This window comes from Papio anubis, unplaced genomic scaffold, assembly GCF_008728515.1.
Source record: "Papio anubis isolate 15944 unplaced genomic scaffold, Panubis1.0 scaffold166, whole genome shotgun sequence".
In the NCBI taxonomy this organism is placed as follows: Eukaryota; Metazoa; Chordata; class Mammalia; order Primates; family Cercopithecidae; genus Papio; species Papio anubis.
The window spans coordinates 10,124-82,212 of NW_022161646.1; the positions used below are offsets into that span (position 1 = coordinate 10,124).

General features: G+C 36.3%; 1 long non-coding RNA gene across 1 annotated transcript; it reads left to right on the top strand.

Annotated features, from left to right (window-relative positions):
* The first annotated feature begins 11,968 nt into the window (after positions 1 to 11,968).
* LOC110742461 lies at positions 11,969 to 33,894 on the top strand. The gene is made up of 4 exons (XR_002520196.2): positions 11,969 to 12,117; positions 20,258 to 20,333; positions 30,907 to 30,959; positions 33,865 to 33,894. It is a non-coding gene; the product is annotated as an uncharacterized LOC110742461 (long non-coding RNA).
* The last annotated feature ends 38,195 nt before the right edge of the window (positions 33,895 to 72,089 follow it).

The window sequence follows — 72,089 nt, forward strand, 5'->3', positions numbered from 1 at the left end:
ACTAGTAAATAAAATGTCTCAGGAGTAGATTTACTAGTTTCATCAGTATACTAATGTACCACTAATTTTGGCATTCAGGCAAAAGACAGCACTTGATGAAACAATTCTATTCAAATCAGCACCCTGTTTCTCAAGATCACCGCCAGGGTGCCTTAGTGTTGCTCCACACACATGCACAGAGAGATTCCCATTTTAATAAAACTGTTACAATTCACTGCAATGGGCAAATGCCGGCTAATCTCTACCCTTCCTGAATGTTTTTATCTCTTTATTTGTTTTCAAATTTAATGTAACTAAGCCTTGTAGATCATATTCTATTGTTTCTACCCAAGAATATCAGCTTGCACAAATAATGGGCAAAATCATTTTGCGAGATGATCACACTAAGAAGACCTATATTTTGGAGTTAGGGACACTGGAGATTGACAATAGAGGTCAGGAACATCAGCTTTGCTGTCAGGCAGGCCAGAGCTTGTACTTTATTGCTTTCTAGTCACAGGAATTTGTATAAGTTTCATACTTCAAATTCTCAGTTATTCATCCTTAAAAGGAAATAACAATATTTCTCCAAAAGATCACTATTAGAACTAAATGAGACATATTTATGTAATGCCACCTTGCTGGGCATATGTTATGGGATTAATGAATAGGAGCTCTTATTTTGTTGATATCACCACTCTTATTTGTAACTGACAAGAAGCTATATATCTAATAAAAAATAAAACCTTTGTTCCAAGTCAATGAAAATGAACATTTTTACCTGTAATATAACCCCAGGGTAGAACTAAATTCTATTGCCAAATTCTATTATAACTGGATAACCTATTTTTCTAAATTACTGCAGAAAGCTTCACTATTGAAATAAAAATTCAAATAAATATTAAGCTGTAGAGTGATGGCTTGGGGATAGCAATCAGAGAATTTTCTAAATATAAACCATGGATGTTCCCGATATTATTTTTTTCTCTCTTAACAGAGCAATGTACAAGTATATTTTTTCATTACAAATAATTCAAGGAAAAGAAACCATTGAAGATAAATGAAACATTGTATTACATTTTATGCCAGGTGAGAAAATATAAACCCTAATGTTCTTTCTTTAAAGCCCTGAGATTTCATAATGCAATATTACAAAATTACACCTACTGGGATTGTAGCATAAGATACAGGTTTCTAGTATTTGTTGTTTCTATTTCATGTAGTTAATAAAGTTACTTTTAAAGTTATTCTACAACCAATAATACAGTTACATAAATGTCATTGCACTTAAAGTATCACAAATAGCATATGATTCCAGGCCAGAAATTTAGTATACATCAATGTGAGAATCTTGTGCTTTTCCTTGGTTAGAAATCTATTTAAATCAGCAAATAGGAATAAAGTGTAGTGCCTACAGCAGATAAGAAAAACACACTTCAAATAATAAGGCAAAATGCATTGCCAGATAAAAACAAATGGAGATGCTGAATGTAGCTAATGAAATGCAATTGCTCCTTCAAGATATTTTTTTCATCTGTCCAGCCAAAACGGTAAGAGAAAATAATTGACAAAGTTGTAAAATACCACAGTGTTTGTGAGGAATCAGTCAGAAATCTAATCTCTATCTTTCCCCTTCAGCTGAGATTGAAGGCAATCAACACATTCATTTTAAATTGGTATTTTCAGAGTGCTGGAAAGAACCATGTAAGGTACTTGCCCTAACTCCAGTCACAGGGGTTGTACTCAGATGTACTCAGCAGTTGTTCAGACACAGTGCAAGGAGCCTTGTTACCATGGTCTCCTGTCACCATGGAAGATGGGGCTAGCCCCATGGGTGGGTACATGGAAAAGGAACCTTGGGCCTGTGAGGCTGTCTGGAATACCTGAGACAAGAAGGATCTTAGAGGGCAACTTATTTAACTGCTCCCCTCACTCCAAGGCAAAATAGAGAATCTGACCCAGAAAGAGAAAATCTGTAAAAGGCAGAAGCTTTCTTTGCCTAACTCAGTTCTGGCTCACTGGCTTCCAGAAGAGTGTCTGGCAACAAAACTCAACTCAAAATGGATTAAATACTGAAACATAAGACTCAAAACTATAAAACTGCTACAAGAAAACATAGGGGAAATGTTTCAGAACACTGAGGTAGGCAAATATTTGATTGCTAAGACTTCAAAAGCACAGGCTACAAAAAACAAAAACAAAAACAAACAAACAAAAAAACACAAATGGACTATTTTAAACCAGAAAACTTCTGTACGGCCAAGAATACAATCAAGAAGTGATGAAAAAAATCTGTAGGATGGGAGAAAATATTTGCACACTATACATCCATCACGAGACTAATATCCAGAATATACAAGAAACTCAACAACTAAACAGCAATACACACACACACACACACACCCTGCTTAACACAAACACTCAAAGAACAAATAATCTGGTTAAAAAGCGGCAGAGGATCTAAATAAACATTTCTCAAACGAAGACATACAAATAAATGGCCAACAAATATATGAAAAAAAAATGCTCAATACCACTAATCGTCAGGGAAATACAAATCAAAACTATAATGAAATATCATCTCACCCCAGTTAGAATGGCTATTACCAAGAAGACAAAAATAGTAAATGCTGGTGAGGATGCCGTAAAAATGGATCCCTTGTACACTGTTGGTGGAAATGTAATTAGGACGGCCATTAGGGAAAACAGTGTGGAGTTTTCTCAAAACACTGAAAATAAAACTACCATATGATCCAGCAATCCCAGCACTGCTTATTTATTCAAAGGAAAGGAAATCAGTATATAAAAAGGACACCTACACTCCTTTGTTTATTGCAACACTATTCACAATCACTAAGATATGGAATTACCTAAATATTAATCGAGAGGTAAATGGATAAAGAAAATATGATATATACACACAATGGAATACTATCCAGCCATAAAAAGAATGAAATCCTATCATTCACAGCAGCCTGAAGGATATCATATTAAGTGAAATAAGTCAGGCACAGAAATAAATACTGTGTGTTCTTACTCACATGTGGGAGCTAAAAAATATTGAGCTCTTGGAAGCAGAGAGTAGAATCGTGAGTATTAGAGGATACGGAGAAGAGGAGAATAGGAAGAGGTTGTTTAAAATATACAAAATTACAGCTAGATGGGAGGAACAAGTTCTGGTAATCTGTGGTGCCATAGGTTGAATATGGTTAACTATAATTTATTGTATGTTTTGAAACAGCTACAAGAGAAGATTTTTGATGTTCATAACACAAAGAAATAATAAATAAGGACACACATGTGCTAATTATCCTGATTTTAGTATTATACACTGTGCACATGTATCAAAATATCACTCTGTATCCCATAAGTATGTGCAATTATAATATGTCAACTAAAAAAATAAAAGAAAGTATTTTTTAAATGAATGCCTGGAATATAAAAAAGGTCTTGGTATTTGGATATTAAATAAATGAATGAATGAAAGAACAGAAATTTACAGGAATTTTCTTTCCTGTCATCAATTTCTAAAATGTTTAATGTAGAGCTACATGCATTATTTCATCAATTGTTACATTTCAATTGTTGAAAAACTGATTACCAAGTATTTTGTAAGTGAATGGATTGTATCCATAGGATTCTAACATGATCCACGGATTCAGGAAAGGCTTTTCTTGAGACATTAGTTCTGAAGAATACATACAAATCCATCATTTAGTGAGAGACAGCACTGGATGGGATGGGGAGCACCTCTGAAAGAAGGAACATTTGCAGAAATCGAGATAAAAATGACCATAGAACTTATGAGAAATTGAGAGAAGACTGTTATGACTAAAAGGAAAAGAATTAAGGAGAAAAATCCCCACAAAAAGAAGTGACATGGGTTTTCAGGACATCACACAGGGTCCTGTGGGCCAGGTTAAGGAAGTGAGCCTTAATCCTAAGAGCAACAGAAGAAGCAAGGGAATTACCTGGTTATATGAGTGTCTTTCAAAGGTCCATCTCATTAAATTGTGGAAAACATATTACGGGCAATAAGAGGAAGACAACATAAAGCCAGACAGAAAATGTTTAGGAGAGTATTGCTGGGAAGAGATGATTATGTATTTGGCTAGAATCCTGGTGCTGGACGTAAAGAGAAGTAGAGAAATGGGGATTTCGGAGGTAAGATCAATAGGTGAGGGGGAAATGGTAGGTGTGGAAAAAGATGGGTAGAAGGTAAATTCTAGGTTATCAACAGAAACAGCAGGGGATGGTGGAACCACCCCCTGCGAAGACATCCCTGCAGAGAGCGTACTTATGGAGAGAAGTTCACTGAAGTTTAATTTTGGAAATGTTAACCTTGAGGTGCCTGCAAGGCATCATAGCAGAGGTGCCAAGCAGGCAGCTTAGAAATAGCACATCATGTTCACAAAAAAGGTTTGGTCTGGATTTTAGAAGCTTTGTAGAGAGAATTAGGTTCCTTACTTCTTTTTTAAGAATGTAAAATATGGAAGTACTGATTTCTTTCAGATGGAATGCAGCAGTTCAGCTCCCAGAAAGGAAATGTGTTCAATATTTATGCTGGCTTCTTGCCAGTGCTATTAACTGGGGAGGTGTCCGACTCTCTGTGGAAAGGTATTTTTTGGAACCGGATGATTTCCTTTTTCTGTCTTATCATTTTCTTGCCTAACATACATTCTCATATTTTCTGTGGTTTTAAAGTTGTTTCCTCATGAGGGAACATTAATATATACTGGGGAAATGTTTCATTAAACAAAGTTAAAATTGATTTTCATGTTGCAAGACATCTTGGAGTCACCATTACTCTAATATGTGAGGGCGACCATGTAATAACACATTTTCCAAATATTTAAACACCAGCCACCTTCTCCAAGATGATCTTTGACAACTAGTGTTTTATAAATTATTCTTTGGGCAAATATTTGTTAAACAGTAGTCTTGCTTGGAGCAGTATCTTTTATTCAATATTTTTATCCTGGTTCAAAAACCCAACCTGGACTTAATGGTCCTTTCCCAAGAAATTTAATACAATTTTCCTGTAATACTTAAAATGCTCATTTTCTTTTCTGGTTACTAAAGCTGAAGCAAACTGGATGTTCCACTTATAACTCTGTGGCAGTAGTCATGTGGGAGAAGTTTATCATCTGTGTAGGTCACTGTCATCTTTCATTCTTATGGTAGTATTGGGTCTGTGTGAGGGTGTGTTCGGAGGTATGATTAAAGCAGTGGCCAGGAGAAGGGTGAACAGTGCTTAGTCTAGTTTTTCAGCTTGTGATCAACTATACATAGAACCACAGTAGTTTGCAGAAATGCAGTTAAGGATAGGGAGGGGAAAGAGTTCCCATCTTACTTTATTTACTGCTTCTATCATTATCCAAATTAATATCCTTATTGCCTAAGATTCTGAATATAGTAATCCATATATAAAACTTTCTGATCTCAATCTATATTCTGAAAAATGATACCAATCAAAACACCGAATTCCACTTGTAAAAGCAATTTATTTTATACTTTTCTGCTGCTGGTGTTTTACAGTTTCTCCATTCATATGCCTTTAAGGTATAATACAATGAATATGCAAGAGATCTCCTTGTATTAGAGACCTCTTTATATTAGATTGGTGCAAAAGTAATTGTGATAACCTAATAATAACTTTGTTTTTCTTCTCTTTAGTGATTAAAAATGTGTGCATGCCCAGAATTCTACAGATATAAATTAAAAGCAACAAAGCGTAAATTAAAATAATGGTCCTGACAATGACACTGATCAAAATAAAAAGAAAAATTCAGAGCAGAAATACAAGAATTAACTCAGAGCAATTTTAGAATGGTTACTAATATTAATGTTATTTTATGTTAGATATTATTATAGGTACAAAATGTCATGAAGACATTAGTACAAAAGTGACTAAATATTACATTAAATATTCATTTAATTGCAGGCAAAGTATTCTGCACAACGCCTTGGAATATAATCAATGGCCTATAAATGCTAGTTATCATCATTTCCCACTTAACTCTTCTAATTCAATCTAATACAATTGGCCCACAAATCATTTTATAATCTTGAGTAAAGAATGAACAAAATTTCATTAGCCAAGATAAAAAAATATCAAGGTAAGTTTAAACTCTTTCAGACGTGACATACAAATTTCTCCTTCTGTGTCTCCTTCATTCGCTAAAAACCGAAATTGGCATCATTGTATGTGTAAAAAAATATAGATATTCTTACAAATACAAATGGAGAAAAAAAGAAAGAAGAATTCCTGGGCTCCTCCATGTACTTGCTTCAGAGAATCTTTGTAACTACTGGCCCCACAGTTGGTCCTTTTTGCAAAATAAAAAAGAAAATGAAAAAGATGTCCAATTTCTCAGTTTTTTTGTTTTGTTTTGTTTTGTTTTTTTCCTGAGACAGAGTCTCACTCTGTCCCCCAGGCTGGCATGCAGTGGCGCAATCTCGGCTCACTGCAACCTCTGCCTCCCAGGTTCAAGCAATTCTCCTGCCTCAGCCTCCTGAGTACAGGTGCCTGCCACCATGCTGAGCTAATTTTTTCGTATTTTTAGTAGAAATAGGGTTTCACCATGCTGGCCAGGCTGGTCGCCAACTCCTGACCACAGGTGATCCACCTGCCTTGGCCTCCCAAAGTGCTGGGATTATAGGCATGAGCCACTGCACCCAGCCCAGTTTCACAGATCTTGAAGTAACATAATACTTTGTTATAGGTTCAAAGGTAATTTTTATTCTTATTATAAACTATATTTGGAGACTAACGATATGAGACTGTGAAATATCCTCAGAAGCTGCTGAATGTAGGAAGATGCATATATTCATGTATTTAGCAGATAAAAATACGTTAGCCCTTAGGTTTATGTCATTCCATTCAGTTACATTTGTATCTTAATAATTGGCAGTATAATTGATTTTAAAGTTGACACTAGATTCAGAAAAGGCAATGCCTGGAAGATCGAAAAATTTCAGAGAGTGGACATAGTATGAAGAGAAGAGATCTGTGATGAAGGGACAGCTTTGGAGCTTAGGACTTACTGCAAATTAGTATCTTATGTAACTTTGGTGATTAATAGACTCTGACCCTAAGTTTCTTTATCTGAAAAATTGGCTTAAGGATAATTAGATTTGAAGTTTTAGCAAGGAATAAAAATTAAATAATATGCATCAAATGAATGCCACATATTGGTATGTTTCTATTCAAAAATCAATTAATGAGTACTTATTGTGTACCTAGGCACAGGACTAATCATGGAGAAACACAAGTAAGCAAGACAGATATATTTCCTAGACATAACATGCCAGAGCATACAGAAAGTAGCTAAGTAAAAATATACATTTTAAAAATCTAATATTAGAAAAAAAATTGAGGAACATCCTTGGGAATAACCGGCTTGTACTCTTCACAGATGTCCAAACAAGAAAGATAAAGAAAGACTGAAGAATTGTTTCACAATGAAAGACTCAAATAACATGAAAACTAAATGTAGTATATGAGTCTAGATTGGATTCTGGACATGGGAAGAATAACTAAAAAGGACATTACCAGGACAATTGACAAATTTGAATATAAACTGCAGATTTGGTAATATATGAACATTAAATTTCCTGATGTCCTGATGCTGATAACTTCTGTGGTAAGAGGGTATCCTTATTTTAAGAAACGACACACTGAAGTATTTAGGGTTAAAAGGGCAAAATATTTCTAACAACACTTAAATAGCTCAAAAATATGGAAGAAAGAAGGGAGGAAGGAATGGAAGAAGAAGAGATAATAAAGCAAATGGGAAACACACAAATTAGTGAATCCAGGTGGTGTCTAGATAAGAGTTTTTGTACTATTCTTCTAAATTTTCTGTAAGTTTGAAATTATATAAAATGAAAATGTACTTTGAGGGAAAGTTGAAAAGTTTACAAGTATTCATTTTCTTGTTTCGTATGTCTTTACTCCTTGTCTCTCTAGAGTAAATTTCACAAATCTTATTTTGAATTTCAGCAATAGATACAGAGACATTTTTGTAGGTTCTCCATATTGAGTAGTGCAGTTCTATCTCAATGGATTTGATGAAATCAATAATTTATAGTATAGGACTTCAGGTAGAATGATGTTACAGGCTTGAATGAGCTGAAAAACATCCCCTAACACCCTAAGATCTTTTAAACACAGCTTTTAAAGCTGGTGTTTTGTTTGGAAAACAAACTGAACTGGTAGTAAATTTTAAAAAGCATGTAGACATTTTAAAGCTAAGGAACTACTTTTCCTTCATTTCATATCATACCTGAGAGAAAGAGAAGCTTTAGGCTGGTAAAGATGCATCTGTGGCTTGCTTTCTATTTATTTATTTATTATTTTTATTATTGTACTTTAAGTTCTAGGATACGTGTGCACAACGTGCAGGTTTGTTACATATGTATACATGTGCCATGTTGGTGTGCTGCAGCCATTAACTCATCATTTACATTAGGTATATCTCCTAATGCTATCCCTCCCCTCGATCCCCTCCCCACAATAGGCCCCAGTGTGTGATGTTCCCCTTCCTGTGTCCAAGTGATCTCATTGTTCAGTTCCCACCTAGGAGTGAGAACATGCGGTGTTTGGTTTTCTGTTCTTGTGATAGTTTGCTGAGAATGATAGTTTCCAGCTGCATCCATGTCCCTACAAAGGAGATGAACTCATTCTTTTTTATGGCTGCATAGTATTCCATGGTGTATATGTGCCACATTTTCTTAATCCAGTCTGTCACTGACGGACATTTGGGTTGATTCCAAGTCTTGGCTATTGTGAATAGTGCTGCAATAAACATACGTGTGCAAGTGTCTTTATAGCAGCATGATTTATAATCCTTTGGGTATATCCCCAGTAATGGGATGGCTGGGTCAAATGGTATTTCTAGTTCTAGATCCTTGAGGAGTTACCACACTGTTTTCCACAATGGTTGGACTAGTTTACAGTCCCACCAACAGTGTAAAAGTGTTCCTATTTCTCCACATCCTCTCCAGCACCTGTTGTTTCCTGACTTTTTAATGACTGCCATTCTAACTGGTGTGAGATAGTATCTCATTGTGGTTTTGATTTGCATTTCTCTGCCTTGCCCTGCTTCAGCTCTCACTGGTTGAGCTGCACCCGCTGACCAGCACTGACTGTCCGACACGCCCCAGTGAGATGAACCTGGTACCTCAGTTGAAAATGCAATCACCCATCTTCTGTGTCGCTCATGCTGGGAGCTGGAGGCTGGAGCTGTTCCTATTCGGCCATCTTGGGCGCCCCCACTGTGGCTTTCATTTTAATTACCCTAACATTTCTTGAACTGGTTTGGATTCATCACATCCAGCAGAGGCTCTATAATCAGAAATGCTCACCATATTCATTTCCCGATTTATTAGTAGTGTCCATATAAACCTATTGTAAACCTATTGGTGTCAATTAGCAGGTTTACTTCTTTTTTTGTTTTGTTTTGCTTTGTTGAGACGGAGTCATACTCTGTAGTTCAGGCTGGAGTGCAGTGGTGCAATCTTAGTTCACTGCAATCTCTGCCTCCTGGGTTCAATTGATTCTCCTGCCTCCGCCTCCAGAATAGCTGGGATTACAGGCTCCCAACACCACATCCAGCTATTTTTTGTATTTTTAATAGAGATGGAGTTTTGCCATGTTGGTCAGGCTGGTTTCGAACTCCTGGCCTCAAGTGATCTGCCAACCTCAGCCTCTGAGGCCAAGGGATTATAGGGATTATAGTGCTGGGCTTGTGGGCTTGAGCCACAGTCCCTGGCCTGGCAGATTTACTTCTAATTTTTTAGAATAAGTGTGCATGCACATGCATATGGATTTATGAGTTTTGTGTGTGTTACAGCATACAAATATGAAAAAAATTCTAAAAGAACACACATAAAATCTGTAAAGACTGTTATTTCAAATAATAGTGAAAAATTCCATACATTGTTTGATCTACAAAGAAAATGTTTACCTTTAACTTGTGAAAAGTGGGTATTGTAAAATACATAATCTAGATGGATGTAATGGTCATTATTTTAAGCATTTGTTTAGCTTTAGCACTGTTTAATCTCTTTTTATTTATTTCAGTCCTGGGGAAGTAAATAATTTCTGGTCTTTTCTCCTCAAATTTCTTAAAATTTGATAATCAAGATAATTTTTCCCCCAAAATTTACTGTCTTATATGTTGGCAGCAGCTTTATCCTAATGCCACTTAAGCATTTATTTTAAAAAATTGAATAAATAAAAATTCAAGTCTGGAACTTCTACTTCCAGGTATTTTGGATTATTTTATGGCAGAACAATAATCCTGTTAAGAATTAAATATCTTGATGAAATTTTAAACAACGGATCTCAAATCACTAGAGAGCTGCTAAAGCAGCTGGTCCTAAAGGGCCAGTTCCTAGAGAGAAGGAAAGCTTATGGAGGAGAGCTACATTTTCTGTCCATTGGCTTCTTCCTTGGGTCACTTACTAATTTTTGACATATGATGAGATATGACTAAGGTAGTTAGAGGGGCTCTTAAGATTCCCAACACAGAGAAGAGCTTTCATTGATTTCACAGGGCTAGGGAAATAAACAACTGGAGTTCTGAACTGCCAAGGCATTTAGGACTTAAGCGACCAAAATTCCAATGGCAAATGAGGTTCCAAAAAGACATTGGGAGGAAGGTGGAGTACGATGGTTGAACAGAAGCCTCCCGTGATTATCCCCTATACAGGAGCACCAAATTGATCAACTATCCACATAAAAACACCATCATAAGAACCAAAAATCAGGTGAGCAATCACAGTATCTGGTCTTAACATCATGCAAGGAAAGAGACACTAAAGTGGGTAGCTTTAACATCATTTAAGGAGACACTGAAGTAGGTAGGAAAGAAAGTCTTCAATTGCTTACACCACCCCTTCATTACCCCCCAGCTGTGGGTGTATGGTGCAGAGAGAGCATCTATGTGCTTGAGGGAGGGAGAGGGAAGCGATTGTGGGACGTCGCATTGCAACTCAGTGCTGCCCAGTCAAAGCGGAAAGCAACATCGGGTAGAACACAGCCAATGCCACCACGGAGGGAGCATTTAGACCAGCCATAGCCAGAGGAAAATTAACCATCTCAGCAGTCTGAATATGAGTTTTAGCAAGACCCTCCACCATGGGCTAAAGGGCTCTGGGGTTCTAAATAAACTTAAAAGGCAGTCTAGGCCACAAGGACTCCAATTCCTGGGCAAGTCCAGGTGCTGTGCTGTGTTCAGAGTCAGTGGACTTGAGATACACATGAGCTAGTGAGACATCAGCGTAGGAAGCCAAGGGAGTACTTGAGCCATCCCTCCCCCAGCCCCAGGTAGAAGAACTCGCAGGTCCTAGAACCCCATTCCTTCTGCGTGAGGAGAGGAGAGAGTAAAGAGGACTTTGTCTTGCATCTTCAATACCCATTTCAGGCCCTAACTGTTATATTATATTTCTAGACACACCCTGGACCAGAAAGGAACCCACTGTCTTGAAGCAAAGGGCCAAGTCCTAGCAGCATTCATCACCTAATGATTAAAGAGCTCTTGGGCCCTAAATAATCAGCAGTGGTAGCCAGGCAGTACTTGCTGTGGACCTTGGGTGAAACTCAGAGCTATGCTTGCTTTAGGTGCCAGGGAAACTCATCATCCTGAAGAGAAGGAAACAAAGCTGGCTGGATTCACTATCTGCTTATTGTAGGGTCCTTGGGCTTTGAGTGAACATAGGCAGTAGCCAGGCAGTAGTCACCACAGGCCTTGGGTAGGACTCAGTGCTATGCTGGCTTTGGGTCTAACTCAGCATAGTTCCAGTGGTGGTGGTGGCTTCAGGGGTACCTGTGTCACCCTTGTCTCAGCTCCAGACAGCTCAGAAAGGAATAGAAACTCCATTTGTTTGGGTGAAAGTAAGGGAGCAGAACAAGAGTCTCTGCCTCGTATTCCAGGGAACTCTTCCAGATTTTACGCAAGACCACCAAGCCAGTACCTCCACACGTCTGCAAGAGCTACTGTGTTATTGAGCTTGGGTGTCCCCTAAATATGGCTGCGGTGATGAAAGATTTACATTACAGCACCCAAGACCATCTGAATACTTGGAAATGCTTCCCAAGAAGGACAGGTACAAATAAGCTGAACTATGAAGGTAAGAATAAATACATAATTCTTCAATGCTCTGACACCAGTAACATTGACAAGCATTAAAACCACCCAGGAAAACATGACTTCACCAAATGAACTAAATAGGCATGAGTGACCAAACCCAGAGACACAGATATATGTGACTAATAATTCAAAATAGCTGTTTTGAGGAAACTCAGAGAAATTTAAGATAATTCAGAGAAGGAATTCAGAATCCTATTAGATAAACTTAACAAATAGATTAAAGTAATTTAAAATAATCAAGCAGAAAATGCAATTGACATGCTGTAAAATGCATTAGGGTCTCTTAGCAGAATTGATCAAGCAAAATAAATAAATAGTGAACTTGAATACAGGCTTTTTGAAAATATACAGTAAAAAGACACAAAAGAAAAAAAATGAAAAACAATGAAACATGCCTGGAAAACCCAGAAAACAGCCTCAAAGGGCCAAATCTAGGAGTTATTGGCCTTAAAGAGTAGACAGAGAGAGAGAGAGAAATTGAGGTAGAAAGATTATTCAAAAACATAACGAAGAACTTTCCAAACCTAGAGAAAGACATCAATATCTAAGTACAAGAAGTTTATAGAACACCAAGAAGATTTAACCCAAAGAAGACTACCTCAAGGCATTTAATAATCAAACTCCTAAAGATAAATATAAAGAAAGGATCCTACAAGGAGCAAGAGAAAATAAACAACATGCAATGGAGCTTCAATAAGTCTGGCAGTAGAATTTCCAGTGAAAACCTTATAGGAGAGAGTGTCAGGACATATTTAAAGTGCACAACAACAACAACAACAACAAAACACCTTTCATCTTAGAATAATGTATCCAGTAAAAATGTTCTTCAAACACAAAGGAGAAAGAAATAATTTTCCACACAATCAAAAGCTGAGGGATTTCATCAACACCAGACCTGTCCTATAAGAAATACTAAAGGGAGCTCTTCAGTTTGAAAGAAAAAGACATTAGTGAATAATAGGAAATCATGTGAAGGTACAAAACTCACTTGCAATGGTAAGTACATAGAAAAAACAATATTATAACAAACATTTGTTATATAATTGTGGTGTATAAACTACTCGTACCTAGAATAGAAAGACTAAAAGATGAACCTAGCAAAAATAATAACTACAACAGCTTAAGCCATAGCATAACAAATAAATGGAAAAAACAGAAAGTTTAAAAGTAGAATGATGAAGTTTAAAGTGTGGGTTTTTTATTAGTTTTCAATTTACTTGCTTGGTTTTTGTTTGTTTATGCAATAAATGTTAAGTTGTCATCAGTTTAAAATTATGGGTTATAAGATATTACCTGAAAGTTTCATGGTAACTTCAAATCAAAAAACATAATGGATACACAAGAATAAAAATAAAAGATGAAAATGTACCACTAGAGAAAATCACCTTCACTAAAAGGAAGACAAAAAGGAAAGAGGGAAGAAAGAGAAGGCCAAAAAATAAAAATAAAAAAATGAAAAAATGGCAAGAGTAAGTCCTTACTTATCAATAATAGCATTTAATGTAAACAGACTAAACTCTCAAATCAAAAGACACAGACTAGAGGAATGGATAAAAAAATAAGACCCAATAATCTGATGCCTACAAGAAACACATTTCACCTATAAAGATACGTATAAACTGAAAATAAAGGGATGGAAAAAGATATTTCATGCCACTGGAAGCCAAAAAAAGAGCAGGAGTGACTATACTTATATTAGACAAAATAGATTTAAAAACAAAAACTATGAGACAGAGAAAGTCACTATATATAATGATAAAGGGGTCAATTCAACAAGGAGATATAACAACTGTAAATATATATGCATCCAACACTGGGACACCCAGATATATAAAGCAAATATTATCAGAGTTATCAAGAGAGGTAGATCCCAATACAATAATTGTTGGAGATTTCAACATCCATTTTCAGGAATGGAAATACCACTTAGAAAGAAAATCAGCAAAGAAAAATTGAACTTGATCTGCAGTAAGAATAAATGGACCTAATACATATTTATTATTTTCATCCAATGGTTGCAGAATATACATTCTTTCCCTCAGCATATGAATCATTCTCAAGGATAGACCATGTAATAGGACAAAAAAAAAAAATTCTTAAAAATTTCAAAAAAAGAAATTATATCAAGTATCTTATTTGACTACAACGGAATAAGGCTAGCAATCACTTGGAAAGTATACAAATACATGGAAATTAAACAATATGGTCCTGAATGACCAGTGGGTCAATGAAAAAATTAAGAAGAAAATGTAATAAGTTCTTGAAACAAATAAAAATGGAAATACAACATACAAAAACCTACAGGACACAGCAAAAGCAGTACTAAAAGGAAAGTTTATAGTCATAAGTGCCTATATAAAAAGTGTTAAAACTTCAAATAAACAACCTAATGGTATATTTTAGAGAAGTAGAAAATCAAGAACAAATCAAATCAACCACAAGTTACAAGAACAGGAATAATAAACATCAGAGCAGAAACAAATGAAATTGAAAGGCTAAAACAATACAAAAGATGAACAAAATGAAAAGTCGTTTCTTTGAAATTATAAAGAAAGTTGATAAGCTTTAACTAGACTAAGAAAAAAACAAAAAGGATCTAAATAAACAATGTTAGAGATGAAAAAGGGACATTACAACTAATACCACAAAAATTCAAAGGATGATTAGAAGCCACTCTGAGCAACCATATGCCAATAAATTGGAAAACTTAAATAGATAAATTCCTAGACACACAATCTACTAAGATTGAACTGTAAAGAAATCCAAAACCTGAATAAATGAATAACAAGTAATGTGATCAAAGTCATAATAAGAAAGTCTCCCAGCAAAGAACAGGCTAGGACCCAAGGGCTTCACTGCTGAATTTTACCAAAGATTTGAAAAAGAACCAATAACAATTTTAATCAAACTATTCCGAAAAGGGGAGAGGGAATACTTCCAAACTCATTATATGAGATCAGTATTACACTGATAATAAAACCAGAAAACACCTCAAAGGAAAAAGAAAGTAACAGGTCAATATCCCTGATGAACATTGACACAAATGTCCTCAACAAAATACCAAACAACCAAATTCAACGACACATTAAAAAAATCATTCATCATGACCAAGTTGGATTTTTTTTCCAGGGATGCAAGAATGGTTGAATATACAGAAGTCAATCAATGTGATATATCAGCAGAATGAAGAACAACAACCATATAATAATTGCACTTGATGCTAAAAAAATTTGCTAAACTTTAACATTCCTTCATAGTAAAAACTCTCAGAAACCTGGATATAAAAGGAACATACTTCAACATAATAGAAGTCATATATGACAGACTCACAGCTAGTATCATATTGAATAAGGAAAAACTGACAGCTTTTCCTCTAAGATCTGGGATGAGACAAGGATGCCCACTTTCACCACTGTTATTCAACATAGTACTGGAAGTACTAGCTAGACCAATAGGACAAAAGAAAGAAATAAAGGGCATTTAAATTGGAAAGGAAAAAGAAAGAAGTAAAATTATCCTTGTTTGCAGATGATATGATTTTATATTTGGAAAAACCTAAAGACAGAAAACTATTAGAACTGATAAGCAAATTCAGTAAAGTTGCAGGATACAATATCAACATGCAAAAATCAGTACCATTTCTATATGACAACACTAAACTATCTGAAAAATGTATCAAAAAAGTAATCTCATTTATAACAGCTACAATTAAAATTAAATATCTAGGAATAAAATAAAAAAGTGAAAGATCTCTACAATGAAAACTATAAAACATTGATGTAAGAAATTGAAGAGGTCAAAAATATGAAAAGATATTCTATGTTCATGGATTGATAGAATAAATATCGTTAAAAATGTATATATTACTCAAAGCAATCTATATATTAAATAAATGCCTATCAAAATACCAGTAACATTCTTCACAGAAATAGAAAACATAATCCTAAAATTTATATGGAACTGCAAAAGTCCCAGAATAGACAAAGCTATCCTGAGCAAAAAGAACAAAACTTGAGGAATCACATTACCTGACTCCAAATTATGCAACAGAGATAATGTAAGGAAAACAGTGTGGTACCAGCATATAAACAGACATATAGACCAGGAATAGACAACCCAATAATAGCTCCATACATCTACAGTGAACTTATTTTCAACAAAGGTGCCAAGAATATACATTGGGGAAAGGACAATATCTTCAATAAGTGGTGCTGGGAAAACTAGATATGCATATACAGAAGAATGAAACTAGACCCCCACCTCCTACCATATACAACGATCAAACCAAAATGGATTGAACACTTAAATCTAAGATCTTAAACTAAGAAACTACTAAGAAAAAATTGGAAAAACTCTCCAGGACACTGGTCTGGGCAAAGATTTCTTGAGTAATACTCTACAAGCACAGGCAACCAAAGCAAAAATGGACAAATGGGTTCACATCAAGTGAATAGCTCCTGCACAGCAAAGGATACAATCAACAAATTGAAGAAACAACCCACAGAATGGAAGTAAATATTTTCAAGCTATCCATCTGACAAGGGATTACTAACCAGAATATATAAGGAACTCAAACAACTCAATAAAAAAAAAATCTAATCCAATTAAAAATGGCAAAGATCTAAGTAGACATTTCTCAAAAGAAGGCATACGAATGGCAAACAAGGATATAAAAGTGGCACAACATCACTGATTATCAGAGAAATGCAAATCCCAGTTACAATGAGATATCATCTCATCCCAGTTAAAAGGCTTTTGTCCAAAAGACAGGCAATAACAAATTCTGGCAAGGAAGAGGAGAAACGGGAACCCTTGAACATTGTTGGTGGAAATGAAATCAGTACAACCACTATAAAGAACAGTTTGGCAGTCCCTCAAAAACACTAAAAAGAGAACTGCCATACAATTCAGCAATACCACTGCTAGGTATATACCCAAAAGAGAGAAAATCAGTATATTGAAGAGATATCTGCACTTCCATAGTTTGTTGCAGCACTGCTCTGCCAATATTTGGAAGCAACCTAAGTGTCCATCAACAGACAAATTGATAAAGAAAATGTATATATACACAATGGAGTACTATTCAGCCATAAATATAATATCCTGTCCTTTACAACAACATGGATGGAACTGGAAGATATGTTAAATGAAACAAGCTAGGCACAGCAAGATAAACTTCCTATGTTCTCACTTATTTGTGGAAGCTAAAAATTAAAACAATGGAACTCATGGAGAGAGAGAGTAAAATCATGGTTACCAGAGGTTGGAAAGGGTAGTGAGGATGGGAATAATTAATGGGTTCAAAAATATGATTAGATAGAATGAATAAGATCTAGTATTTGATAGGACAACAAGGTGACTACAGTCAATAATGATTTATTGTACACTTTAAAATAACCAAAAGCATATAATTTGGTTGTAACACAAATAAAGGATAAATGTTTGAGGTAATAGATGCCCCATTTGCCTTCATGTGATTTTTACAAAATACCTCATGTTCCCACTACGTACCCACGAACATATATACCTACTATGTACCTACTATGTACCCATGAAATATGTATATACCTACTATCTACCTACTGTGTACCTACTACATATATATATATATATATATATATATATATATATATATATATACACACACACACACACACACACACATATATATACACACACATACCTACTATGTACCCATGAAAATTTAAAACAAAATTAAAGTGAGATTGGCAATCAATACCTGTTCTTCCATTGAGTCATGTGATTAACTACACAGGACAAGATGCAAACGAGCCAAGCATCAAGTGTGTTGAAAGAAGCCAAACATACTTGAAGGGTAATATGAAGTTTTCAGCATTTCCACAGTTCTAGGGAGACCAGACTTCTACTTCAGTGCGTTCAAGGAAGAATGGCCCTAGCAAACACTAAAGCTCTGATTAGGACACCTTGAGGGATGCACCATGTATATTGGGAAAATTAGAGGTATCCTGAACCTTACTGAAGCTGCAGTAAGTCATTTCAAGATCTGATCAGATTTGAGTAATATAGCTCTTTTTGGCCTGCGAGAGGATACGTTAAATTATCACTAAAATTTCTCATTCAGAAGACTGGTAATGAAAGCAAATTTTTTTTAGAGATATTAATAGCATCAGAAGAAACAATAGGCAACAGAAACATATCCACATGTGACACAAATACTACAGTAATAAGAAAACAAATTTAAAAGTTTTGATTAGTATCTTCAAACAAATGACCAAGTGGAGAATTATAAGAGGATGATCACATGGAGAATTTTGAATTGAAACAATACAATAACTAAAATTCATAGTATGATAGAGGGATGCAGCTCAAGATAAATGACCTCGAAGACAGATCAAAAGAAAATATCTAGACTGTAAGAGGAAATACACAGAAGAGTACAGTAGACACACTATATGTAACAGATAATCACCAAAAACATGTGCTACATTGCCTATGGTTGTGTTATTTATAACAGCCCCAAACTTTCCATCAACCCCAGAATGGGTAAATATATTTTGGTACATTCATATAATGGAAAACAATTTTGCACTGAGAAATAATAAACCAGCTGGGCAGGTGGCTCACGCCTGTAATCTCAGCACTTCGGGAGGCCAAGGCGGGCGGATCATGAGGTCAGGAGTTCGAGAACAACCTGGCCAACATGATGAAACTCCATCTCTGTTAAAAAAATACAAAAATTAGCTGCTTGTGTTGCATGCCTGTAATCCCAGCTACTTGGGAGGCTGAGGCAGGAGAACTGCTTGAACCTGGGAGGCGGAGGTTGCAGTGAGCCCAGATTGTGCCACTGCACATCAGCCTAGGCCACAGAGCAAGACTCCGTCTCAGGAAAATGATAATAATAATAATAATAATAATAATAATAATAATAATAAACCACTGCTACATATAACAACATTGATGAATAATTCAAACATGATATTGTACGAAACAAACCAGGTACAAAAGAGTACATGTTGCATGATGCCATTTAAATAAAACTCAGTATTAGGTGGAACTAATCTATGATTATTATTAGAGGAAGATTGATTTCCAAGGGACAGCATTGTGGGGGCTGCTAGGGGTGTTGGTAATATTCTATTATTTGACCCAATGGTAGTCACACAGATATGTTTACTTTGTGGGAATCCATTGAACTGTACACTTATGATTTGTGTTTGTGTGCTTTTATATACACATACTACATTTCAATTAACATTTTTTTTAAAAATAAAGCTTGAGTATGACGGTGATTGTTTGGGGGGTTCCACAGATAATAAAGTTCCTTTGAATAGTGGTTATATTTGGCTTTCAAGAGATGCAAAGAATTAATCAAGGGAGAGAAGTTCAAAGATGTAAAACAGTAATAAAAGATGGGGTGGGAACTGTGTTTGCAGGTCTACCTAAAAGACTACTCAGGGCCTGCTGTGGTGGCTGATGACTGAAATCCCAGCTGTTTTTGAGGCCATAGTGGGAAGATTGCTTGAGGACAGGAGCTGGAGATGATCCTGGGTAACACATGAAAACTCCATCTCTAAATATATATATATATATATAAATAATCATAATAATAATTAACCAGGCATGGTGGGGCTGTCTATGGTCTCAGTTACTCAGGAGGCTGAAGCAAGAGAATCACTTGAGCCCAGCAATTGGAGGTTACGGTGGGCCATGATCACACCACTGCACTCTAGCTTGGGCAACAGAGCAAAACCCTGTCTCTAATAAAAGGAAAACAAACAAACAAAAAAGTTGATTCAATAGCTCTGTACATCTTTGGAGAAACGAGCAGAATGGAGGCTGTTTAAGGGCAAAGACACTGCCCCACCAATTCTGTCCTCTGCTTTTCGTTCAGCAGACCTGGAGATAGTTGGTATAGCCTAAGGCAAGAATAAGATACACTAGATATTAATAATGACACTACTATAGAATTTGTAAATAAATAATAAATCAGACCAGCCTTCTTTTCCAGATAGAGAAACACTTAAATTATTTTTACCCTGCTCTGTTTTGTGTTTTTATTAATCATCTCCAGAGGTAGGATATCTTTGAAACCTTTTATGCTGCTTTTTTAAATATTTATTGTAATCTCTTAATTCTAGATTCAGCTTCTTGAGAGCAGCATTGTTTCTTACTTTGTTGCAAATGTACATTCACCAATCAGGCTCTTGTTAAAGAGTAAGTACTAAATGAATGTTTGCTGTCTGTCTGTTACTGGTATGATCTAAATTATGGCCAATATTGTGGAATACTAGATATGCTACGTGTTTTGCCTTTGCTTTTTAATTATTTATTTTTGCTTTAAGGGGGAGAAAACCCAGGAACTATGCCATCATTGGCAAAAGTAGATTAGGATGTGTGTGTTCTGATGTGACTTAAGTTATTGCTAAATTGTCTCAGAGCTTAGAAGTTTGTCTGTGATCTGAGACATATGTTTGTAATCAGATTTGGCTTTTGTCTCCAGACCAGGCCTGATATTAGTAAAATTTTCCATATGTGTTCTTATTTAATTACTCTCTTATGAGTACAAGACATTTCTATTATGTCTGTGTCTCTAGATAGCTCACTGTAAATTTAATCAAATTTACATTTTTAAGCAAATTGGCAAATTAACACCTTGAAAAGCCTTCTTGGGGAACAAGGCTAGATGGTACGTGAAAGGCATGTTTAGGTGCTCGGTATTATGACAAATGTTTCCTGCATAGGTGATCTTGACTGTATAAAAATATTCACAAATATTCAACATTAAAAAAGTATACTTTTCCCAAGAAAAGTAAAATCCATGAAAAAACGAAACATATTTTCTTCATATTAATATCTAAAATTGGAACTTTAAGTGTGAAAGCTTATTTGCTCAGTATACAGCTTCCGGAATTCAGGCTCACCAGCTCCAAAAGCCCACTCAATGGACATGATGATACTTAGCACAATAGAAAACAGTTGTGACTGTCTCCAGTACATGCCAATATTTTTTCAATGGTCACCCGACCAAATGATACACAGTTAATAAATCATTTGCCTGTAGAATAGTCTTCGCTGGGTCCAACCATTTTTAAAAAGGAGGATATGGGGGGCCATGGGGTATTTTGTTATTGCCCTGTATAACTGCACCAAACAGAAGGGGGGAAAACCCCACAAAATTCTGTGCTATTATATTATGTACATATCATGTAGACAGGCATGCAGTCATCCAACAAGCATATTGAAAAAAAAATCTCAGTATCACTGATCATTAGAGAAATGCAACCAAAACCAATGAGTTACCACCATCTTATACCGGCCGAAATGTCGACTATTAAAAAGTCAAAAGTAACAGATGCTGGTGAGTTTGCAGAAAAATGGAAACACTTATAGCCTGTTGGTGGGAGTGTAAATTACTTCAACCATGTGGAAAGCAGTATAGTGATTCCTCTAAGAGCTAAAAGTACAACTATCATTCAACCCAGCAGTCCCATTAGTACATTATACCCAGAGAATGAAATTATTCTCTCTCATAAAAGACATCGCACATGAATGTTCAGAACAACACTATTCAGAATAGCAAAGACATGGAATCAAACTAAATGCCTATTAAAGACAGATTGGATAAAGAAAATGTGGTACATGTATACCATGGAATGCTATGCAACCATAAAAAAAAAGAATTAGATCATCTCTTTTGTAGGAACATAGATGGAACTAGAGGCTATTAGCCTTAGCAGACTAACTGAAGAACAGAAAACCAAATATTACATGTTCTCACTTGTAAGTGGGAGCCAAATTATAAGAACTTATGAACACAAAAAAGGAAACAACAGACACCAGGGTCTAGTTGGGGGGGAAGAAAGACGAGGGAGAGGAACAGAAAAGATAACTATTGGATACTGGGATTAATATCCGGATTATGAAATAGTATGTACATAATATGTACATAATATATTATTCATATAATTATGATTAATATGATTGATACAATTATATAATTATATTATATATTAATATATGATTAATAGAATTAATCATAACCATATACTATTTTTTCATTAAATAAAATCTTATAGGTAACCCACTGTAGACATAAGAAAAACTGAGGTGTGAGATTGAACTTTTTATCCAATATTTGACAGCTAGTTAGCAACTAAGCTGAAACCACAACTCAGTTACGCTGGCTCACAATAAGTAAGTTTTCCCCTAACAAATTGTTGGGCTAGTTTTTCACAAAATGTGTGGATTTAAAGTTTAATATAAATAGAGCTGGAATAAAACTCCTGCCTCACTTCATTAAACATTTACCTTTTTACAAGGTTCAAGTACGTTTGTCTCATAGGTCCTTGAAATGGCAAATAATAAAGACTACTACTTTTCAGATATTGTATCTCAGCAGAGATGCTGATAAAAGAAAGAGAGAAGAATGAAGTTTTTGCAGAAAGACTGGAAGTAAGAGGAGATAAGTAGAGAAAGAGAGCACCAGGATGCAAAAATATGTGTCTTGCCTTCGCCAAATGAACTTGTGCTTCAAAACATTGTGTGAGCACTGGTCACATATGTTTGCATAGAGAGTAACTATTGCTCTTGTGGTGGCTTTAAAATTCTTTGATTCTCCTCTCTTCAAAAGGTGTAACCTAATTCTCCCTCTTCTTGCTTAGGGGCTGGACTCAGTGACTCATTTCTAGTGTACAAACTATGGTAGAAGTGATGCTGTCTGACTTTCAAGACTAGGTCAAAAAAAGCATTGTGATATCTGAGCAAAATGGTAGACTTCCTTTTTACTTCTTTGATCCTTTTCTAGGTGAAGCTAGCTGCCATATTGTGGGGTTATTAAAGCAGCCTTATAGAGAGGCTCTTGGGGCAAGGAACTACTAAGGCCTCTTGCCAACAACGTACAGTAACTTTCTGGGCATGTGAATGAGCCACCTTGTAAGTAGATCCTCCAGCCCCAGTCAAGCTTTCAGTTAACTTCAGCTCTGTCCAATAACTTAACTGTAACTTCACAAGAAACCTTGAACTAGAACAACCCAGCTAAGTCACTTTTGAATTCCTGACTCATGGAAACTGTGACATAAATTTTTGTTGTTTTAAGCTACTAAACTTTAGGGAAATTTATTACATAAAAGTAGACAATAATGCAATGTACTAATGTAGATAATGAGCAATAGCAGAGTTGAAGTGAAAAACAGTGTCATATGAACTTATAAAACACAACTACTCTTGGAATGAACCACATGAAATTGCTGATTTTGTAGATCACATATCAGTCATATGGTTCAACCTTCCTTTTTAACTTTTATTTTAGGTTTGGAGGTCCATATGAAAATTTTGTTACATAAACACATGTCCCAGGGGTTTGTTATACATACTATTTCATCATCCAGATATTAATCCCAGTATCTAATAGTTATCTTTTCTGTTCCTCTCCCTCCTCTTTCTTCCCCCCTCAACTAGACCCTGGTGTCTGTTGTTTCCTTTTTTGTGTTCATAAGTTCTTATAATTTGGCTCCTACTTATAAGTGAGAACATGTAATATTTGGTTTTCTGTTCTTCAGTTAGTCTGCTAAGGCTAATAGCCTCCAGTTCCATCTATGTTCCTGCAAAAGAGATGATCTAATTCTTTTTTTTTCTTTATGGTTGCATAGCATTCCATGGTATACATGTACCACATTTTCTTTATCCAATCTGTCTTTAATAGGCATTTAGTTTGATTCCATGTCTTTGCTATTATTGTGAATAGTACTTGAACATTCATGTGCACGTGTCTTTATGAGAGAATAATTTCTATTCCTCTGGGTATAATGTACTAATGGGACTGCTGGGTTGAATGATAGTTGTACTTTTAGCTCTTAGAGGAATCACTATACTGTTTTCCACAATGGTTTGTTAATTTACTCTCCTCAGCCTCTTTCAACAGGCTATAAGTAGCCTGCATTTTCTGCAAACTCACCAGCATCTGTTACTTTTGACTTTTTAATAATAGCCATTCTGACTGGTATAAGATGGTAACTCATTGTGGTTTTGATTTGCATTTCTCTAATGATCAGTGATACTGAGATTTTTTTCAATATGCTTGTTGGATGGCTGCATGCGTGTCTTCTTTTAAGAAGTGTCTGTTCATGTCTGACCACTTTTAAATGAGGCTGTTTTTCTCTTGCAAATTTTTAAGTTCCTTATAGATGCTGGTTGTTAGACCTTTGTCAGATGCATAGTTTGCAAAAATGTCCTCTCATTCTGTAGGTTGTCTATCCTGTTGATAGTTTCTTTTGCTGTGCAGACGCTCTTAACAATTAGATCCCACTTTTCAACTTCTGCTTTTGCTGCAATTGCTTTTGGTGTCTTTGTCATAAAATCTTTGCCCATTCCTATGTCCAGGGTGGTATTGCCTAGGTTGTCTTCTAGGGTTTTTACATTTAAGTCTTCAATTCATCTTGACCTGATATTTTTGTATGGTGTATGGAAGGAGTTCAGCTTCAATCATCTGCTTATGGATAGCCAGTTTCCCCAGCACCATTTATTGAATAAGAAGTCTTTTCACCATTGCTCATTTTTGTCAGCTTTGTTGATGATCAGATGTTCATAGATATGTGGCCTTATTTCTGGGCTTTCTATCCTTTTCCATTGGTTTATGTGCCTGTTTTTGTACTAGTACCATGCTGTTTTGGTTACTGTAGCCTTGTAGTATAGTTTGAAGTCAGGTAACATGATGCCTACAGCTTTGTTCTTTGTGTCTAGGATTGCCTTGGTTATTTGGGCTCTTTTTTGGTTCCATTTGAATTTTAAAATAGTTTTTTTTTTTTTTTAATTCTGTGAAGAACATCACCAGTAGTTTGATAAGAATAGCGTTGAATTTGTAAATTGCTTTGGGCAGTATAGCCATTTTAATTATATTGATTCTTTCTATTCATGAGCATGGGATTTTCTTTCCATTTGTTTGTGTCTTCTCTTACTTCTTTGAGCAATATTTTGTAATTCTCATTGTAGAGATCTTTCACCTCCCTGGTTAGCTGTATTTCTAGGTATTTTATTCTTTTTCTGGCAATTGTAAGTAGAATTGCCTTTCTTTCTGATCAGGCTCTTGGTTTGCCTGTTGTTGGTGTCTAGGAATGCTAAGTGAGTTTCGTACATTGACTTTGTATCCTGCAACTTTGCTAAAGTTGTTTATCAGTGGGAGGAGCTTTTGGGCTTAGACTGTGAGGTTTTCTAGGTATGGAATCATGTTGTCTGCAAACAGAAATAGTTTAACTTCCTCTCTTCCTATTCGGAAGCCCTTTATTCCTTTCTCTTTCCTGTTTGCTCTGGTTAGGACTTCCAATACTGTGTTGAAAAAAAGTGGTGAGAGAGAGTATACTTGTCTTGAGCTGGTATTCAAGGGGAATGCTGCTAGCTTTTGCCTATTCAGTATAATGTTGACTGTGAGTTTGTCATAGATGGCCTTATTATTTTGAGGTTTCTTCTACACCTAGATTAATTAGAGTTTTTAACATGAAGAGATGTCGAATTTTATCAAAAGCCTTTTTTTGCATCTATTGAGATAATCATGTGGTTTTTTGTCTTTAGTTCCGTTTTTGTGATGGATCACATTTATTGATTTGTGTATGTCGAACCAACTTGCCTTCCGGGGATGAAGCCTACTTGATCATAGTGGATTAGCTTTTTGATGTGCTGCTGAATTTGGTTTTTTTGCTGAGGATTTTGCTGAGGATTTTTACACTGATGTTCATCAAGGATATTGGGCTGAAGTTTTCTTTTTTTTGTTGTGTCTTTGCCAGGTTTGGGTATCAAGATGATGTTGGCCTCATAGAATGAATTGGTGAGGAGTCCCTCCTCCTCAAGTTTTTAGAATTGTTTCTGTAGGAATGGTCGTGGTTCAACCTTACATAACAAAGCTCAACCAACTTGTTTCTTACAACTACAATTTTTTAAACTTGTAGTTATAATAAACTAGTTTGGACTGGACTTTGGTCTCCTAGGATACATTTCTAGAATATGCTTATTATTTTCCAAATTTGCCATTCTCCAAATTACACAGGAATACAGTTATGATTTTCTGATACAATGTTCTGATGCAACAGTTGGAAACTAATTATTTGTGGGTTGTGGCTTGGTTTAGACATGTAAAAGATAATTATTAGCAAATGATTATCATTCTCTCGAAAGGTATGTCGGTTTTGGACTTGGAACAAATATTTGAATAAATGATGAAATAGGCTTTAAATGTCTTACACAACACTAAATACAAAAAGCTATTTTATTCTTATCCTTGGAAACACTGGATGCATGTTCTTATGACATCATGTTTTCTTTCCACAATAAAAAAAGGACAGCCAAACCATCCAGTCTGTAAGTATGTAATTACTTTCAAATGTTCTCCTCATTTAAGTGAATTAAAATGCTTCAACTGACCCAGGTTACACAAAATTATCTTCCTGATAACTTACTATCTTTTTTGGCACAACCTGTGCCACTTTCACATGTCTGTTGATGATATATGCCAAGCTATTGAGTGAGAATTTATTTCTGTTTCTAGGCTCCCTGGAGCTTTCACATGTGCGCCTGATTTAACACAAAGCTTTATGTGTAACATTTCCAGCACCCAAACACAACAATTTCCACCTATCTGTTTTATTTTAGCTTTAAAGACAAATATTAAATGGGAAATAATTTTTAAAAGGAACATTTTACCCTGACTGCAAATTCAGATTCTGTTATTGTTTCACAGGGCCTTTGTCAAATTATCTTTTTAAAAAAAAATTTGTGAGGATATGTCAGGTCTGAGCAATGGTTATAGGATGCTTATTTTCTTTGAAAAGAAGAATCTCCAAGCTAAAAATCCTGATTTGCCAGTGCAATTGCACTGTCATCTTAGGGGTTTATTGGCACTGGCATAAATGTAATACTTTCTTCTTCTCATGATTACATCTAGCAAAGCCTTGGTCAACATCAGTAGTTATTTGGGAGCAAAAAGGAACTCTTCACAAATCCAAAGTTAGAAATCATGCTACATTTTCTATCTTACCAGGGTATGAACTTACCTAACTTCCTAGCAAGAGCTCGTGATATTGCCTGTGCCTTTATCAGGGTGATAAGGTCAGAGAAGATCATTGTTTCCACTCATGCTCATTTCTATTACTTAAAATTACTTTTAAGAGTTAATATGTATTTCTATTATGTTATATAAATATATAATTATCAGTAATTATATTTGTACTTAATATATAATGTATATGCTATAAATTATAACTTTCTCTAAATAATAAATCTATCTGGCACAGTGATACTAGTAGTAATATATAAAATTATCAATTGACTCTAATTTAGTTACAGAAATCTTGAGTCTTTCCCTTACCTTCTTTGTAGAGAGCTCAGCCTATTTCTACAACGTCTACAGAAAAATTTTATGAGCTGAAACACTTATTGCTAACTCAGATGGGAAAATTCTGAACTTCTTTAACTATTAAAACCTGTATAGCTTGGATTTCCTTTGAAAACAGAATGCTACATGAAAGGACAGCAAATCTTCTGGCAATAACTCACATTTAACGGGTTGATACAGCAAATCTATCTTTCTAAACAACAAATGTGTGATCTAATGGCAATACCAACAGTGCACTGTACCAACAATTAGAATGGTGTATTAAAGCTTCCAATTTGCAGTGATTTTTTATGGAAGTATAATTATCCATTTAAAATGTAAAATTCCCGGTACAAAAACATTCGAATAATTATGAAAATGTAAGTGATCCTTTGCAAAAACTAATTATGGTGAGGGAGACTTTCCTTTGCTGTCAGTGTTTTATGCATGTGTTTGGTTCCATAAGCAAACTAATTAAAATGTTGCAAGACACACTGAAATGCTGGCATTTTAGATGGAAAGCAGTTGTACTTCTGGCAAAGATCGTTTCATGTTTCTGGAATTTTAAAATTGTAGTTATAATAAACTATTCAGTCAAGCAAACAGAAAACAAGAGCCAAAATCATGCTCTCAGCTTTCAGATCTATAGCCACATGCCACCACAAAGCCGTGAATTTTCTAAGTATAAACTGGAAAAAAAACACACACATTTGTTTTGTTAGCAAACATTTGGGGTATGTATGCGTGTGTTTGATACAACTGTGGTAATTATGCAGCTAAAATAAGAAGAACCAATTTGGAAGTAATCTTACTATTTTGTGTTATTTCCATTATTGGAAATCACTGGTCAAATGGTGGGCAAAACGTTTCCACCACAAATAAGAATGCTCTAACACGACAGCTAATAAGACAAAGAACTGTATTATGGCACCTCCTCAACAGTAAATACTTGTCCTAAGAGCCTAGGAGGTAAAGGGCAGCTGTAGAATGATTATCAGGATTGCTTCATGCTCCAGATTGCATTTGGAACATGAAATGTCCATCCTCTTCACTGTTGGGTCAGTCAGTCATGCTTTGGGCAAGATTTATTGAGGTTGTCACTTTTACCCGTCACAGTGGTAAGAAGTGGAATTTCAGTGATATATGAGTGACTTATAGTGCATGCCCGCATGGATTTTACACTCCAATCTTTTTAAAAGACAGTATTTTGATGAATTATTTACTCCAGAGCAGACCACCTGGGCTTAAATCTTGGCTTATCTATTAACTACCTATGTGAATTTAGGTTAGCAAACTATTCTCTTTAGCATGCTCATCTGTGGAATGAGAATAACAGTCCTGCCTTATGTAGTTGCTGTGAGAATTAAATGAGTTAACCTATGTGTAAATGTATAATGCCCAGCAATCAGTACATTATATTGTTATTAGCTGCCATTTTTACCTCCACTCTAACCAAGCAATACCATAAATATTGCCAAACAGACAACATAATATCTAATTTCACATAAGATAGATATCCAGTAGAACTCAAAGGTCAGAAAAGCTCCTAGAAGGTATCCAGTAGCTGTGGGTATCTGAAAGCCTTCACTATTTGTTCTGCAGGCAAAGCATACAAACACACTCTAGCTATTATCTATGTTAAACAAGAAAGAAAACATACAAATAATAGATAACAGCAGCTGGAGGAGGTAGGATAACCGTTTCTGTGAGTTAGAAGTAAAACAGCAGTTTCGAATTATATTATCATCATCCATCACAGCTATCATGTATTCAACTCTTCCCATGGTGCAAGTTATTAAGCTCTAAGCTCTTTAAATGTTAAACCAATCAACCTATTTTCCATAGTAAGAGGAAGAAATAGTTTAAAATCACTTTCCCAGGCTATATTAATAGTTTGTGATGAAGATGTGACAAGAAAGGTCTCTCTGAAGCTAAAGTTCGCATTATTATACTATATTGCTATCCATGTAATATGATGAGCATGTTCCCAAGTCATTACGTTTTCTTCACAAACATGCTTTTTAATAGCTTTAAAGTGTTCTAGTCTATGGCTGTTTCATAATTGATTTACTCTCTTCTGTCTTGTTAAATATTTATGTTGTTTCTAGTCCCTTAGATAGTTTGAATTATTTGCAATAAAAATCTTCATGTGTAAATCTTAGTATGCATAGCTGATGAGTTTCTTAGTATAAATTCCAAGCAGTGAAGTCACCAGGCTAACGGATTTGAACATTTCTAAACCCTTAGCACAAATTGCCAAATCACCCACAGGAATAGAATAGCAATTTTCTCTCCTTTCAGAAATTTTTGAGCTTGCTCATTTAGCTGCATCCTTGCCAATCCTGAATCTGTTCTAAAAGTTTTCTTATCAACATGCCAGATACAAAAGTCTCCTGTAGATTTAATTTGTATTTTTATTTCCACTGTGGTAGTTAGGGAAAAAATATCACCTATTGAAAACAAAGCATGTGAATAATACTTTGACATTTGTATCTGTCTCTGTCTGTCAGCCTCCTCCTTGCATGCAAATTTTGGGTTTCCCTTAACAGAATGTTACAAAACTCCAAGCCCAAGTTTAATTGTAACACTATTCAGGAAGTTTCCTTGAGTTGTTTTAAAAAAGTTTCTTACCTTCTCTGATCTCTGCACATGTCATTTTGTGATAATTTACTTCATTGCAGTAAAATTATTGATTCTCTCTCTGTTCTCTCTTTAATAAGCTACTGGAAAACAAATAATCTTATGATTTGTTGGATCCATAGGATCCAACCAAAATGGTGAAAAGTCTAATAAGCACATTAAACTATCACTTCCCACAAAAACATACTGACTGTGGATTTTAATCAACTTTTCACTGTTTGATTAAACTATGCATTAATTCATCATTAATAATGTAGTTGACTAGGTACTCTGGAACACTTTTAAAAAATGAATAAAAACATCTAGTGGAATTACTTTGTTCTAAAAGAGCTGTATCATGAGAAAATGAAAATTAAGCTTTGCTGGTAATCACAATGCAATGTTCCTTCCTACTAATACAAAAACATTCCTGCAGATCATTTGAAGCAGAGAAAAAGAAATGCTTCCCATGGGACACTGTCAAGATCATATACGGGGTCCTTACTCATACAAAATGATTCAGTGTTTCCGCCATGGTTATATCACAGCTGAGAAATGAGTAACAACACCTCCTTTTTATATAATTTCTGCCTTTTGCCAATGCCAAACCAAGCATTCATCATGTCTCCTCAGTGAAGTTAGTCGGTATTAAGGTGCCCAACTGCTAAGCTGCTCTGCCTCACCAGTCCCTAATCTGGAGTTGGCTTCTCCTTTCCAAGACCCTTCTAAGAATCATTCAGCATAAGCCCAAACCTACACAAAGTCCCTTCACAAACTTTCTTACTGAGATCCTTCTAAATTCTCTTACAGGGATATGGTTTTCCTTGCTGCAGGAAGCTAAACAAACCAAACTTTGACTACAGGTTTGTTCCTGGACATCCGGTAGGATTTGATATTAGTTGGGTCATTAAATACATATAGATTTATGTACTGTGTTTACTTAAACAGGATTCATCAGCAAATTGGACATATGATACAGGGAAAGTGGTAAATTGAGATTATGCTAAAGTGTTAATCCTGGAAACCTTATCTATTGTACTTTTAAATTTTATTCATTGAATTCTTTAGTTCCAGAATTTATGGGTTTTAAAAATCATATCTTTGTTGAATTTCTCATTCAGATCATGAATTGTTTTTCTGAATTATTTGTGTTGTTTATCTGTATCCTATTGTGTCTCACTGAGCTTCTTATGATCACCATTTTACATTATTTTTAGGCATTTCATAGGTTTCTCTTTCATTGGAATCTGTTGCTTGAGAATTACTGTGTTCTTTCAAAGATGTTATGTTAGCTTGCTTTTTCATGTTTCTTGTGTGCTTACATTGATATCTGCATATCTGACGTAAGTCACTTCTCCCAATTTTCTGGACTGGCTTTTATAGGGAAAGACTTCTTACTATAGATGTATCCATAGTGCTGATTATGTAGGGTGCTTTGGCTTTGATTTTGGATGGGCATGGTAGTGTAGTCTCAGTATGATTTCTTCAGCTGTAATATGCATCAATAGTGTCTATGATTTCCTCCATTCCTTAGGCTGTAGTTGTTCGTGGAGGCGGTGGCGAGGGTTGGCTATGTGTAAGTACTTTAGATCAGCTGGTCATTGGGCACTAGTGGCAATAGCAGTGGGTTGGGTGTGTAAACACTTGAGCCCTCAGATGGCATACATGTGCAGTGATGTTAGTGTATCCAGGTAGGCCAATCCTCTTGCTTCCAGGCAACTTTCTTGGTGCCAGCAGTGACAGCAATGGGCCAAATAAGTGGATAGGTCCTCAGAACCCTGGGCAGTGTGCATAACATCATGTATGTCAGTATCATCAATAAGCCAACCTTCAGGCCCTTAGGCAACAACACAGAGGTGCCAGCAGTGGGTTGGCCAGGACAGACCTCAGGCCTCCAGGTAGCATCTGTGGTAGGGGCCAATGGTATAGGTGTGTCAGGTTGGCCCAGAAGGCATGCATAAGTGCCAGTGGCAACAGGCCATGTGGGTCAATTCCCAGACCCCCATCAATGCACACAGGCACTGGTAAGGGAGCAACTGGTGGGGCAGGGCTGTCCTCAGGGCCCCTGAGTGTGAACATGGGCACAGGCTACAGTGAGTTAGGCTAGCTTATCCCCAGGATATCAGATGAATGCTTGGGCACTGGCAGGCTGAGCAGACTGATCTCCAGGCCCCCTGAAGGTGTGCACAGGTGTAGGTGGCAGTAAGTGAGGTGGGTCAATCCCCAGGTCCCTGGATGATGTGCATGAGTGCTGGTGGCAATGGTGGGTGGGCAAGTCTTTCTTCAGGTCCTCTAATGATACATGTGAGTGCCAGCTCTGGTTGGTGAGGCAAGTCCATTCCCATTCCCCCAGATGACACGCTCAAGCAGTGGGGGTTACAGTGGTAGGCAGGAGTGGCTTGTCCTCAATCCCCTGAATGGTGCTCAAAAGGACCATTCTCCAGATTGCCAGAAGGCACATTCAGGTGCAAAGAGCCCCTGCTGCTAGTTGGTAGGGAGAGTTTGCTCTTAGTGTCAGCAGCCCCAGGCAAGGAGAAGCTCTAGTGGGGATACACTTTGGCTCTCTTTGTCCTAGGGGCAGCTTTCCCAGTGTGCTGCATTGCCTATACCTTGGGGTATAGGATACTGTGTGGGCTAGAGTGCTGGGGACCTGGCTGCGCCACTGGGTCTAGCTGACATCGTGATGCTGCAACCCTTCTGGTGGACACAGGGGAATGTAAGCAAAGCTCAGGGAGGTGCAAGCCCAGGGGCTGTTGTACCCAAGAGTAGGATATAATCTGGTAGGCTGGGCTCTCAAAATGGAGCTGTGCTACAGCTGCTTGGGACTCAGCATGTGTGTGGGACCCAGCGCAAGCTACTTCTCTGGAATAATGCCATCATGTGGACTCCCAGTAGCTGCCTATACTAGTCTCAGGGTCCACAAGCATCAAGGGACTCTTGCCTGGCTGGGATTGCAGGAGTCGGTGGTAGGAATGTGGACTGCTGGGTATATTTCATTTACCTTTTCCCTGCAGTGGAGTTTCTCCCGGCTCCAAGTAACCCTGACCGGGATGGCCGCTTTATTTCCCTCTTTTTCCATGCCGCAGAGGCTCCCTGTCACTTCTCGGCTAAATTTCAGTGTTCTCTCCCAGATGCTCTATTCAAAGTGTGGTTGTCGACTTACTGTTTTGGTCCTTCTTTGTGGAAGAAAAAAATGCTGGGTGCCATCCAGTCACCTCTCCTGAAACTCATATTTTGATAGAATAATCTATTATATTATTAGTTCAATGAGTGAGCACTCACTGTCACACATTTATTTCTCACGGACCTTTCAGCTTATGTTAGCATAGTTGTAGTTGTTCCAACTTCAACTTACATAAAAAATTTTTTAAAATTACTTCTCATTCAAAAGTATTTTATACTGGAAAGTGTCATTTTCTTTGCCAAGAATAGAAAACCCCCTAAAACTTTACAATACAATCTTAAACTTAGTTATGAAGATGTCTATTCCATCAAAGGGTAAGGAGGATTAGCACATTCATTCATATTTCTATTGGAAAAAAAGAAGCGATTAATTCATTGCTTCTCTGTCCAAGTAATTAAGCAATACCTTATTCTGGCATCCTTGTCAACTGACAGCAATCAAGTTTGTTTCCAAACCACAAATATAAATATAAACCAAATCTATTATAGTTTTTTGAGAGATTAAACCAATGTTATTTAAACTTTATTTCTTAATGAGACCATCAAAGGAACAGTTTTTAAAAAAACTGTGATTATTTTTAATAGCAAAGACTTGGAACCAACCCAAATGTTCATCAATTATAGACTGGATTAAGAAAATGTGGCACATATACACCATAGAATACTATGCAGCCATAAAAAAGGATGAGTTCACATCCTTTGTGGGGACATGGAAGAAGCTGGAAACCATCATTCTGAGCAAACTATCGCAAGGACAGAAAACCAAACACCGCATGTTCTCACTCATAGGTGGGAATTGAACAATGAGAACACTTGTACACAGGGTGGGGAACATCACACACTGGGGCCTGTCTTGCGGCACGGGGAGTGGGGAGGGATAGCATTAGGAGATGTACCTAGTGTAAATGACAAGTTAATGGGTGCAGCACACCAACATGGCACATGTGTACATATGTAACAAACCTGCACGTTGTGCACATGTACCCTAGAACCTAAAGTATAATAATAAAAAAAACTGTGATTTTTTAAAATCTACTTTCTTTAATGTAACTATCTACAGGGGAAAAAAAAACAGTATAATATGGAGAGGAAGTAGAGAGAAATGGAGGAAAAGAGAGAATGTAAGTGTTTCATGTGTTTGCATATCATAGTTTATTTCTCTTTCACATTTCTCTCTTTCAAGTGATCAGGTTTTGTTAACTTTAGATACCAGGAGGACCATTTAACTTGTTTGACTTTTTCAAGGAAATGGCAGATAATATTATAAAGTAGGAACGTGTTAATACAGGAATTCTTAACTGAAAGTCTCTGGATGGAATCTGGTGGGGTTTTTTGTTGATGTTGCTATTTGGCATGCATGTGTGTGTGTGAGAGAGAGAAAGAGAAATTAGGGGAGAAATTGAGAGAGAAGATCAATAAGACTTGTTTTGATAACACTGCTGATCAAAACAGGATGTAGCAAAGAAACCAGCCAGCCAAAACCAGCCAGGACTATGAATTATATTAATAATACATTTGCATGCTATAAGGCACTCCCACTAGTGCCATGCCAATATACAAATGCCATGACAGTGCCTAGAAGTTACCTTATATGGTTCCAGGAACTTCCTATCCTTTCCCAGAAAGTTAGTGAATAACCTACCCCTTATTTAGCATATAATTATGGGTAGGTATAAATGTAACCAGGCAGCAATCCATGAGTGCTACTCTGCCTATGGGCTAACCCTGCCCTGTCTATGGAGCAGCCATTTTACTATGCACTGGTGCTCTAATACATTTGGTTTCTTTTACTGTTGACTTGCTCTTGAATTCTTTCCTGACCAAAGCCAAGAACCCTCCTGAGCTGAGCCCTAATTTTGGGGTACACCTGCATCAAAATCCCATCTTTACTTTTAGTGTCGCTAGGAGAAATTCAGCATATCTTTCAATTATAAATGTAGACATCAGCCACAGGGCTGTTGGCAATTCCTGTGACTTTCTCATTAATAAACATCATAGGAATTTCTTGTTGCGGATATCTTTAACTATTGTTTACACTTATCAACACCTTGAAGTATCAGTTGTTACTAGACCAGCCAAGAGATTTGTTATTAGTATGTTAATAACAAGGACATATTTTGAACCTAGGTTAATAAACAAGGACATCACATTTTAAAAATATTTTGAGAAAGGTATTTTAATGTAATCAGTTATCTTTTTAATTATTTGTATTTCAATACTTTAGTTATTTAAAATCATCATCCTTAGAAGTGCATAGGCTTAAATAGACTGCCAAGGGAGTTTGTTGTAACATACACACACACATAGACACAGACACACACACGCTCACACGCACATACTGAAGAGTTCTTGGATTAACTAGGAAAATTATATTAAAACAGAAATTTTCTTTTGTGATGCATACCCCTTAAAAAGAGTGATAAAGAGATTACCAATTACTGGCATCCAATTGAGATAGGTTACTTGGTTTTCTCGGTTTATCATTTTTAAAAGGCTTTACTAACCTCCTAAGTCCTGTCTGCTTTTACCAAACATACTCATTTTAAATTTGATTTTAGCCATGTAGACATGCAGCTATGCACATCAGTCAGGTTCACAGAACTGCAGCATTTCCCCTGAGGGTCTGTTGTTTTTATGAATAAAAAGTCAAGGGTATTACACTGCGTTATAATGTCAAATAGCAAAGATATTTCCTCAGGTTTTCACTGACAAATGTATTCTATAAAGTTAGTTTGAAGTCTTAACTGTTGCATCTATCTGAAAGGATAGTTGAGACAAAACAGCACTGTGTTTTTTGTCTGTTTTTTTGTTTTTGTTTTTGTTTTTTTGCCTATCACATCTGATGTTATGGACAAGTTTGAATGCAATCTAAATGTATGGGATGACAATATTTAATATTGCTTGTTTGATTTAAATTATTTGCGAGTAAAATTATTCAAAATTAAGAGAAAAAAATCAGCCATCCCCAACATTTTGGGTTTTATCTTTATCAATATTCTCACCAAATTATTTAACTTCATCGTATTATTCTCCTGCAACAAAGAAGGCAGAGAAGAATCTACGGTCAGACTAGTTTTCAAATATGGTTTTACTTCTCATTTTTGAACTTGTGACTTTGGCTACTATCTCTGACACTCAGTATTCTTATATATTAAATAAGAATTATACCAGTAAGAATTATAGCAGTGCAATAGATAGCTTCAAAACTAGACTAGATTAAGCAGAAGAATTTCTAAACTTGAAGGCAGGTCTTTTAAAATACCCCAGTCAGGCAAAAAAAAAAAAAAAAAAAAAAGAAAAAGTGATGAAGAAAAACAATGTAACAATGTGACATATGGGATACCATAAAATGACCAAATATTCTAATTCTGGGCACCACAGAAGAAGAGATGGGTGAAGGCAAAGAGAAACTATTTTAAAAAATAATAGCTAACAAGTTCTCAAGTTTGGAAGAGATACACACATCCAGACACAAGAAGTTCAAAAATCCCTAAATAGATTCACCCCAAAAAGTCTTATGTAGGCTGGGAGCGGTGGCTCACACCTATAATTCCAGCACTTCAGGAGGCTGAGGCAGGCAGATCACAAGGTCAGGAGATCGAGACCACCCTGGCTAACATGGTGAAACCCTGTCTCTACTAAAAATACAAGAAATTAGGCGGGTGTGGTGGTGGACGCCTGTAGTCCCAGCTACTCAGGAGGCTGAGGCAGGAGAATGACGTGAACCTGGGAGGCGGAGCTTGCAGCGAGCCGAGATTGTGCCACTGCACTCCAGCCTGGGTGACAGAGCAAGACTGTCTCAAAAAAAAAAAAAAAAAAAAAAAGGGTCTTATCTAAGGCAAAGGGACCTCTGATTGTCCTCACTGCTACACTCCCACCAGTGCCATGACAGTTTACAAATACCATGGCAATGTCACGAAGTTACCCTATACGGTCTAAAAAGGGGAGGCATGAATAATCCACCTGTTGTTTAGTGTATCATCAAGAAATAATATGTCCATAAAAATGGGCAACCAGCAGTCCTTGGGGGGGTTGCTCTGTCTATGGAGTACCCATTATTTTATTCCTTTACTTTCTTAATAAACTTGCTTTCACTTTGACAAAAAAAAAAAAAAAAAAAAAAATCAAAGACAAAGAGAGAATTCCAGAAACAGCAAGGGAAAAGCATCAAGTCACGTATAAAAGAATCTCCAACAGACTAATGGCAGATTAATAGCAGAAACCTTACAGGCCAGGAGAGAATGGGATAATAAATTCAAAGTGCTGAAAGGAGGGGGGGACCCTGCTAATTAAAAATAGTATACCTAGGAAATCTAACCTTGTAAAATTAAAAATGAGTCTTTCCCAGACAAGCAAAAACTGAGAGAATGCATTACAATTAGACCAGTCCTACAAGAAATATTTAAGGGAGTTTTTTTTTTAAACATCAGGAAGTATAAGGAAAATTATCTGCCATCATAAAAATATAAAATAAAATAAAGTTCACTTGTAGAGCAAACAAATTAGTAAGATTAAGGAATCAAAGGTTACCAAATGTGATATAAAATCAATGAACTGCACTGAGAAACAATAAGAGAGAAAAAAAGGAATAAAAGATATACAAAATAACCAGAAAGCAATTAACAAAAGGATAGGAATAAGTCCTCACCTACCAATAATAGTCTTGAATATAAACAGACTAAATTCCCTACTTAAAAGATACAGATTAGCTGAAAGGATTTTTTTTTTTAAAAGCAATAATATGCTGCCTACAAGAAACTCACTTCACTGGTAGACACATATGGACTGAAAGTGAAGAGATGGAAAAAGATATTCCATGCAATGGAAACCAAAACCAAGCAGGAGTATACTAGTATCAGATAAAACAAACTTTAAGTCAAAAACAGTAAAAAGAGACAAAGAAGGTCATTATATAATAATAAAGAGATCAATTCATCAAGAGGATATAACAATTATAAATATGTATGTACCCAATACCAGAGCAGCCAGATATATAAAACAAATATTATCGGATAAAAAGAGAGAAATAGAGTCCAGTTGCAATTTTAGTTGGGTAATTCAATACTCCACTCTCAGCACTAGACAGAAAATCAACAAAGAAACATTGGATTTAAACTGCACATTACACCAAATGGATCAAACAGATATTTACAGAACATTTCATCCAGCAGCTGCAGAATACACATTCTTCTCATTAGCACAGGAAACATTCTTTAGGATAAACCATATGTTAGGCCACAAAATAAGTTTCAATTTAAAAAAAAAATCTAAACCCTATAAAGTATTTTTTCAGACCACATTAGAAAACAAAGGACACTTGAAAACTGTATAAATAAATGAAAATTAAACGTATTCCTGAATGACCATTGTGTCAAAAAAGAAATTTTTAAAAATCAAAAAATTATTGAAACATATAAAAATGGAAACATACTAAAACCTATGCCATACAGCAAAAGGAATAAGAGGGAAGTTTATCACAATAAATGACTGTATCAAAGAAGTAGATTTCAAATAAATAATCTTGTAACAATATAACTCAAGGTACTAGAGAAACAAGAGCAAACCAAACTCAAAATTAGGAAAAGGAAATAAAAGACCTCTACAAGGAAAGCAACAAAACACTCATAAAAGAAATTAAAGAGGACATTAACAAATGGAAAGACAAATTAGAGCAAAACTAAACAAAATAAAGACTTAAAAACACACACACACAAAATTAATGAAGAGCTGATTTTCAGAAAAGATAAACAAAATTAATGCACTACTAGCTCAACTAACCAATACCAAAAAAGACCCAAATCAATAAAATCAAAATTGAAAAAAGTCATTACAACTGATATCACAGAAATACAAAGAATCATTAGAGGATATCATGAACAAGTATATGCTAACAAATGGGAAAAACCTAGAGCAAACAGATAAATTCCTAGAGTCACACAACCTACCACAACTGAAGCAGGAAGTAATAGAAAATCTGAACAAACCAATAACAAGAAGCAAGATTGAATTGGTAATAAAAAGTCTTCCAAAAAAGAAAATCCTAGGACTAAACAGCTTTACTGCTGAACTCTACCAAACTGTTAAATAAGAACTAACAAAAACTCTTCTCAATCTATTCCAAAAATTGAAGAGAAGGGAATTCTTTCTAACTCATTTTATGAGGCCAGCAGTACCCTGACACCAAAACCAGACAAGGGCACAACAACAAAAACAACAACCAAATCCTGCACATAAATAATGCTTAATGAACACAGACACAAAAATCTTCAGCAAAATACTAGCAAACTGAATTCAGCAAAACTTCAAAAAGATAATACACCACGATCAAGTGGTATTTATCCCAGCGTTGCAAGATTTGTTCAACATACACAAATCAAGAAACATGATACATTACATTAACAGAATGAAGAACAAAGCCATATGATGATCTCAATAGATGCAGAAAAATTCAACATCCCTTTATGATAAAACGTCTCAACAAATTAGGCATATAAGAAACACATCTCAACATAAAAAAGGTCATATATGACTAATTCACAGCTAATATCATTCTGAATGGGGAAAAGCTGGAAGCCTTTCCTCTAAGAACTAGATTAAGAAAAGGATGCCCACTCTTACCACTCTTACTCAGCAGAGTACTAGAAGTCCTAGCCAGAGCAATCAGTCAAGATAAAGAAATAAAAGGCATTCAGATTGGAAAAGAAGTCAAATTGTCCTTCTTTGCAGATGACGTAATATTACATATTAAAAACAAAACCTAAATATTACACCCAAATCTCTTAGAACTGACAAATGAATTCAGCTAACTTGCAGGATACAAAATCAACATACAGAAATCAATAGCTTTTCTATATATCAATAATGAACTAGCCAAAACAGATATCATGACCACAATTTCATTTACAATAGCTGCAAAAAAAAAAAAAAATTCCTATGAATAAATTTAATCAGGAGGTAAAAGACCTCTACAAGGAAAGCAACAAAACACTCATGAAAGAAATTAAAGAAGACATTAACAAATGGAAAGATATCTTATGCTCATGGATTGGTAGAATTACTATTTTTAAGAAAGACCATGGTACCAAAAGTATTCTCTAGATTCAATGCAATCCTTTTCAATATACCAATGACATTTTTCACAGAAATGAAAAAAAATACCTAAAATTTGGCCGGGTGCTGTAGCCTACCCCTGTAATATCAGCACTTTTGGAGACCAAGGTGAGTGGATTACTTGAAGCCAGGTGTTCGAGACCAGCTGGACCAACATGATGAAACCGTGTCTCTACTAAAAATACAAAAATTAGGCAGGCATGGTGGTGGGAACCTGTAATCTCAGCTACTCAGGAGGCTGAGGTGGGAGAATTGCTTGAACCTAGGAGGCAGAGGCTACAGTGAGCCGAGATTGCGCCATTGCACTCCAGAGTGGGTGACAAAGCAAGACTCCACCTCAAAAACACAAAAACAAACACACAAACAAAAAATTAAAAGAAAAAGAAAAAAAATTATAAAATTCAAATAGAACCACAAAAGACCCCAAACAGTCAAAGCAATACTGAGTAAAAAGAACAAAGCTGGAGGCATTACACTACCTGACTTCAAAATATACTATAAAGCTATAGTAACTAAAACAGTACAGTATGGTGTTGATATAAAAACAGACACACAAACCAATGGAACAGAAGAGAGAACCCAGAAATAAATCCACATATTTATAGCCAACTGATTTTCAACAAAGGCACTAAGAATACATGTTGGAGATAGGATACCCTCTTCAATAAACAGTACTGGGAAAGCTGGATATCCATAGGCAGAAGACCCCTATCTCTCAGCATATTCAAAAAGAAACTCAAATTTAAATGCTTCAATATAAGACTCAATACTATAAAATTAGAAAAAAAAAAAACATAGGGGAAATGCTGCAGGACATTGGTCTAGGCAAAGGTATTAGGGCCAAGACTTCATAAGCAACAAAAACAAAAATAGACAAATGAGATTATATTAAACTAAAAAGCTTTTGCACAGCAAAAGAAACAATCAACAGAGTAAAGAGACAACCTGTGGAATGGGAGAAAATGTTTGCAAATTATTCATCTGACAAAAGGCTGATATTCAGAATACAAGTTGGGAGCTCCTTAGGGCAAACTTGCCTCCCATTCTATTCCTAAAAATGATAGCTGCAAAGATAAAAATGTTACATACCTCACTCACAAGGAATTTCCTTGTGGATAAAGGACAGACAGAACTCAAAGTCATCCTTCTACTCACTGAGATAAATACATATCTGATTGCCTCCTTTGGAAAGGCTTATCAGAAACTCAAAAGAATGCAACCTTTTGTCCTTATCTACCTACTACCTGAAAGCCCCTTCCCTGTTTTAAGTTGTCCTGCCTTTCAGGACTGAACCAATGTACATCTCACATGTATTGACTGATGTCTCATGTCTCCCTAAAATGTATGAAACCAAGCTGTGCCCTGACCACTTTGGGCACATGTCATCAGGACTTGCTAAGACTGTGTCACAGATGGGTGTCCTTAGTTTTGGCAAAATAAACTTCCTAAATTGACTGAGACCTGCCTTAGATGTTTGGGGTTAATACAAGGAACTCAAACCACTCAGCAGAAAAAAGAAAAAGAAAAGCAGATAATCCCATTAAAAAGTGGGCAAAGAAGACATACAAATGGTCTACAGGTACATGAAAAAATGTTCAACATCACTATATACCACAGAAATACAAATTAAAACCACAATGAGCTAGCATCTTATCCTAGTTAGAATGGCTATTATTAAAAAGATAAAAAATAACAAATTCTGACAAGGATGTAGATTAAAGGGAACTCTTACACACTGTTAGTGGAAATATAAATTAACATAGCCATTATGGAAAATAGTGTGGAGGTTTCTCAAAAAACTAAAAATAGAATAAGAGAAATCTATTGCTCAATAGCATAGCAGCTTAACTATTGTTAACATTATATTATATATTTTTAAATACCTATAAGAAAATATTCGAAATATTTTCAACACAAATAAATGTCAGAGGTGATAGATTATCTTAAATACCCTGATTTGGTCATTGCACAATTATGCATGTATCAAAATAGAACACATACCCCATAAGTATGTATAATTATTATATATTAATAAGAATTAAAATAAAATACTCGCACCTCATTATATTCTCTCACCTCATTATACCCACTTAAGGAATTGTCCTCTTTAAGTTTCCCTTTGAAAATAAAACACAGTGAAAGAAGGATCCATTACACAACCTTTAGAACCCTAAGTGTGAAATACTAAGTGATATTATTTGACTGAAAATCCTCATGTCTTTGTTCTAATAGGCATTTATAGAAATGTGAATGAGCTTTAGAGTATTTAAAAGGAGCAGGAAAAATATAGGTACTAAAAGTCATTCTTTTTGAGTCTGTCTTTATCTCTAAGTACTGACTATTCACAGATATTTAAAGTTCTGAAAGCTTTCTTTTTCACTCTTTCTCTCTCTCTCACACTCTTGAATGTGTCTTGTTGAGCTTTGACTATAAATGCAAAAAGAAAGAATAGCAGCTTTTATGTATTTAAATATAGTCCAAGGTAGTCAGTCACCTCCTGGATCTAATTTCACATGATGATCTGGGCTTATATCACTCTTCAATCTTTAGATAAGTTTTTAAAAACAGAGGCAAAATGAAAACATTTTAGATAAACCTAAGCACATTTTGAGAAGAGGAGGGAAAGGAACTTAACTCCTTAGTGCATCTGTGGTAAGACAAATTGTCATCCTTGTTGATATCCATTACAAAAAAGACAATTGCAAATGGTTTTGTATTTCTTAGTCGTACAAAAATCTGGGTCTGTGTTTCTACATGTTTTTCAACTAATAAAAAGCTTGTAAAATTAGAAATGTTCATGACACTATTTCAAATTTATAACTATGGGAAAATACAGTTGTTTCCAGAGATGATTTTGAAGTAATCTTTTATGATGATATACAAATGAGTTGGAATAATTATCTCCTTTTGATCATAGGAATAAAGGAAGAATAGGAAAAGATAGGAAGGATAAAAAGTTGAATCACAGATGGAAAATGGACAATAAAGTATCAAAAAGTTAATTACAGAAAGAAGAGAGAATAAGTAGGAATAAATTGGAAAAGAAAATAGAAGAGACATTACGAAATAATGCCTTTATTTTTGGCAACACAGCATATTAGATTTGCTGAAAAGCTTTTTTGTGAAAACAATAAAAATTGGATAAAATATAATAAAAATCTCTTGAAATATATAAATGAGCTTATAAAAATAATACCAAAAACAAAAAGGGAAAAAGGGAACACAAGGACAAAGAAGAGTGATAAGTAGAAACTGATACAAAACTAACAGAGAGACATCAGAAACCAAGAGAACTGTGTTTTTATAAGTCATTCAAGGTTTGGTAAGAACTTCTGAGTCTGTGAGAAAAAAAAAAGTCATTTAATATAGACATCAAGGCCTTAGGCCTAGGGAAGGTGTGAAACTGATGATGTTGTCAATTTGATATAGCGTTAGATTCAATATTAGTTTTTCAAAACTCTCACTTATTAATATTTTTGAAAAGGCAAACTGTTCATACGTTTAAAAAAACATCTATACCAAAAAGTATTCTCAGAGAAGTTTCAATCTCATCCATACCTCTTCTACTCCATTTTCTTCCATACCTATTAATAACCATTGTCCTTAGTGTTCGGTTCATCTCTCCTATATTTTCTTTTGCAAAAATAAGCAATGCTCAACTAAATCTTAATTTTTTTTAATCAACATTATATCCTGGAAATCAATTCATAACTGTTTATAAAGATCTCATACATTCTTTTTAACAACTGAATAACAGTCTTATGTAAGTCTACCATACCATTCAAATCAGACTTACGGGTATTTATTTAGTTTGTTTTCCAAATTTGCAATTTCTAATAACTTTGGATGAATAACCTTGTGTATAAGTTATTTAGTATGTGTGGAGGTGTATCCTCAGGGCATGTGGTTATAAATGGCATTCATTGCTGGCTTCATGGGAAATGCTTATTAATTTTGAAAAATATTGCCAAAGTCCTCCTGAGAGGGGTTCTGCATACCTATAAGCAATGTATGAAAGTAGAGATTTCTTCACAGTTTTGTCAGTAGAGTGTGCTGCCTGTCTTTTCAATCCTTGCTCATCTGATGTGAGAAGTGTTAATTCAGTATTGTTTTAATTTACATTTTAAAAATTATAAGTTAATAATCATCACTTGTATGAGTCATTTTTATGTTTTATCTGAACTGCCTATTGATATATATATTATTTTCTCCTAGTTTTCAGTGTTTTAATATTGTTTATATAGTTTTCTTTTTGTTAATACAAAAGCTTTCTTTTTATAATTTGTATGTAGTAAAATTTATCAATCTTTTCTTTGTCACCTCTGAATTTTGAATTTTGTTCATGTTTTCTCATATCTATGTACAAATGAGCTGAGCCGTCTTTTATTCTAGAATTTGTATAGTTTCTTTCTTTATATTTGGATCTCTGACGCATCTGAACTTTATTATTCCAGCGTTTGATGAGAAGTAGAATCCAATTTTATTTTTTAAATGATGATTTAGTTGACCCTTTATTATTTATTTATTTTTTAAACCATCTTTATTTAGATGGGTGTTGGAACTAAATAAAGCTCCTCATAAAATTCAGAACTTCTAAGTGCTACACTTTCAAAATAAGGTAGACTAGGAAAACATACACTTGGCATCAAAGGGAGATGACAAGGAAATATGCTTTTACTGGCCAGGGTTTTGTGAAAAATACTTACTAGAACAAAAGGCAAAGTTCAATAGATTTAAAGAATCACTTTCATACAGGCCATGTTTTTATAACCACAATGCAATCAAGTTGGAAAGCAATAACAAAACACAACTGAAAACTGAAAAACTGTGTGAATATTTTTACACACACTTTGAGTAACAAGGATTAAAATAGAGAAATGTATAGACTCAAACAATTATAAAAATACTGCAAGACAAATGGTAATTAGCTAAATCAAAGCATATGAAGAATTGTAAATGTAAATGCTGCTTTCATGAAAGAAGAAAATCTGAAAATTAATGAGAGACACGTCTAACATAGGAAGGCAGATTAAAACCACAGAATAAATCAAAAGAATATGGAAGGAAGAAAATTAAAAAACAAAACAACAGGAATCAAAGAAACAGAAACATTACAAAGTCATACGAGTCTAGTGTTGGGTAAGAAAGGAGGAATTATACATTAGATAGGGGCCAGCTTGGTCAAACCACTTTAGAGAGCACATTGTAATATCCAGTTTATTTAAAAACACACATATCCTCAAACCTAGCAATATCCAGTAATCCTATTTTTAGGTATACAGCCTATTAAAATTTTGTGAAAAAAATATGATTCCAGTAATGTTTGAAACAGGGAAAAATTGTAATGAATATCCATATCCATCAATAGGATAATAAATAAATAAATTGTGGTATACCTATACTATGGAGCATTATATATTATAAACTTTTTTAAAAAATTAGATCCAATGAGAAATCAAGGTACAGAAGGATGCATCACATATGACATTTATAAAATTTAACATACACAAGTTGAATATTAAATGACGAAATTTATAAATACCAAAATCTGGATAGTAGTCACTTCTGGCTGATAGAGAGTCAGAGAATTTTCAATTGACAGTCCAGGATCATCAGCTGCATTTGTGATGTTTTATTTCTTATGAGTAGTTATGAATATATAGATTTGTGTTATGATAAGCCTATAGTTCATAAAAATACAAAATTTTTAAAATTATGTAACAAAATATAAAAGGAATGAAAAACAATGAAAAAAATGATAGGAATAGAAACAGTAGGAAGGACATAAAGAGAGCATAAAAGAAATTGAGGAAAACTGGTAAACACAGTCACTTCTGAACTGTTACCGAAACCTCACAGTTAAGCTAATCATCTACCTGACTGTATTTGACCTAAGTAGTCTATTAAAGGAAGAAAAAAAATCTGTACAAGATTCCAAGATGAGAAAATTTCATTTAACAAAAATAGGAAAAAAGCATATGTTTTAAAAAGCAGTTTGTAGGACAAAACAGGATGAGCATGAAAGGCAGAAGCGTAAAATGTGGGATGATCAGGAGCCATTTTAGTAGTTGTTGCTATAAACACCGATGTCACAAGACTTGGAATATTTAGGAAATTTACTAACGTGGGCAAATCAAAATTCACAAGTGCTCTATATACATAATTCATTAACAGGACCATTTCTGCCTTATCAAGAAAACAAATATTATCTCCAGGACGAATTATTTACTCCCAATACCAGTTCGCCTCTAAATCTTGGAGTTTATTGAGGACAAAAAGATAAACCAAGAGACACCTATTGAGTTTCCTCTATCTAGGCTCAGATTTGCATCCTTTTCAGTCTGGAGACTGCAAGTCCAATATGACACAGTTGAGATAACTACATTTAAAGCCTAGAAATCCACAGTCTAAGACTCTTTTGATTGTCTCTAAATGGACATGAGGTTCCCATGGACCTAAAACTACAAAAACAGTCTAGGGCCAAATTGGATTCCAGACTCACCTCGCTCAGAGCCAGAAGAGAACCAGGTGAACTTTTTCTTTCCAGATGTATCATTCTCTCCTCATAAGAATTTAACAATTTCTGAACTTCTGTATGAATAATTATTTTGACAGACGTAGCTCTGGGTTGTTTATATTTTGAACAGGGAAATTAATATAAGGAGAGCTATTTCAATACATTGTGTCTGCAATTTTTTTCTTTCCCTTTTTCTCCTATCCTCCCACCATTCACCCTCATTGAAAATATCATCTATTCAGAACCAAAGATACATGAATACATGAATAAAATCCTGGATAGACTATTTCAATGGATCATAATTGAAAAGGTTTTATTGCCAATATAACTCATTAAAGACATGATACATGGATTTTGACAAGATTTGTTAATGAATCCTCCCCAAATTGTTTCCAGAAGCATAATAATTTCTTAGAGCTTGATTTATTTTTGTATATAACTACAGTAATTTATGAGTAAATTCCACTGTGTTTATTGTTTCTAAAATATGTATATGTAAGCAAAAAAGTCACCAATGAGATAAATTTATGGAAATAAATACAAACTATGGATAGATGGTTATCTTAAAATATCTAAAATATTGAAGAGCAGTATTTTTATTTTAGAAAAAAAGATCATGCTTATTTTCCATCAGAGCTTTATCTTTGCTTCAAAATATATCTATCATTAAAACAGTGGGAAACTGTCCCAAGAGTGAACCCAGTACGGGGTTATTATTCGTTTCTCCACACTGATGAATTTGGCAGATTAAGCTCAAGGCAAGAAGAGAACAACTTTTCTATCATGATATTTAATGGACACATGGAAAAGAGAAACATAATAATACAGTTTGATATTCCTTAGAAATTTTTCATTTTGATGCATAAAATGAGGTTGTGGATTATCTGAAGAAAATTTTGTAATCTAAATAATAATAAATTAGGAAAGTTGTTGTATTAATAAGTATGGTTGTAAATATCTAATGATATGATAATAAAAGCTATAATTTATATAACAATCACTTAATATTTATAACAATTCTTTGAGGAAGGTAGGGAATTATTATTATCCCATTTAACTTACTGAGATACATAGTGAAATTGTATCTTACCTAAGATCACATTTTTGGTAAGCTGCAGGGCTGAAATTCCAATGGATATCTATCTAACTGTAAAGACTGTAATCATGCTACTACAACATATTCTACATACTGCATACAGTAGCACCAACAAATAAAACATTCCAATAAAAGGGCCTAACCAGGCAACAGGTTTTCTTCTTCCCTCCCTTCTTTTCTTCTTTGACTTCTTTCAAGTATTGTGTTTCTAGACCCATATAACATAATCAGTACATGTGCATGATATTATCAGGGAATTATATCAACTTTCTACAAGGGTTCCTAATTTGGGAACCATAGGTAGGCTCCAGGGAGCCCACCACCTTTCTGGAACAATTAGTAATTAGAGTTTTCATTTTTTTCTGGGGCAAAGAAGTCCATTACTTCAACCCCAGATTCTTGAGAGGATATATGACACACCTCTTCACTGACATTTTAAGAATTATTGCATAATGTCTTATATTTACAAGCTAAAATTGAAATACATAGCTCTTCTTGAACTTTCTTCAAGTATGGAGTCCACTAACAACTAATATAAAATGTTTGGTCGATCCTAAGGACATAACATGCTAACTATATACCACAAATGTGTTTTAGTGCTAAAAAATAAATTACATTATTTACATTTGTCATTGTAAAATATTGCTCATAATATTTCTCTCTCTCTCCCTTTCTCACTCCCCTCCCTCTGAGAAAATGTGTGTGCTTCAGAATATTTCCTATATTGAGGAATTTTAAAGACGAATAAATATTACCCCTAGATTGTAGTCTAATGAAGAAACCAGACTGATAATAAAACAAGCATTCAAAATAATTACCATGAGATAGGAATGTGGATCTGATACTTTCCAGAGTTGGCTTCACTTGAACTCTCAATCAACAGGGAAGTATAATGACTTATTCTAGTCTTGGGATACTTTATGGGTTCCCAATGGTGCCTACCCCACTGTGTTACAGTATAGGATTAACAACATTTTCCATAAGCTGCTTAGCACATAATTCTTAGGAACTGCTAATCCGCTCCTGTCTAAATTGAAGTACTGGCAATAGATTACATTTATTTTAAATGTTAAGGTAAAATCTAGAGTTTCTCAATTAAGTAATCATAGGCTCCTATTCAAAGACAACTGGTTCAACAACAGTGTTTAGTGTTTCCATCTTCGCAATTCCCATTAATATGATAGAAAAAATATATAAATTAAAAATAAATATTAGCTTTAGAAACTGGAAGACCATTAGCAGAACAAAAATTTAAGAAATGTATGGAAGATTTAAAGTAGATAAGCTCAAACAGAATGTAAAACCCCAAAGAGCTAAGAAACTGGCAATCTGCAGAGGTTAAGGAGAAAGTCAGTGCTTAATATGTGTAAAAATTTTTTAAAACTAAAAATATATATCTATTGGCTTCAAGATACAGAAAGTGCAAACCTCTAATGAAAACAATACTTGCTTAAATATCCTCTAAATTTAAAAAATGTAATAATTGTCTTGGTTATTATACATAGTATATATAAAAATTCTATTAAATTTGCTAATGAAGTTAGATATTTTCACTTGGCAAGAATTCCTAAACATGATGTTAATTACTGAGAAACCAAAGCCCACCATATTACGGTAGTTATAACAGGCCAAATGATTTTTTTTTTTTTTTTTGGAATGGAGTCTTGCTCTATTGGCAGACTGGAGTGCAGTGCCACGATCTTGGCTCACTGTAACCTCCGCCTCCCGGATTCAAGCAATTCTCCTGCCTCAACCTCCCTAGTAGCTGGGACTACAGGTGCATGCCACCACGCCTGGCTAATTTTTGTATTTTTATCAGAGACGGGGTTTCACCACGTTGGCCAGGATGGTCTCCATCTCTTGACCTCGTGATCCACCTGCCTCGGCCTCCCAAAGTGCTGGGATTACAAGGGTGAACCACCGTGCCGGGCCAGGCCAAATAATTTTTTTTTTATGAATGCTTTTATGTTTTGTACTAAAATATTTATATTTATTGCTGATTTAGGGACCTTTTGATGTTTGATATTTCGGTTGGTGTCTCCAAATAAAGATTTGAAAATAGTAAATTTTCTCAGTGGAATTTCAAGATAACTCCACTGGTGCAGGCAGCATGATTAGAAATCAAGTCAACCCCTAGGATTAGGTAGAAACTTAATTAAGAAGGTGATTAGCTGAGAATGTCCAGCCAGACTAAAAGTTTAAGTACAGCCTGTTAATCAAAGTGTGAGTCCCATAGGAGACTGACAAAGCAAGTGAGAGGGCTGAAGGATGAAGGTTGGTGAAGCTCATCAGGGAGCATCTGGATCCATGTTTACAGAGGAGACCCATTCTCAGAGCACAAATGTTCCACAGCACCCTCCTCCCCCTCCCAAAATAAGCCAACTGGGCTGAAGGTTCAGTGCAACCTTATCTAATTAAGTACAAGGCTCTTCAATAATGCTGAGTTAAGACCCTTCATCAACTACTTTGGTCAAAGCATATATTAACAAACTGGCCAAATGTTTGAGGAAAATCATTGGCAGGACAGATTGCAAAAACAAGAAGCAACCCCAAGAAACACAGTTACATCAGGAATGGGAAAAAATCTTTGAGGAAAATAAATGTGTAATTTATATCTTCAAAGAGTTTCAAGATGCTATCATATGACTAAATATAGAAAGTCTTAATATTTAAAACAAAAAACAGAAAGTCCCATAGCTCTTGGAAGTTAAAAGCATGGCTGCTACATTTTTTTTAAAGGGAGAAGGAAGAAAAGGAAATGCAGTAGAAGTAAGAAGTTGCCCAATGGCAAAAGATCGAATCAATGTATGAGAAGTTTAAGGCAAAGGAAGGGATTCCTCCAGATCACAGGATGCAGAGTATTAATACATCCGTGCTCCCCCACTTGCCTAGACAGTGAAATCTCCAAAGATAACAATCCTACAAGATGCCAGAGAAAAGAAAGAAGATAACTCTGAAGAGCAGAAACCAATTTCATTTGTAACATGGAATGCTAATCAAACAAAACACAAACTACCAATGCAAGAGTATGTAAAATGGGCTATGTTAAGAAAGTTTGAACCCCAAACCTACATCCAGCTACCCCCAAAATACAGATGGTTTTACATATAAAAGTACTATATTCAGAAAAACTACCACCATGAAAATTTTAAAACAAAATATGATAATATGTACAAGGAAATTGAATAATGAATTGAAAGAAAAATGAAGACCTGATATACAAGAAATAAGAAAGTGCAAACTGCTAAGAATCGTGATTAAATATATTAATAATGAAATTTCTATGTAAATATTGACAAAATATAAATGCACAATACAATAAAAATAAATACTAAAAATGGCTGACAAAAATTATTTGTAAACTAATTTTGTACAAAATGTTTAAAAATTCTAAAAGTAAAGATCATTTACAGATTAATCTGGAAACTGATTACAGTTTAAGGTAGCTCTTATGGATATTTGAGGAGTGAATTAGAGGCAGAAGAATAAAGAAATCTCATTCTTCATACATGTCTTTGTTGTTTGAATGTTCACAACAAGCATATATCACTGGTAATTTCATTTTTTTTAATTAAACACAGCTGTGGCCATAGGATGGGACTCCCACATTTATTATTTACCTAAGCAAATAATTAATAGAGTAAGATACGAAATAATTATTTCCCTGCCAATTACAGAATTCAATTTAAAGCAAACCAGCTTATTGTCAAGCATTAAACACAATGTCAGTTGATGCATTTTATAGCAGCACTTAATCAATTTATAATACCTTGAATTAGCATATAAATACTGATAATCGCTAAATAGATTGCAAACATGCACATTGCACTACGATTTTCACTTCTCTATGCACCATAATGCATCATACAAAGATATAAACCCTCTCATATCATGAATACCTAAGTCAACTTGAAAGAAAATATCTAGGCTTTTCACGCCTTTCAGCAGATTATCTCCTTCCTCGCCACCATCCTCGGGCAGCCCCACCACTGTCATTCATTCCCAGCATTCTGCTTCATCAGTTTAGTGCCTGGTGACTCTCAATCCCATTTCTGTCCATTCATCTAGTCTGGCACCCTTGTACTCACATCTCTCAGTTTGGAAATTTCAGCTCTGAACACTCACGTGCGAGTGAACACAAACATCATCATTTCTTGTTTGTTTCTAACAACAATGGCTTTATTTCGGAAGCCCTTTCCATCTGGCTCCTGGTCTTTGGTCTTTCTCTTGTTTTTACTACCACAGTATGTTCTTTCAGCGTTGCCTCTTGTAATTGCTCTCCATCTCCTGGCTTTCCTAGGAAGATTGGCTTGGATTCCCTCATATGCTTTGGATGTCTGAACCACCATGCCAAAGTTCTAGAGGAGCAGCCCAGGGCTGCATCTGCAAGTTGGCACCTTGGACTGTTGTGCCCACATTCCCATCAAAAAGGCATCTTTTTTTTCTGTGGAACATTCTATGGGAGCATATAATTGTTATCCTCTTAGGTACAAACCAACAAAGTAAGGGAGAGTTTCTCCTGTCGTTAAGAAGCATTTTTGTGCAGGTCATCAGTGAATCAACATAAATTTGAGAGTTTACTTATTCATATTTGCAGCACTTGCTACTTCTTATAGTGCTAATAGATTTTCAATTTAGTCTATAAAATAGTTCTTCTAATTTTTCTAGACCAGAGTTTCCCAACTAGTAGCCGTTTTTCTTCTAGGGAACATTTTGCCACGTCTGGAGATATTTTTTGTTGTCACAGCAATGAGATGCCACTAGCATTTAGTGGATAGGGGGTAGGTATGCCTCCAAACTTTCTATAATACATAGGACAGCTCGTCTCCCCTCAACAAAGATTTACCTAGCTCACAATGGCATTCGTGCTGAGGCTGAGAAACCTTGACCCAGACGCTATACTTAGCTGCTGGCTCCGTGATGACAGGCAAATTGTGCAGACCAAGGTAAACAACTATTTCTAATTATCCTTTCCTTGCTGTCACTTCATTGTCTCTTTGAGGTTAGGTATGACCATGGTGATTTTCTTTTGTCACTGGATACAAAAGAGTGAGAAAATTCAAAGGGGAGAATGTTTCAGAACTGGTATGTGATTCTGTGAATCACATCTTCTCACTTTCCTTCCTGCCTAGAATAAAAGTTTGTGTTCCAAAAATTTTAGAGGCTTTCTTAGCTCACAGTGGCCTGAGGAGGGTAGCCCCGGAGAGTCATCTGAACTTCCAACGTACTTTGCATGAGTGAGCAATAATCCTTTGCTGTGTTAAAGCACTGAAGTTTTGGGGGTTGCTTTTGCAGCATAACCTAGCCAATCCTGACATCCATCCTTACAGTTCGAGGTCCTAGCCTGTCTTTGTAAGTGGCAAACTGTAAAACTGTAAGATCTAATAAAAGTTTATTGAATCAATCTATCTGTCTGTCTTTCTATCTATCCTGTCCATCCATCCATTGTACACACACACACACACACACACACACACACACACACACACACACTTTCTCTCTCTCTCACTCATGTAATTTAAAATGGCTTAATTGGAGGCCGGGCGCGGTGGCTCAAGCCTGTAATCCCAGCACTTTGGGAGGCCGAGACGGGCGGATCACGAGGTCAGGAGATCGAGACCATCCTGGCTAACCCGGTGAAACCCCGTCTCTACTAAAAAATACAAAAAAAAAAAAAAAACTGGCCGAGCGAGGTGGCAGGTGCCTGTAGTCCCAGCTACTCGGGAGGCTGAGGCAGGACAATGGCATACACCCGGGAGGCGGAGCTTGCAGTGAGCTGAGATCCGGCCACTGCACTCCAGCCTGGGCGACAGAGCGAGACTAGTCTCAAAAACAAACAAACAAACAAAAAAAACAAAACAAAACACACAAACACCTTAATTGGAATAATAGTTTCTAATTTTTTTAATGTGCAATAGTCACTCTTTAAACTGTTCAAATGTTATAAAATGTTATAAACATAAAAGACACCAGTGTATCTGCCACTCAGATTTTATATAGGTTAACATTTTGTTATATATTTTTACAGCTATGATAACCTTAAATAATGTATTAAAATTAAAATCCATTTCTCTTTCGTCAATTTTTGCTCTAGATATTTTTAGGCTATGTTGTGAAGTGTACATCTGGTTAACATCACATACAGACATAGTGAATTTTTTGTATAAAATAACTCCATTCTGAGTAATATTTCTCAAAAAACATTTTATTTTATACTAGCAATGCTGTTCTTTTGGTTAGTAGATCTCTGGCGTATCTCTTTTCAGCTGTCAAATTTTCTTTATCTCTGTGTTATCTTTTAGCTGTATCTCTTGTAAAGAAATCAAAGCTCTATTATTTTTTGTTTCTTATTCTGTCAATAATCTCTGCCTTATAACTAAAAATTAGCTTTTATATTTATTCTGATTTAGATTTATTTCTACCATATTGTTTCATGTCTTCATTACTTCCTTCCTTATTCTCTTTTATATTTTATAAATTTTTATTATCCATCTTTCTCCTTACTGGGTTGCAATAAATAAATGTATTCAGTGTTTTATAAGGCTTTAGCAATTAAATTGAATTGTAAAGTTGTTCACTTGGCAGCAATGTCCTAAATTTATAACATATTTCTCCTACCATTTTCATTTTTATGGTTTTCTAGTAATTTTAGCACACCTTATTTTTAACACTCTGCCCAAATTATTTTATATTTTAAGCTGTCTATTAATATGTTTACATATGTATTTGATCTGAATTACTCCTTGTATTCAACTTGCTTTTTGCATATTCAATTTATCTTTCACTGAAATATAACTTTGATATTTCTTACAGTGAAGTTCTATGTATAGAAAAGTTAATCTTAAAATGTCTTCATATTCACTTAATATTGACTGATACTTAGCTGGATATAGAACTCTACTATTTTTTCCCCAATAGCACTTTGAAACTAATAATTAATTATTTTCTGGCTTGATAAAAAGTGGAATGTCAGTCAAGTTAGTTTCTGTTCATAAGTAAACCATTTTTATTTTTTAAAAAATATTCTCTATAATTTAATTTTTAAAAATGTGCAGTATCAATTTCTCCAGTTAGAAATAAATATGACTCTTGTCTAAGAGGGATGTATGTCTTTTTAAACAATTTTTGGAAAATAATTTGTCATTTAAAAAATTATCTTCTTTATTCTATTTCACTGTGGATACTCTATTAACATATAGATTGTACATTAACATTCTCAACTCCATTCCTATTAACTTGCCTTTTATATTTATCTTGCTTTACATCTTTGTGACTTTTTCTGGTAATTTTTTCACGTGTATCTTCAAAGATATTAATTTTGTCTTCAAAGCTTTCAAATACACAGTTCAGTTTACCTGAGTTTTAACCAATTTTTATTATAAATCATTTTTCGTTAGTTTCTATTTCTCCAATTTTATTTCATTACATCTTCCATTATATGCTCTGGTTCTTGTCTATGACTTTAATTATTTAAAAAAATTCTAACTTAGGGTTTGAGAGTATTTTGTTATATCCAGGTTCAAGTATAAATCCTCCTCTTTGTTATGTTGACTTTCTCTTTCTCATAATGGCCTATTTACATTTGTGGATTGTTTTTATCTTGGGTTGTATTTTATTAAAGATTCCTATGTGCATTGGGTTGTGAAAGCAACCCTACAAAGTCATTTGACCTTTGCTTTAGCAGACTGATCCAGCTGTTTCTCAGAAATTGTTGGAGTTTAATTGCTAATTTTTGAGTTTAGATTCCCAGTGCACATGCTGTGTAAATTTGGACTCCAGGCCTACAGAGCACAGGACTGAAAGTGCAATTTCTACTCACTCCTTCCCTTCTCTACCCACAAACACCTAAAGCATTGCTATATTACCTCCCTACCACTTCCCAGTTTCATGGCTAGAGTTATTTACCTTTTTTATTTTTTTCTTAAGAAGGAGGCTATCCCTGTAGGGTTCTGGCTTGCTTCAAGAGCCTTTATTCCTATCTCTTGTCTCCTATACAGGGGTCTATAATAAACCCAGATCTGTAATCTGTATCAATCTGTAATACTGGCATAGGGCCAATATATGACCGAGATCCTGCAGAGAAAGGCATTCTCACCTTATTTCTAGAATGTGAGAATTTCTTTAAGCTCAAATATGTATTCTTTTAAAATTATTGTTATACTTTCATGTATTTTTATCTCTATAAGCAGACGTGGGAAATTTCACTGTAATTCATTCACATAGATTTCAGGACAGACCATCAGTTATGTCAAGGTTACTTTTAATGTCAAGATATGTCTAACCCATCTCATATAGTAATTGTTAAATTTCTAAAATTTATGAATTCAGTAAAGATAGTAATTGAATTTGTGGTTTATTAATTATAACCTCTATATGCATGAAAAATATAAGCACATACATATATACCAAACAAATAATGATCAGACTAATTTGAAAAAAAACCCTTTCATTTGTGTCTGAATTCCTATTTTCATTGCAATAGCCAAAGATTTCTTAGGTATCTAATACCAACATGTTGAGTACCAGTATTCTAAATATCCCCCAAAGGTCTGGTTAACCATTTTGGAGACTCTTCATTTATGCTTAGATGTATACCCTCTATGCAGGAACAGTTACATGAATCTATGCCATGGGAACTGGGGGAAAATAAAAATGTGGGGCCCTTATTTGAAAATTATCGAGAACCTTGAGAGAGTGATAGAACATTAAACCAAGCACAGGGTCCTTTATGTATAAAGTCTCTAAGATTCAGTACACCTAGTTCACTTATTTATTTAACCTGTTTTTATCAATTTTCTATGTTCCAAATGCTGTGGTAGATAATGAAAAAAACAAGATGACTTTGTGTAATGACTGCATAAATACTTTGTTTTACTAATTGAATTAAGATTATTAACTGTTTATTTTTAAACAAAATTCATAAAATTAAAAAGTGTAAAACAAATATTTTGTTTAAGAAGAATCTTTCATTAGTACATGGATGCTTAGAAAATTCTGGATACTACTGTAACAATTCTATGGCTTGTCATGCAATACATGATAAGGAATTCTTAAAGTGGTGTGGGCTACAGAATGATGACTGGGCGTTATAAACATAACAAGAATAAGAGCCAGTAAGGTCTCTACAGAAAGGACACCCAGGCAGCAGTAGAAGTGCCACACGTATAGATTTCAAGTATGTTGGTGACAGTTTTTCTTTTTCTATTATTTTTTAATTTTTTCTTTAGTTGAACCGCATGGGGAACATAAGACAAGATAGTTTCTGTGCTCCAGCAGTTTCATGAGTAAGAACAGCTGGAACGTAAACATAGCTAAGGCTCTAAACACAGCAGTTAGCATTTTCAAAAGAAGACATAGAAATGGCCAACAGGTCTATGAAAAAAATGTACATCACTAACCACCTGATAAATGCAAATTAAACCACAAGGAGATACCATATTATGCCCATCAGGATGGCTATTACTAAAAAGTCAAGAAATAACAGATATTGGTGAGGATGCCAAGATAAGAGAACTCTTATAGACTGTTGGTTAGAATGCAAATTAGTACAGTCTCTATGAAAAACAGTATGGAGATTTCTCAAAGAACTAAATATAGAACTACCATTTAATCCAGCAATCCCACTACTGGGTATCTACTGAAAGGAAAATAATCATTATATCAAAAAGATACTTGCACTGATATGTTTATCACAGCACTATTCGCAACAGCAAATATGTGGAATCAACCTAAGTGTCCATCAATAGGTCAATTAGATAAGGAAAATGTGGCATATATATGCAATGGAATACTATTCATCCATAAAAAAGATGAAATTATGTCTTTTGCAGCAATATGGATGAAACGGGAGGCCATTATCTTAGGTGAAATAAGTCAGACAAATATTTCATGTTCTCATTCGTAAGTGGGAGCTAAAAAACGTACACACGGACACAGAGAGTGAAATGATAGGCAGAGATTCAGAAGAGTGAGGGGGATGGGGTTGGACGAGAAACTACTTAATGGGTACAAGTATGTTATTTAGGTGATAGATACTCTAAAAGCCCTGACTTGGCCACTGCACAATGTATTCATGAAACAAAATAGTACTTGTACCTGAAAAATTTATGCAAAGGAAAAAAAAGACTCAACATGTGAAACATCCAGTGTCATACTAAATGTTGATACTTCAAACCTCAAAGCTTGACCGGCAATCAGTGTCAGCAAACAGAAATGTTAGAAACCCACAACACAAATAGGCTTTCAGGCATCAAAAGGATAGAAACAAAGAATAGTGACCCTAAAATAGAAACAATATTATCACTAGAGTCACAACATCTTGGGTTCAGAGTCAAACTGACTTAAGTTTTGAATCCTGTCTCCACTGCTAACTACATCTATGCCTTTGAGTAAGTTGCCTTAATTCGCTCAGCCTCAATTTTCTTATATACTTTTGTGAGGATTGAGTGAGATAACGCAGGTAGTGTTTAGCTCCATGCCAAGTCTATAACAAATACTCAATACAAGTTGAAGCAGAAAAAAAGTTTTTGAGACTCTCAGACAAACTAGGGGTACTTAAAATGATGAAAACTGGCTTAGGAATGAGGAAAACTTGGTTCTTTCCAAGCATTTCCGCTAACTTAGTGTTTTGCAAACTTGTCTATATCTTGGAATGTTGTGGGAGCTTTAGGAATTATTGATGCCTTGTCCCACTCCCTGGGACTATGATTTAATTAGTCTAGGATGTGGCCTGCACTTGGAAGGCTTAGAATAATTCCCAGGTGATTCTAATGTGCAGACAAGTTTGAGAGCCACTGTTCTCACTTGTTCTGGAAAACTCACTCACTGAACTTCCTTTTCCCCATCTATGCCAGGGCACAGAGGATTATAGAATAAAGACTTTGTGGTTAATAGCACTGAATTTGAAGCTAGAACTAATTGAGTGTGAATAAAATTGTAGTAACTGATGAGCTCAGATTGTTAGGAAACTTAGTTTCTCTGTATTTCAGTTTTCCTAACCATAAATGCATCACCGAGAATTATAAACGTCAGAAGGTTACTATAAAAACTAAATGAGACAACTTACACAAAGTATATAAAATTAAGTTAACTGGCACATGGTTAAGCTTCAAAGGTATGTTAGTTATTATCATATTATTAATGGTTTTAATTCACAAGCTTATCATACATTACTGAATTAATGTATTGTACTCAAATTTCCACATCAATTTCTGAATTTCAACATGACTTTGAATGTTGAAAAGATCAGCTCTAATCTTTCAACTTGGAGTTATTCTATGAAATTCCTACTCTCAGCTCAAAATTTCAGAGAAAATGAACAGCATCAAGAAATAACATACCAACTCTATGATGAATTCTATGATCTAGTTCAACTGTTTGTACTTATAGCAAATATACACCAAAGGAAATCAAGAAAAAAGCAATGATGCATCATAAATTCCTGTTTGGCAAATGAACAGCATGTCCACTGTGATAGCATATTCTGGATCCTCCCAGAAATCTATCGTCGCAGAAAAGAGTAATATATGTCTTAAGTAAACTCAACATTGTACATTATGTATTATTTTCTCTTCAAAGAATGAATAAGGAATAGAAACCAGAAATTGAGACAGAAAACAATTCAAGAATATGTAAAATTTAAAAAATATATGGAGAAATAGTACTGTTTTTTCAAATAAAATATGCAAAATAGTTACCAGGAAGGCAAAATTAATATTTTTTAAAGAATTAAGGCCACTTTGACTTGTTTCTTTGTATCCTTATTTAGCATGGAAGGCAACTATGGATGGCTCCGTGGAGATCAGGGAAGAGGTAAAGGCCTGAAAATAAAAATTGGGAGTCTAAAGAAGGCAAATAAACAGAACACAAAATAAAAGTACACAGTTCTCTGTTCCTTAAAAATAATGTGTATTCCAGTCTGCTCTTTACAAGTGTTTCCTTCCTCACTGAAGTCTTTTCTTATTTTTATCCCCTTTACCCATGTCTTATGGAGGGCATAGAATCACAAGCCTTCCAATAATATGGCTGAATTGAAGTAATGATAGTAGAAGGAGCAGTCAAAGGAGATTGCAAGGGATAAAACAAAAGTGAGAATGAGAGGAAGCAGAGTGGCAACTGAGTCTGGGCAGGAATTACCTCAACTCACATTTGTGCTTGGTGCCACCAATTGGCTCAGTCTATTTAGAGTCCACATGCTTTAAACTCAAAGATCAGGACTGAGTAAACATGCTCATAATATTATCATGCACATATCATGTTTATATTAACATTTGAAAACCCAGCGGCATAGAACACTAAAAAGGATCACACTGAGAAACTAAATCTGATTTCTTCTTTCAAATTAAAGTTTTACATCAAAACCCATCTTTGCTGAGAATAAAATGGAGTCATTGTGACAATGCTTCTTCCCACTGCACATTTAGATAAATTACAAAGCTGGTTCTGGCTGAGAGCAAATGGAGAGAATTTAATCAAAACAAACAAAAAGACATTCTAAATATGAGTTAGCAGCAGAGCAATGCATTTTTTATCAAACTGATGATTCAGTAAATCTCAATAGAAATTATTTTATTCTATTATGGATTCTAATACACAGCAGGTCAAGTCATGTAGATCCTATGTTGCTAAAAGGTGCACTTTATTATAGTCAAAGGCTGAAAGCAAGAACTTGGAAGAGTGCCCCATACCTGGTACAGGGCTGTAGGATGAGGCAATGATGTTAGGTTCATTAAAGGACTCCCTGTATTAGTCCGTTTCCATACTGCTATAAAGAATACCTGAGACTGGAAAATTTATCAAGGAAATAGGTTTATGTGATGGTTAACACTGAGTGTCCACTTGATTGGATTGAAGGATACAAAATATTGATCCCCTGGGTGTGTCTGTGAGGATGTTGCCGAAGGAGATTAACATTTGAGTCAGTGGGCTGGGAGAGGCAGACCCACCCTTAATCTGGTGGACACAACCTAATCAGCTGCCAGTGAATATAAGGCAGGCAGAAAAAAACATGAAAGAGTGAGATGGGCCTAGCCTCCCAGTCTATAGCTTTCTCCCATGCCAGATGCTTCCTGCTCTTGAACATCAAACTCCAAGTTCTTCAGTTTTGGGACCTGGACTGGCTCTCCTTGCTCCTCAGCTTGATCTTGTGATCATGTAAGTTAATACTTAATAAACTCCCCTATATATGTGTGTATAATAGGATATCTATATATCCTATTAGTTTTGTCCCTCTAAGAGAACCCTAATACAGATTTTGGTGCCAGGAGTGGTTTTAGAATATTAAGGATGGAGTTATTTCCTTGGTTTGGGGGTTTCTGGAGTTGGTTGCTTGATATGATTAGACTCAAAAATGCTAAGGACTTTACTTCTAATAGTATGGAGAACTAATAGTATAATAGTTATAATATTAATTGTATGGAGAACTATTAATAGTATGGAGAACATACTATTATAGTCTTCGTAATAGTATTATTAACTTCTAATAGTATTATTAACTTCTAATAGAACATTGATAGTACTCGGCATGAACTGTTTACACAGTTATGCAAAATAATGCATTTGACACTTCTGGTTCACCGCTTGTGAGAGGCAAGGAGGTTAGTGACTCTACACATAATACCTTTGACCATATGTGGAGAACCAAGGAACATAATGAAGCTGGATGGTTGCTCCTAAGTTCCGTGAACAAAGTGGTGAAAGAAAATGATGACCTTAGGGTTCAGAAGCAGATACTGAGCCTCAAATCTGCTAAGATTGCCCTGAGTGAGAGTCTTATCTCCTGTAGAGAAAGAGCTGAAATTGTGGAAAAACAGACACAAGTCCTTAGCATGCAAGTGGCTGACCTGAAACAAAAGATGCATGCACAGCCACACCAGGGGTCTACTGTTAAAGTGAGGGCATTGATTAAAGAAAATGGGACCCTGCAACTTGGAATGGGGCCATGTGGGAGGACCCTGATGAAGCTGGGGACACTGAGTTTGTAAATTCTGATCAACGTTTTTTTGCCAGAAGAAACAGCTTCCCCATCCCCAGTATTGGCAACATACCCTCCCTGACCCATGCTGTCATCAGCCTTTCCAATTTTGTCTAAGGAGATAAACTCTGCACTGCCTGAGGCAACAGTGATGGCCTCCCCTGAGGCAGTTGCCAGGAAAGGTAATGTTGATTCTTCTCAGAAGCCACCTCTAAAACCTCTGTTTGCTTGTGGACCTATAACTAAAGTCCTGGAGGGTTCCTAGAAGTGAGGTTGAGAGTGTGACCCATGAGGAGGTGTGCTACACTCAAAAAGAACTGTTTGAGTTCCCTAATTTACATGAACAGCAATCTAGAGAACAGGCATGGGAATGGATATTAAGGGTATGGGATAATAGTGGAAGAAACATAGAGTTGGATCAGGCTGAATTTATTGATTTGGGCCCTCTAAGTAGGAACTTTGCATTTAATGTTGCAGCTCAAGGAGTTTAAAAAGGTTCTAATAGTTTATTTGTTTGGTTAGCTGAAATATGGATTAAAAGATGGCCCACTGAGCAAGCTGGAAATGCCTGATCTCCCTTGGTTTACTGTAGAGGAAGGGATCTAAAGGTTTAGGGAGATTGAGATGGTGGAGTGCATTAATCACTTTAGACCTACTCATCTCAGCTGGGAGGGTCCAGAAGATATACCGTGGACCAATGCCTTGTGAAATAGATTTGTGAGGGCAGCACCTGCATCTTTGAAGAGACCTGTAATTTCTCTTCTCTGTTTGTCAGATGTAACAGTGGGAACTGCAGTCATTCAACTACAAAATTTAATTACAATGTGAATAATTGGATCTCAAGGTGGCAGGGGCCAAGTGACGGCACTCAACAATCAAAGGCAAAATGGGCATAGCTATCGTAATGGACAGCAGAGGCAAAGCAGCAATCAGAATAGCCTGACTTGAGTAGAGCTCTGGCATTGTCTAATTAATCATAGTGTTTCCAGAGGTTGAAATTGATAGGAAGTGAAATTGTTAAAAGTGAAATTGATAGGAAGCCTACTGCATTCCTGCTTACCTTATACAAACAGAAAACACTTCTAGGTCAAATGGACAAAAGACTAATTTGAATTATAAAAACAGAGAATCATGGCCCCTCAATTTCCAGACTTGACCCAGTTTACAGATCCTGAACCCCTTGAAGGAGAGGCCAGGTCCCCTTGAGAAAGGACCCCACTACATTACTGACAATTTATGCAGTGAATGTTTCTCCCATCCTTCCCCAAGGAGACCTCCAGCCCTTTGCCAGGGTAACTGCATTGGGGAAAAGGAAATGTTGAAACATTTCAGGGACTACTGGACACTGGCTCTGAGCTGTTGATTCTAGGGGATCCAAAATGTCATTGTGGTCCTCCAGTTAAAGTAGGAGTTTATGGAAGTCAGGTAATTAATGGAGCTTTAGCTCAGGTCCAACTTTCAGCAGATCCAGTGGGTCCTCAGACTCATTCTGTGGTCATTTCCCCAGTGCCAGAATGTGTAACTCGCACAGACATACTTAGCAGCTGGCAGAGCCCTCACATTGGCTTCCTGACTGGTAAGGTGAGGGCTATTACGATGGGAAGGGCCAAATGGAAGCCATTAGAACTGCCTCTAGCTATAAAAATAGTCAGTCAAAAACAATATTGCATCCCTGGAGGGACTGAGAACATTAGTGCCACCATCAAGGACTTGAAAGACGCAAGGGTGGTGATTCCCACCACATCCCCATTCAACTCTTTCATTTGGCCTGTGCAAAAGACAGATGGATCTTGAAGAATAATGGTGGATTATTGTAAGCTTAACCAAATAGTGACTCCAATTTCAGCTGTTGTACCAGATGTGGTTTCGTTGCTTGAGCAAATTAACACATATCCTGGTACCTGGTATGCAGCCATTGACTTGGCAAATGTCTTTTTCTCCATTCCTGTCCATGAGGCCCACCCAGAGCAATTTGCCTTCAGCTGGCAAGGGCAGCAATATACCTTTACTGTCCTGTCTCAGGAGTATATTATCTCAGATATTCCTTTTAAGGTGAAGGATAAGTTGCTGCATTTGGCCCCTCCTACAACCAAGAAAGAGGCACAATGCCTAGTCTACTTATTTGGATTCTGGAGGCAGCATATTCCTCATTTAGGTGTGCTACTCTGGCCCATTTATTGAGTGACCTGAAAGACTTTCAGTTTTGAGTGGGGTCGAGAACAGGGGAAGGCTCTGCAACATGTCCAGGCTGCTGTGCAAGTTGCTCTGCCACTTGGGCCATATGATCCAGCAGATTCAATGGTGCTTGTGGTGTCAGTGGCAGATAGGGATGCTGTCTCAAGCCTTTGGCAGGCCCCCATTGGTGAATCACAGTGGAGGCCTCTAGGATTTTGGAACAAGGTCCTGCCATCTTCTGCAAGTAACTACTACCCTTTTGAGAGACAGCTATTGGCCTGTTACTGGGCTTTGGTGGAAACTGAACGTTTGACTATGGGTCATCAAATAACTATGCCACCTGAACTGCCTATCATGAACTGGGTGCTTTATTACCCATCTAGCCATAAAGTGAGCCATGCACAGCAGCAGTCCATCATCAAATGGAAGTGGTATATACATAACTGGGCTTGAGGAAGTCCTGAAGGCACAAGTTACATGAGAAAGTGGCTCATGTGCCCATGATCTCCACTCCTGCCACCCTGCCTTCTCTACCCCAGCCTGCAACAGTGGCCTCATGGGGAGTTCCCTATGATCAGTTGACAGAGGAAGAGAAGACTAAGGCCTGGTTCACAGATGGTTCTGCATGATATGTAGGCACTACCCAAAGTGGAGAGCTATAGCAGTACAGCCCCTTTCTAGACATCCCTAAAGGATAGCGGTGAAATGAAATCTTCCCAGTGGGCAGAACTTTGAGCAGTGCACCTGGTTGTGCACTTTGCATGGAAGGAGAAATGGTCAGATGTAAGATTATACACAGATTCATGGGCTGTAGTCAATGGTTTGACTGGATGGTCAGGGACTTGGAAGAAGCATGCTTGGAAAACTGGTGATGAAGAAATTTGGGGAAGAGGCATGTGGATGGACCCCTCTGAGTGGTCAAAAGCTGCGAATGTGCTTGTGTTCCATGTGAGTATTCACCAACAGGTGACATCAGCAGAGGAGAATTTTAATAATCAAGTGGATAGAATGACCTATTCTATCAGCCATCAACGCACCTCAGCCTCTTTCCCCAGCCACCTCTGTCATCGCCCAATGGGCCCATGAAAAAAGTGGCTATGGTGGCAGGGATAGAAGTTATGCATGGACTCAGCAACATGTACTTCCACTCACCAAAGCTGACCTGGCTATGGCCACTGCTGAGTGCCCGATTTGCCAGCAGCAGAGACCAACAATGAGCCCTCAATATGGCAGCATTCTTCAGGATGATCAGCCAGCTACCTGGTGGCAGGTTGATTATATCGGACCTCTTCCATCATGGAAAGGGCAGAGGTTTGTCCTCACTGGAGTGGACATTTACTCTGGATATGTGTTTGCCTATTCTGCACACAATGCTTCTGCCAAGACCACCATCCATCGACTCACAGAATGCCTTATCCACCATCATGGTATTCCACACAGCATTACCTCAGACCAAAGCATTCACTTTATAGCTAAAGAAGTGTGACAGTGGGCTCAGATTCATAGAATTCACTGGTCTTCCCATGTTCCCCATCATCTTGAAGCAGCTGGATTGATAAAACAGTGGAATGGCCTTTGGAAGTCACAAATACAATGTCAACTAGGGGACAATACTTTGCAGGGCTGGGCAAAGTTCCCCAGAAGACCATGTGTGCTGAATCAGTGTACAATATACGGTACTGTTTCTTCCGTAGCCATGATTTATGGGTCCAGGAATCAAGGGGTGGAAGTGAAAGTAGTACCACTCACCATCACCCCTAGTGATCCACTAGCACAATTTTTGCTTCCTGTTCCCATGACATTACATTCTGCTGGCCTAGAGGTCTTAGTTCCAGAGGGAGGAACACTGCTGCCAGGAGACACAACAACTCCATTAAACTGGAAGTTATGACTGCCACTTGTACACTTTGGGCTCCTCCTACCTTTAAGCCAACAGGCTAAGAAGGGAGTTACAGTGTTGGTTGGTGTGACTTACTTGAACTATCAAGATGAAATTAATCTACTACTCCAGAATGGAAGTAAGGAAGAGTATTCATGGAATACAGAAGATCCATTAGGGCTTCTCATAGTATTATCATGCCCTGTGATTAAGGTCAATGGGAAACTACAACAGCCCAATTCAGGCAGGACTACAAATGGTCCAGACTCTTCAGGAATGAAGGTTTGGTTTATTCCACCAGGAAAAATCCCATGACCTGCTGAGGTGCTTGCTGAAGGCAAAGAAAACACAGAATAAATAGTAGAAAAAAGGTAATCATCAATACCAGCTATAACTACATGACCAGCTATGGAAATGAGGACTGTTGTCATGAGTATTGCCTTCTTCTTTTGTTAAAAACATGTTTGTGCATGTATACACTTGTACTAAGAAAATGTCTTTTATTTCCTTTTTCTTTATCATGTGACATGAGATTTTTTGACTTCATATCACATTTAGGTATTGTTAACGTTCTGTAATAGTATTTGGGTTGGGGTTTGGTGCATTTCTGGTTGTATGAAGGATAGTTGTATTATGGTAGGCATAATTATGACATTATTATTTTTATTTGAAGATTATGATCTCAGGAGATGTGTATGGGTTCAAATTGACAAGGGGTGGACTTGTGATGGTTAATACTGAATATCAAGTTGATTGGATTGAAAGATACAAGTATTGATCCCCTGGATGTGTCTGTGAAGGTGTTGCCGAAGGAGATTAACATCTGAGTCAGTGGGCTGGGGAAGGCACCACCCTTTATCTGGTGGGCATAGCCTAATCAGCTGCGAGCAAATATAAAGCAGGCAGAAAAAAACATGAAAGAGTGAGATGGGCCTAGCCTCCCAGTCTATATCTTTCTCCCATGCTAGATGCTTCCTGCTCTTGAACATCAGACTCCAAGTTCTTCAGTTTTGGGACCTGAACTGGCTCTCCTTGCTCCTCAGCTTGAAGACAGCCTATTGTGGGATCTTGTGATCATGTAAGTTAATACTTAATAAACTCATATATATATTCTATTTGTCTTGTTCCATCCCTCTAAGAGAACTCTGACTAATATGGTTTAATTGACTCATAATTTCACATGGTTTAAGAGGCCTCAGGAAACTTAACAATCATGGTGAAACTCAAGGGAGAAGCAAGTAACTTTTTCACAAGGTTGCAGGAGGGAGAGAGACAGGGGGAGAGAGAGAAAGAGAGAGAGAAAGAGAGTAAGAGCGTGCACAGAGGAAACTGTTATTTTAAAAACTATCAGATCTTGGGAAAGGTCCCTCAATATCATGAGAACAGTATAGAGGAAACCATCTCCGTGATCCAATCACCTCCCACCAGGTTTCTCCTTTGATACATGAAGATTACAATTTGAGATGAGATTTAGGTGGGGACACAAAGCCAAACCATATCATTCTGCCCTGGCCCCTCCTAAATCTCATGCCTTTTTCACATTTCAAAACCAGTTATGCCTTCCAAACATTCCCCTAAAGTCTTAACTCATTCCAGCATTAACTCAAAAGTCCAAGTCCTAAGTGTCATCTGAGACAAGACAAGTTCCTTCCACCTATGAACCTGTAAAATCAAAAACATGTTAGTTACTTCCAGGACACAATGGAGGTACAGGCATTAGGTAAAAGTTCCCAAGCCAAATGAGATAAATTGGTCAAAACAAAGGTGCCAGAGGCCTCATGCAATTCCAAAACCCAACTGGGCAGTCATTAAACCTTAAAATTCTAAAGTCTCATTTGATTCTATGTCTCACATCCAGAACATCCTGATACAAGGAATGGGCTCTCAAGGCCTTGGTAGCTCTGCCCCTGTGGCTTTGTAGGATTCAGCCCCCGGGGCAGCTTTCATAGGCTGGCGTTGAGTGCCTGCAGCTTTTCCAGGTGCAAGGTGAAAGCTGTCAGTGGATCTAAATTTCTAGAGTCTGAAGAATGGTGGCCCTTTTCTCACAGCTCTTCTAAGCAGTGCCCCAGTGGGGATTCTGTGGGGGCTCCAAGACCACATTTCCCTTGTACACTGCCCTAGCAGAGGTTCTCCATGAGGGGCTCTGCCCCTGCAGCAGGCTTCTGTCTGGACATCCAGGCATTTGTCTACATTCTTTGAAATCTAGGCAGAGGTTCCCAAAACCTCAGCTCTTGCCTTCTGCACATCGGTAGACCCAACACCATGTGGAAGCCTCCAAGGCTTGGGGCTTGCCCCCTTTGAAGCCATGGCCTAAGCTGTACCTTGCCCCTTTTAGCCATGGCTGGAGTTGGAGCGGCTGGGATGCAGGGCACCAAGTCCTGAATCTGCATAGAGCAGCGTGTCCCTGGACTGGGCCTACAAAATCATTTTTCCCTCCTACAATGGGCTTATGATTAGGGGGGCTGCTGAGAAGATCTCTGACATGCCCTGGAGACATTTTCCCCATTATGTTGGTTATTAACATTTGACTCCTTGTTACTTATGCAAATTTCTGCAGCAGGCTTAAATTTCAACCCAGAAAATGGGTTTTTCTTTTCTACTGCATGGTCACTCTGCCAATTTTCCAAACTTTTATGTTCTGCTTCCCCTTTAAACATAAGTTCCAATTTCAAACTATCTCTTTGTGAACACATATAAATAAACACTTTCAGAATCAGCCAGGCCATATCTTGAACACTTTGCTGCTTAAAAATTTCTTCTACAGATACCCTAAGTCATTTCTCTCAAGTTCAAAGTTCCACAGATCTCTAGGGCAGGGGCAAAATGCCACCAGTCTTTCTGCTAAAGCATAGCAAAAATGACCTTTGCTCCAGTTCCCAGTAAGTTCCTCATTTCCATCTGAGACCTTCTCAGCTGGGACTTCGTTGTCCCTATTACTATAAGCATTTTGGTCAAAACCACTCAACAAGTCTCTAGGAAATTCCAAAGTTTCTCACATCTTCCTGTCTTCTTCTGAGCCTTCCAAATGGTTTCAACCTCTGCCAGTTACCCAGATCCAAAGTGGCTCCCACATTTTCACATTATCATTATACCAGGCTGGGGAGGACTCAGGAAACTTGCAATTGTGGTGGAAGGCAAAGGAAAAGCAAGTACTTCTTGACAAGGCAGCAGGAGAGAGAAGAGCAAGAGAGCACACGTAGTGGAAACTGTCATTTTAAAAACTATTGGATCTCATGAGAACTCCCTCACTATCACTAGAACAGTATGGAGGAAACCATGACCATGATCTAATCACCACCCACCAGGTTCTTCCCTTGACACATGGGGATTACAATTCGAGATGAGATTTGGGTAGGGACAGGGAGCCAAACCATATCACTCCCTATATATATGGTCCTAAGCAGTGTATAGAACTAATAATAGAGGTGACTTTCTTAGCACTAAGGTTAACAGAGATCTGGCAAATTAAATTATACACTGACAAATACTAAACAATGAAATAAAAGCAGGGGGTTAGGGAAAGGGCATTTAGATAAATGGTAACTTATAGGGTTGGCTGAAAAAAAATCAGGATTAATAATACTAATGCTTACTGAGTACTTACTATGTGCTCTGGACTGATTTGCATGCATTAGATGCATTAATTTTAACCTTCACAATTACCCCTAAGAGTTAGAGTTCCCATTATCATCCTAATTAAGCATTTGAGAGTACTGAGGCACAGAGAGGTAAAGTAACTTGCCCAAGGTCCCATAACTAGCAAATAGTAGCGTGTAAGTTTCATCTGCATCATTCAGATATACAACTCTTTCTCTTAGCCACTGTGCTATACTGCAGACTGAAGAAGACAGAATCAAAATTCAGAGATCGAATTTCTGCCCAAGACATTTTGATTCCATGCTGTGAGGTCAAAGAGTATAGAATGAACAGTGAGGCCGGGCACAGTGGCTCACTCTTATAATCCTAGCACTTTAGGAGGCTGAGGCGGCGGATAGCCTGAGCTCAGGAGTTGGAGACCAGCCTGGGCAACATGGTGAAACTCTATCGCTACTAAAAATACAAATATCAGCCTGGCATGGTGGTGCGTACCTGTCATCCCAGCTACTCTGGAAGCTGAGGCATGAGAATCACTTGAACCCAGGAAACGGAGGTTGCAGCGAGCCAAGATCAGGCCACTGCACTCCAGCCTGGGCGACAGAGCAAGACTACCTCCAAAAAAATAATATTAATAAATAATAATAATGCACAGTGAGATGAGTTAAAGATATAAGCTGATGGAACCAGGGAAATCTTTTTGAAGGAAAGGGAATAGAACATATTTTAAAAGACCTAAAATTTCACTGAAATTATGAGTGTGTCACAGAAGGAGGTAGTATCTGTCAGTGTTCAGTATAACCACCCAGAGAAATGCATTCTGAGAGCAAAATGCAAACTAAAATCCCTCGATGAATGGTCACCAAAGAAATTAAAGTGATTATAACAAGAACTATGTCTACTATATTCCTTGAACAATCTGTGATTGAGAAGAAATTAAAGACATGAAAAGCAATTTTCCGTAGAACACCTTATTTGAGCAGTCTGACTGTAGTAGTTACAGTAGCAGGTTACAATGGATTATCTTTACTACTCACTTCAGTTACCAAGCATTATGACTAAAAATTCTCTAAATTAAAATCTATAATCAGGATGTAAGGTTACCAATTCATTCTGCTTCACCCAGAGCTTTCCTTGTTTTGATACTGAAAATCCCGTGTGCTGAGCAACGACTTTCTCCAGGAAACCTGGGACGGTTTGCTTAGGATAGTCCCCGTTTTAAAACGTAAAGTCCTGCTTTCAGAGAACCCTATAAGTCCGGAGCAAACCGAGATGCTTAACCATCTTATCAGGATAGTACATTATATTAACACCCTGCTGTGGACTGAATGCTTGTGTTCCCCCAAAATTAATATCTTGAAACTTTATTCCCCAATGTGATTGCATTATGAGATGAGGACTTTGGGAGATAAGAATTAGATGAGGTCTTCAGGGTGAAGTTCTCATGAATGAAATTAGTGATTTTATAGGAGTCAATAGAGAGTTTGCTTCCTCTCCCTGCTCCCAGCCATATGAAGACAAAACAAGAAGTTGGCAATTTGTAACCTGGAAAACGGCCCTCATGAAAACCTGACCATGCCAGCACCCCAGTTTCAACTTCCAGCCCCCAGAACTGTGAGAAAATCATTTCTGTTATTTATAAGCCACCAAGTCTTAGTCTTAGCAGCCTAAACTAAGATACACCCCACCATAATTATTGTAAATTTGATCTCAAAAAGCAGAATTTACATGGTAAAATTCTTTACAGAAAGCAATTTAAAATGAGGAGAAATAAATAAATCAATTTGAATTGTAAAAATATGTACTAATATCATATATTTAAGACATTGTACAACAAAAGAAATAGATGTTGGAGCTATCAAATAACCTCATAAGTGGTATAAAAAATGTTAATACAATCCAGTTTTCTTGCAGACCTGCTATTTTAAAGAATATTATAATTTCACAAATGTTTTAATTCAAGAATAACTCAATACATATTAAAATATAAGTACCGGCCAGGCGCGGTGGCTCACGCCTGTAATCCCAGCACTTTGGGAGGCCAAGGTGGGTGGATCATGAGGTCAGGAGATCGAGACCATCCTGGCTAACACGGTGAAACCCCATCTCTACTAAAAATACAAAAAATTAGCCGTGTGTGGTGGCAGGCGCCTGTAGTTCCAGCTACTTGGGAGGCTGAGGCAGGAGAATGGCAAGAACCCGGGAGGCGGAGCTTGCAGTGAGCCAAGATGGCACCACTGCATTCCAGCCTGGGAGACAGAGCGAGACTCTGTCTCAAAAAAAATAATAAGTATTTTTAGACATGGTAAAACAGCAATAATCAGAGAAAATATTTTACATTTTAAAACTGTCCTTGATATTATAGGTGAAAGAAATGTACATAATTTCATAAAAAAACTTAAAGTCAGCTCAGAGATATGTTGAATTTATCCTACAGTATAATAGTATTTCGTGATTTACATGTCAA